At 39.9% G+C, this 72,089-nt stretch overlaps 4 protein-coding genes across 5 annotated transcripts in view; 2 read left to right on the top strand and 2 right to left on the bottom strand.

The window, feature by feature from the left end:
- The window catches only part of LOC117293623 (protein KIBRA-like), a 33,321-nt gene extending 23,718 nt beyond the window's left edge, over positions 1-9,603 (bottom strand). Inside the window, exon 1 of the mRNA XM_033775993.1 lies at positions 9,253-9,603. Within this exon, the coding sequence (XP_033631884.1) occupies positions 9,253-9,380 (128 nt within the window). The 5' untranslated portion in view covers positions 9,381-9,603. The remainder of the gene's footprint in view (positions 1-9,252) is intronic.
- Positions 9,604-14,198: 4,595 nt separating this feature from the next.
- LOC117293288 (fibrillin-3-like) lies at positions 14,199-51,080 on the top strand. Of its 2 annotated transcripts, none has more exons than XM_033775530.1 (32): positions 14,199-14,787; positions 15,701-15,915; positions 17,290-17,478; positions 18,938-19,138; positions 19,815-20,069; positions 20,597-20,839; positions 21,570-21,809; positions 22,875-23,152; positions 25,044-25,248; positions 26,168-26,329; positions 26,739-26,900; positions 28,476-28,637; positions 30,368-31,303; positions 31,518-31,672; positions 32,306-32,644; positions 33,167-33,467; positions 34,157-34,653; positions 35,307-35,610; positions 36,909-38,519; positions 39,165-39,319; positions 39,906-40,197; positions 41,086-41,356; positions 42,061-42,271; positions 43,273-43,423; positions 43,924-44,133; positions 46,089-46,220; positions 46,704-46,826; positions 47,239-47,276; positions 47,888-47,986; positions 48,809-48,860; positions 49,305-50,153; positions 50,762-51,080. In XM_033775530.1, the coding sequence occupies exons 1-32, from the start codon at positions 14,267-14,269 to the stop codon at positions 50,968-50,970; spliced, it is 9,768 nt and encodes a 3,255-aa protein (XP_033631421.1). In that variant the 5' UTR covers positions 14,199-14,266; the 3' UTR covers positions 50,971-51,080. The 2 variants fall into 2 exon arrangements, with proteins under 2 accessions (XP_033631421.1, XP_033631420.1); XM_033775529.1 differs by having other exon boundaries at positions 22,869-23,152.
- Positions 51,081-51,153: 73 nt separating this feature from the next.
- On the bottom strand, positions 51,154-64,566 carry LOC117293289 (alkylated DNA repair protein alkB homolog 8-like). Its single transcript, XM_033775531.1, has 11 exons — positions 64,423-64,566; positions 61,921-62,164; positions 61,255-61,395; positions 60,363-60,563; positions 59,606-59,676; positions 58,032-58,141; positions 57,018-57,184; positions 55,377-55,616; positions 53,979-54,025; positions 53,681-53,830; positions 51,154-52,825 (listed from the first exon to the last, which is right to left on the bottom strand). The coding sequence occupies exons 1-11, from the start codon at positions 64,564-64,566 to the stop codon at positions 51,998-52,000; spliced, it is 2,343 nt and encodes a 780-aa protein (XP_033631422.1). The 3' UTR covers positions 51,154-51,997.
- Positions 64,567-64,594: 28 nt separating this feature from the next.
- On the top strand, positions 64,595-69,916 carry LOC117293287 (GTP-binding protein 8-like). Its single transcript, XM_033775528.1, has 7 exons — positions 64,595-64,657; positions 65,601-66,143; positions 66,598-66,696; positions 67,211-67,341; positions 68,114-68,213; positions 68,706-68,824; positions 69,465-69,916. The coding sequence occupies exons 2-7, from the start codon at positions 65,652-65,654 to the stop codon at positions 69,544-69,546; spliced, it is 1,023 nt and encodes a 340-aa protein (XP_033631419.1). The 5' UTR covers positions 64,595-64,657; positions 65,601-65,651; the 3' UTR covers positions 69,547-69,916.
- Positions 69,917-72,089: the final 2,173 nt, after the last annotated feature.

Raw genomic sequence — 72,089 nt, 5'->3', positions numbered from 1 at the left:
ACTCTCAACGCTTGACTGATTAGTTACTTGTGCATAGAGCCATCGGAATGTAGCTCATGGGACAATGTCCTCCCCCCCCCTTGCAAGCCAAAAGCATGCTTACAAATGCTTGCAAATGTTGCTCGCAAGTATTGAGTCACACCACAGGAGAAGCAAAAGTGAACAGCAAAAGTAAATGTTGGTATCAACAGGCGATCTTTCAAATGGCGGAAATGTTCTCGTCAATACCCTTTTTTGTTTCCTTTTCTTTTCTTTTTCGAGGAATTCCATTGGAACTTTGATACCCATGGTGTTTTCATCGTACCCTGATGGACAAGGCCACGGTTTTCATACCTCAAAGTTTATGATCAACTTTGTGAATAGAACAATCAAGAGATGAATTTTGTATGCCAGTACAGGCACAGTGCAAACCCGTAGAGCTTTAGAATCATTGCAAGAAAAACAGTGGCAGGGCTCCAAATTTACAATGGGTTGCACGCCCCGAGGCCAGTGATCTTACCATAGTAACTGAACTCGTGACAGGGCAGTCTGGCAGTCTTGTGTTTTTCGATTCAAAGAAATTTTTGAATTTTTTTTTATTTGATTCAAATTTGAGTCTCATATCATAAATATCTTAAAATTCTGACGAATATCAAAGTCTACATACCTGGAAGAAAAACTAATGAAAAAACTTCTCTCAGTTTTTGCTCAAATATAACAGATTATCTGTGTTCTCATTTCGATTCTGGTTTTGTGAACCAATTTCTGGTGCCGTCAACATTCTGAGCAACAAGCTGTCAGTGTGGTCTTGTGAGTTGGACATTGAAGTTGCAAGAGAGTAATGCAAGAAAGAAAAACACTTGTTGTTTCAGATGCATTATAATAAAAAGCTTCAGCTGAAGTCTTTTGTTATTTCAGTGAGAAATTACCTCTTTCTCCAAAACTACCTTACTTCAGAGGGAGCGGTTTCCCACAATGTTTTATACTAACATCAGCAATCCATCGCTCATTACCAAGTAAGGTTTTATGCTAACAATTATTTTGAGTAATTACCAATAGTGTCCACATGAAACCCAGACACATGAGCACTGAACTGACTGAGACACTGAGTCACACTAAGAAACTCTCAGAGACACGTGAACATGGAGTCTGACCAACAGTCTCATGGATGGACACATGAGCATTGAGTCATGTGAACACTGAGTCACACTGAGAAATTGTCAGGGACACGTGAACATCAAGTCTGACCAACAGTCTCATGGATCGACACATGATCATTTTTTAGCCACGTGAACACCTAGTCACAGTCATAATCTCAATGACACATAAACATTGAGACACATGAACAGCGAATCACACTCAGTCTCTCGAGGACATGAACATTGAGTCTGACGGATACTCACATGGATACTCACAAGGATACTCACATGTAAGCAGTGAATCTCAAGTATTCTAAGCACTTGTAGATTCCTGAAACACAAAACAATGTTCACATACATGAAGGCTGCGTTAACTTTAAGTGGAAGGTTCTTTTTGTCTTCATGGTTTGCCACCTGAAGGAGTAGATAATCCTCTCTCTCTGGATCGTTTATAAACACGAGCAGTTTAGTCCTTGAGGTCTTAGATTGGACTACATTTATCGGTGCTAAAATCGTACCAAGGATAGATTGGATTAGATTAATGCACTGCATACGGATTAGGGACTGACGGATATCTGATCAAATCAGATTTATATTTGGATCGGGAATCTAAGTTTGGATAGATTGGTATCGGATTATGAACCCAAAGATCAGGGCAGATTAAAAAAACTGTGGAACGGGATTAGAGACCAACCGATATCTGATCAAATCAGATTTATCTTAGGGTTGGGAATCTAGGATCTGATAGATTGGTATCAGATTATGAACCCAGAGATCAGGGCAGATAAAAAAAACTTTGCAATTGGGATTAGAGACCAAACGATATCTGATCAAATCAGATTTATATTTGGATAGGGAGGAAGATCTGAAAAGAGACTATGAACCCAGAGATCGGGGCATATTAAAATCACTGTGGATTGAAGTCCAGATCAGTTTGAGGGATCACAATCCTGCAGGTCAAATTAACAGATTGTAATCCAATTGTAGATGGATCATCTGATTAAATAACATTTACACAAATGTATTTTTGGATTGGGAATCTAAGATCTCATATAATTGTGAAGATCAAGCAGATTAAAATAATTGTGGAATTTACGTTGTCCAGATCAGTGTGAGGAATCACAATCCAGCACATCAAATTAACAGACTGGGATCCGATTAAGAAGAAACTATAAATAAATAGTAAACTTGCGGGTACAACCATGTGTAAATCTCTTATGAGTGAATAATGGCTCTAAAAAAACAGAAACGGTTTCGTCTGGACATTTCGAATAATATACTCTGCTCGTCTTCAGGAGAAAGATGGATAATCTGAGTGAATGAGATCAATGGCCTTGCCTTGCAGACTGCAGGCAAAGTTTTGGGATTACCAGGGACTGGTTGCCCACTTTAGGGCTGTGGTCAGATCACATGAGTTTGTGGTCAGTCCAAGGGGTCTGTGGTCAAGCTAAGGGGTATGTGGTCAATCTTCAAAGGTTTCTGAGCCTCTGGCTGGAGGATGTTGGAGATCTTGTGATCAGGGCCCAACTTCATATCAGAGCTGCTTCAGCACAACAAGTAGCTTAACTCAACAACAAATATGCTTACCAGTATAAAGTTACCAGCCGACATACCATGTCAGATGTACAATCTGTGAGTGAAATTCTGCTTATTTTTGCTTAGAAGAAAAAATTAAGCAATATTTCTGCTAAAGCAGCTTTAAGAAATTTTGCCCCGGTTCTTCCCTATTCAGTCAAATCATACAAGTTTTACTGAGTTCATAGTTTTCAAAAGCATTACAGGAAAATCTTAATACACAATGAATTTAAGTACTTTTTAACAAAACCAGTTAAACCTGGCAAGTTCAGTGTTGAAAAGCATCCTTATTTAATTTGAATAATGGGGAAGTGTCGTGGTCGAGCGGTTAAGAGCAATTTAAACTCTGGAGTTTCTGATCAGCAGAGTGTGGGTTCAAATCCCCAGCCGTGACACTTGTGTCCTTAAGCAAGACACTTAACCATAGCTTCGTCCTTCGGATGGGACGTGAAGCCGTTGGTCCCATGTGTTATGTAAGGCATGTAAAAGAACCCAGTGCACTTAATCGAAAAGAGAAGGGGTTTGCCCCGGTGTTCCTGGTCCGATCGGCAGCAAATTGCGCCACAGCACCTTGTAAGCATTACATGGTGCTATCAGAATTAGGTCTCATAACTCAAAAACGTAGTCCCACATCTGGCAGGAAGTACTGTATGTTACAGCGCAAGGAGCGTCACTTGGTGACGGACATGTGCGCTTTATAAGAAGCCACAATTATTATTATTGTTATTATTAACAATGACAAAGCTGACAAACGAGTGAAAAGAACAAGCTACATGTACATGTAGCTGTTCCTGCTGGCCAGTCACTCAATTTTTTAACAGCAAACCCTGGAGTCCTGGACTAACTCCAGTGTCGGGGCAACCCATTCCAACATGGTAATCATAATACTCATCACAACTGTATATTTACGTCAGCTGATAAAAACAGCTTCTTCGTGGTGTCTGGTATACCATGTACATAGTACAGCAGACAGTTCATCTCTGGAATGTGGCAAGCATGGGAACAGGCACGGGACTAGAGGAACGAGCATAAGAAATGCTGTTCGATGAAAATAGCTACGACAATCTTAAACTGTGCTTGAATTCAGGCAGACTGATAGATGCGCAAACTGTTTCATCAAGGATACAAAAGTAGTGGCTTCTTTTTATATACAGACATGCAACTTAATTACAAAAAAATAAAAAAATATTGCACTGTTTTGATGAGCTGATGAGTGACGATGGAGGCGCTTCAACATTCAGTATTTCTGCAAGGTACTGTGGGACCACGTTTTTGGAAATATGATACATATCCCTTTACTTTAGCAACTTGTAATGGTTTACAAGGTGCTGTGGCTAAATATTCAAGTAAATTGTACTAATTTTGCTCTTGGTGTGGGCACATGTTTTCTTTTTTCCCAGAGTCTTACTGAAGCTTAAACACTGCCTTCCCATTATGCACAATCTCCAGCATTCACTGTCTACCTCACAATGGACGTCCTTCGATCCTAACTAAAAATGTACGATCACAAGGTAACTGGTGCACGTGCAGGTGTTAAACCACATAATACAACACAGCAAAGTGTGTTTCCAACAATGCAGGTCAAAGGTGACAGTAACCAACTTTCAGTAGTGGCCAGTATTCTCGTTTCATTTTGGCAAGCCTTTTGTAAAATCCCAGAGGAAGAAATTAAAAACATGAATAAACTCATGTTCAGGCTCGAGAGAGTGACAGCACTTCATGACAGTTAAATTAAGATCCATGCATAATGCACTGGGGTTTTCTTATACACAGTACAAAAAACCCTTTCACATCGAATGCCCCTCTAGACATCTCAACTATTTCTGTTATGGTGCCTGGTTTTAAATGTCTATCAAACCATGTTGGAGGCATTCCATCACGTACCAGGCAAGTGTTCCAGATAATGTGTCTATGGGTAATATTGTAGCTTGGGAATTGTTCCTCTTTAAAGTTGCATGACCCATAAGAGTTATCCCCTAAGGCATTTTTGATGCTGTTTCACAAAATGAAAAACATACAAAAACGTTCACATATACAATGCCTAAAACACACTCTGGATTCAAAATTGTTTGTACATGACTATTATGTCTGGATCCCGACATGAATTCATTTTTAGTTTTTAATTAACTACCACTTGTTGTATGGAGATTTTTGTGTCCAATACCTCAAACGGAAGCTTAACTTTCTCAAATCTACAAAAATAAACAAATAAATTTAACTTTCCGGGAGCCAAATCTGCCAAATAAAAAATAAAGGACCCAGCATCTTTAAGTAAGTAAAAGGAAATTCGCCTAGGCAGCAGGAAACTAGCAGCCGTCTAGTACTGTCTGTGTTGTATTATGTTTTGGTTATCTTAATATATGGAAGGCGTTTCTCTATGGTCCCTTTTTTTTAACAGTTACAAAAAGTTCATTTTATCACCAGAAAAAGTTGGAGGCTACCAGGCCTGGAATCTCATCTTTGAGAGGACAAGACCATTTTTAATTTGTAAAGGGTACTCCAAGTTCCATTGGAAAATCTTATAGTCTATGGGACACTTCTAAGGGGCACCAAGATCAAGACCAGGGCAAACAGAGGCAATGGCCTTTAGGTTATTTAAGGCATGATGTACAAAAGTTGTCATTCTAATAGATCTAACTGAGTTGAGAAGATGTTTTGTAAGAAAAACAAAGTTCATAGATCTTAAGCGAAACTCTTCAAATGTTGTAAAAACATTGCTAGCCTTTCCAAATGAAGATACTTTGAGGCTGCATTTAATCTAGAACTATTACACAAAATGTTAATGTTCACATAAAAATGGCCAGTGTAGCATCTTGCCTGCCAGAAAGTCCTTCAAATGTACAAGATCATTCTTTTTTGTAAACAAAGGTATACAGTCCAACACATTTCTTTTCAAGAGACATGTAAACGTTTCAGTTCAACATTTTAACAATGTCAAATCAATAGCTCTGTTTTGTAGGTTTAAAACCCACACATAATATTTTGTCATCTGGAAGAAAGGACGATTCCAGTCTCATTAAAACACAAGAGGTACAGTTGTAGGTCCAGGATCTTACAATAAAGGAACCAAACAGAAAGTAAATTCATTCCTATCCCTGAATTAAGTCAATGAACTAGAAATGATATCCTCATGAACATGTCACTGTTAATGCTGAATTCCTACAGGTCCAGTCACACCAACTTATTACGTTTGGCTCAGTGCAGGGTCCTAAGAGAAAGGCTAGGATTCAAGCTCTAAGCCTTTTAGAAACGCTTGAACTGGAACTATTCTCTCTTTCTCCCTCTCTCTTAAGAAAGAAAGAAAACCAAAATGAGTTCAAACAACCAAGGTTCCCCTAGCAATTTACTCAGAGGCAAATTAAAAACATATTATGAAGGAGAATGCCTTTTCTATGAGTAGCTCCAATTTATGAATGGAAAAAAAAACCTGAAGAATGCATTGTACAGCAATTGGGACGCTTGATTTAGTTCTAACAATACAGTCGGATAATCCCTTTGGATTGTTCAATATATCAAAGTGTAATTGTCAATTGAAGATCAGTCATGATTCATAACATTGCTAGTCTCTAGCTCCAGTTAGAACTGATGAATGATTGTTTACAAAGAACATGTACAAACATACCAGGACTTTTGTCTTTACAGATGAGGTGTAGTATTTTGATATTTTCAAGGATAAAGCTCAAAACCATGGCACAGATCCAAAAAGGGGAAGACTGCTAAAGGGTTGTGAGAACATTTCTTGGCCCATTACCCAAACCCAAATTACTACAGTTTGTTTTTCTCAAACCCAAAACACAACTTAGATACTAAACCTTTGGCTTTTTTTTCAATACCTACTTGTAAAAGCCAAATTACCTAACCCCAAAAACCTTGGTTTTTCTCAATACCCAAAACCCAAACTACTCAAAACCTAACCTTTGGTTTATCATAAAAAAACCCATATCAGGCCTGATACTTCCCGGAGGCAAGAAGACTATTGCCTCAATGCCCCCTGGTCATTGCCTTAATGCCTTTGAAATGCTCCAGTAGAAATTTACAATTTCCTCATACATGTAGGGTGCCTTTTATATAAAATGCCTTCGTGCCCTTGCCCTTTCAAAAAGGAAGCATTTGTTATACAGGCCTATTAAAGGAAAGGTATACATTTGGTAACTACCTAAAACAAATATTAACTTAAAAACTGACTTGGTAACGAGCATTGGAGAGCTGTTGATGGTATAAATCATTGTTGGAAATGACTCCCTCTGAAGTCACGTAGTTTTTGAGAAAGAGGTAGTTTCTCACTAAAATATTGAAATACTTCTAGCTAGAATAAGTAGAAGTCCTTTATTCCGATCTGAAAGCACACAAAAAATCCCTTGGTGGAATGGTAATGGTTGCTCTCAATTATACCAGGCTGCCAAACCCTTGTTACTCATTAAAACCTTTGTTTTCTGAACCCATGTCTAACTGATTTAGCTTGTGCCTGTAACATGAATTCATCAAAACCAGGTCAAACCAGGTGATGGATTTCAGTGAGTGTCATGGCTCATGAAACGACTAGACTTTGGACCAGCCATGGGATAAAAATGGTCCAGCAGACTCACTGGCAAGCCCTGCGAGTATTGATTTAAATATTCCTATAAATTCCTGTGGTTTATTGAGTCAACAAATGCTTGTAAACCTAGTGTGCACTGAAGCATTGACATTGGAAGCAGGGTAGACTGCCTGGCAAGTCATACATTGCACAATTTTGACATAGTGTCTGATACAGTTAGATTGTGCAACGAAATAATCAAATAATGTCCTGATATTTATAGGCCTAGCGATTTTATATCGGGGTATTTCATGCTAGAAAGTATAACTTTATGGGTCTGGGTGGACACAAACTATCCTAAACATGGTCTAATTCCTGGCATACTAGTTGCGATAACGTAACCCTCCTGCCGATGGCGTAGGCGGAGGGTTACGAAGCTTACGCAATGTGTGCAGTGCGAAATGGTTAAAAACGTACAATTTCGACAGCTAGTCAGCAGATTTGCTCCATTTTTACCACTTTTGACAATCATGACACAAATTTTAGGAACACGAACTTGATCCTCAATGTCTAATGAATCCTTCCATATCACTCAAAATACCATTGAGGAAATAGTTTGAAGAAAAATGACAAAAACTTACCAGATCCCCGAGCGAAAGAGTGAAAAATGTCCCAGGTTGAAAATTTGAATCTGAGTGGGGCGGAGCTTCGGCTGTGTGTGCACGTCACCGGGGTCAACGGTTTCAGCACTCTGCGTGAGGTGCATTGTGTTTCCCGGTAACTGTGCAGCCGTAGTCTTGGTTCCAAGACCATTGGTGTTGCGCAGTCACACACAACCAACGTTCCGATCTATGCATGGCAAAAACCGTACACGCTTGTAATGGACGAACGTTAGCGGGCGCTCTGTTTCTCTGATTTCCGCATTTCACTGCGTGTACAGTTTTTTTGCCGTGCATAGATCAGAACGTTTAGTTGGTTGTTCAGGAGGGTTACGTTATCGCAACTACTAGCATACCTGCTTTAAAAAACAATTAAAGGCACTATACTGTAACTGTACACATTTGGAATTTTTTTCTTTTTTTCCCTAGGGTTATTTTCTTGTGTCAACCACAGTACTATTCTAAACTCATTGCATGCGCAATGTTTGGCCACCACTTGTTGATCAATCACTAGATAGGTACACTACATTTTGATTACTTTGTATGCACTGAAAGAAGGAAAACAAATTCCCCATCCCTGACACCTTTTGATTAGTTTTTACCAAAAGAAATGTGTTATCATACCAATACGTGATTATGTTTTCAGTTGTATTGTGTGAAAAAGTGGCAGTTGCATTCATTGGATTCGGCATCTTGTGTTTTACTTTTATGTAAAAGTGCATGAAGTTAGATTATGGCTGTTCAATTCATCATCACAAGCTCACAATTGTGGGCTTCATTCAAAAAAGTTTGTAACCACTGTCCCCTAAAATGCACAATACACATAGGGACATTGACTATTCACTTCCAAAATGGCGCAGTTATTGTAATGACGAGAGGATAACTTGGCTCAAATAGGAATTAAAGATCTTTTTCTAACATGTCTAAAATTAAAAATCTAAAATAAAGTCAAATTTAAATATCATTAAATTCAATTCAATTCATCAACAATTTATTTCCACATTCATCAACAGCAAACAAAACACCAGCTTACACAACATTTAAAAAACAAAATTTCAGTCCTGCTAGCCAGCTGTCTCCAGACCAGAGTGATACCACTACTAGTGCTCTTCTAGTGCTACACTCAGGACTGACACACTGGACATTCATTCATGATGCTTTGATTCCAACTATTATTAACCAGTCCAATCCAATGTTGCATGTTATTTTGCCACGAGAGAAGAGGTTGCCCTACAAATATTGTTGTTAAGTAAGAGAAATCCGAGAACTGTACCTAACCCTTACCCCTTTCCTATACCGAGCTAACACTGTACAGTTCACCCACTCCCGCCCACCTCTTTACTTTCAAATCCGAACATGATATACATTACAAAAAACCACCGACCTGTCTCGCGGGTCAATCCACGACGTTTTTCTTGTGTTGTGGTCAATGTAGTAACTCTTCCCATCGTAATCTCTCCCTTCTTCCCAACCAGCCGGCAGTGGCAATTGTCCATTTCGAAATCTTGACATGGCTGCTGCCAAACTAAGCCCATGTTATGGTTGAAACTACCGTCTAACTCTGCAAGCAAAGCTTCAAAGCTACGCCATCTTTCTTCACCATGTATACAGTCGACGCCATCTTGAATATTTTAGCGGTGACACTGTGGCGATTATCGATTTTCGAGTATTCGACGGGTGTAATCGGAAATTGTGGAATCGAGAGGAATGTTGGCAATTCGGTGAGTGGACCCGCACTATATACCGCACTGTTTTCTAGTATCCTGTTCCATGTCATACAAGAACTATGGTATTAAATTGACAAAATTTGTTCTTAATTGAGGTTTAAAACATTTTGTGTATGTTGATTTATCAGAGAGAGTCAATGAGCAACGTACAGGCGTGTTATTTCATTCTCCGAGTGTTCTATTGTTCTGTTTTTTTTCTCTTTTCAAATGAAAGTAAACTTTCGGACAATCTCAGTTTGCTTTTTTATTTTACTGATACTTCTCACTCTCAGCTCCTAAGCTATTTACAATGGATTATGGTGGGGTCTTTAGCACAGCCTTTTCATCACAATATTATACCCTCCCCCCCCCCCCCCCCCCCCCCATCCACACGACCACAGGACTCTTGTGTGTCCCGATAAAGTGAGGGCGCCCCACGCACTGCGCGTTCTAGCTAGTGCGTTCTTCATGGCCCGTGTTCACTAATTTCAGGAACGGTTCGTGCAAACAGGGGCGTACAGTTCATTCGTGGACGACGACGACGATGACGACGATGACGACGATGACGACGATGACGACGATGACGACGACAACGACGATGACGACGACGACAACATCAGCATCAAGAACGCCAACAACCGTACTGGTCCTACAAAGAACATCATCAATCAACCCACTGCAATAATGCCTACATTGGCACTCTAATGAGAAAGTCGGCAGCAAACCAACTTGGCAAGAAGCCTTGAAGCCAAACCAATTTCAAACGCCTGCACGATTCAAATGTTTTGATATAGAACGAGTAAAGTACATACGATGAGATGATTTGATTTACAATAAAATGGTGGATATCACAAGTGCATATTGTAGCCCGGAGGTCTTTCACTTTCATATCAATGGGAAGAGTTCCAAATCACGACAACTGTACATCGTTACAGCGAAAAAGAAGACCGTAGGCCAAAGGTTGCGTGACGCAAACTTTATAGGCCTTGCCTATAGGCACTGTTTTACAATATTGTGATGTACGAAAGTTTGTTCATTGCATAAACCGTTAAGCTTAGCTATAGTCATAGGCCTAAACTATAACCCGTGAAACATAAAATCGTTCAAATCTGCTCAAACTCGGTGTGCCGGCCAAAATAAGAAACTTTTTGTTCTTCTTCAGATTCAGATCAATTTTACATTACAAATTATATTCTTTTGCTAAATAATGTTGTTTCTCATCACGTTTTATAAGTCTGTCAGCCGAATGAACCCCACGTCGGTAGGCGTATAATATGAAAACTACTGGACCCTATGACAATACAAACATTCTGAATCCAACAATAATTCATACAGAAATTGAAAATCCAGATCACCACAGTAAGCTTGAGAGACGCTGGCTTTTATAAATAAAAAAGTCGGAATACGCCCACAGATTTCGCTAGCCATTTGCAACCATCAGGAGACAGGGAATGGTATAGGTGAAAGTAATTATTACCCATCTTCTTGCAAATTAATAAGAAATCAAAGTTTATGTTCAATTCATACACAATAGAACTAATAAAGTATCATTATTATCGATGTAATTAATAATATATATCACCGTGGTCAAGTGGTCAGACTGCAGGACAATATTTTTTGAGGAGAATCCAGAAACGCAGAAACGTGGGTCTAAAGTTATTATCGTCTATAGTTGCTGAATCACAATTTATTTATTTGTGCAGTTTGTAACTATCGGACGCCTGTCCAATGTTTTTGTTTATAACTGAGCACAATTGGCTGTTTATTATCCCTTACAAACAATCAAAAGGTAGACAACTGAATGGGTGTTCTTTCACCCTTCCCCTTCCCATTTCACCCCCTCCTCATCCCCCAGCACACACACCACTTTACTTTACTCCCGTCTCAGCATCATCACGAGAAGCAAAACATTCCACACATTATTGCTCTAGTTTTTCATTTTTCTCCCGAACCGGTCGAGTGAATTTCAGGAAAAACAGTCTTCATGTCGAGATGTTGACATAAGGATCTGACCTAAGTTGGCCTTTAAATAGAGGCATCCCTATTAACACGATGGGTGTCAAGTCGTTTGTTCCGTGGGAAGTTGATTCAACTATTTATTTAGATCGAAGTGAAAGTGCACCCGTGTTTTGTGATTGACGCCTGAAGGAGGACACTAGAAGAGCTTTTAGGGTCATAAATCGCCCCTTTGTGATCACGGTTCCTCTTTCCGTGTTCTTATACAATCTGTCATAACAAAGTGAAGTTCGTTGTCGAAAGTGAGCAGATCATTTTTGGGAATGATTTACAGATTTCCGCTGGGGTGGATTTCTATCCGGTTTGTCTTGAGTTGTCTTTTCACACGAGGTACATTTTTGTAATCGTGTCACAACCTTGCTATACGATTTAGCAAGGGACCCTTGCTCTTGCTCCCGTGTGAAAGGGGCTTATGGCTACAGCTTTTAAATTTACACATCAGAAGCGTAACTGATCCTTACACACCAAGCAGAGTTTCAACTCCTATTTTGCATCAGAGGTCAAAAAGTATATGATTTGTGTAGGCCTAATCGATAATCAAAGTTGTCTTCGATAGTCTGTCGAAATGGAAAGTTTTCAATTTGTAAAATTTGAGTATAATAGTGACCAAAAGCAAACGGCAAGATATGAGACTGGAGTCAATGGATGGGTGCACATAGAAGGAAGATAGCTTCTTGATCGGTCTCGTTTCTTTGATTATGCTCTCGGGTTTTTTCCCCCCGAATAATACTTCATTTTAAAGAAAGATTTCATTACTATTATACACCTTAAAGACACTGGACACTATTGGTAATTGTCAAAGACCAGTCTTCTCACTTGGTGTATCTCAACATATGCATAAAATAACAAACCTGTGAAAGTTTGAGCTCAATCGGTCGTCGAAGTTGAGAGATAATGAAAGAAAAAACACCAATGTCACACGAAGTTGTGTTCTTTCAAATGCTTGATTTCGAGACCTCAAATTCTAAATCTGAGGTCTCGAAGTCGAATTCTTGGATAATTGCTTCTTTCTCGAAAACTACATTACTTCAGAGAGAGCCGTTTCTCACAATGTTTGATACTATCAACCTCTCCCCAATACTCGTCACCAAGAAAGGTTTTATGCTAATAACTATTTTGAGTGATTACCAATAGTGTCCACTGCCTTTAATGTGAATCTTAATTTTCGACATTAAGCATAATGAAGTGCAAGCAAAAAATACATTTTTCCCCAAAACAGTAATAAGCATAAAACCAATACAATCCCTTTAAAGATGCTATGTCAGATTTTTGGCCGATTTGACCCAACATTTTTGATTTAAAATTCAATAGGTATTTTGATGGAAATCAAGAAAGTTACAAGCTTTCATTTGAGCCATTTTTCGAAAAAGTCCGCCAATTATTAGTAGCAGTGAAATAAAGTGCTCAAAATTAGTATTAGTCGGGATCCCGACAATATATCACGTGACCAATTCTTATGTGTTTTATATGAAACGTTTAAACTTTTTTCATGGTTTTTCTGACCATTAAAAGTAAAAGTTAAACTTGTTTTCGTTACAGTGGGTGATACTCTTTGAGAATACCATTCACTCAAAAAAAAAAATTGTTTAATGTTTGGGGCCAAAAATCTGACATAGCATCTTTAATACCCAAAAGTTGTAGATGTAGGATGGGCGTGGCAAAGGAAAGCACCCCTTTCACGGGTTGTCATAATCATTCACGTTTCGGCTCTTTGATTTTGAAAAAAAAGTGCCACCCTCAAGTTACCCGCGCTTCTCCATTGGATTTGGATTTAATGTTGAGTCTCACCGACTTAAAGGAAAGGTATTGGGGTGTTGCTATTATGTTTTGTATCTATGTATTGTTAACCAGTTTGTTAACTTGTAATGCCACATTATTCAGCTTTGGGCTGCCAATGTGTTTTTTTAAATAAATGAAATGAACGGAATATGTTCACTACAAAAATATCAGTTTTTATCCCCCCCCCCCCCCCCCCCGCTTGGGATTACCGCTCCGGTTTTTCGGCGATGTATCAAAAACTTCACCACCTTTTGAAATGAAATTTTTACAGGTTATAGTTTTATTGCATAATCGATACATTCATTTAGGATAAAACCAATCGAACTGTTCCAAGTGTATATGTTCCCATGCCCCGAAATAACCAAAAGCACCCACACCAATTGCTGTGGTGCCGTGTGCTTTTGCTGTGGTGACCTTTGCAAAGTTCCAACACAAATTTACCCTTTCCTCATAGAAGTGCCCCTTATACCGGAGATAAATGGACTGATCATTGAAGAGCGAAGTTCAATGCATGCGTTCCCTTTAATATGAAGTAAATTAAAAAATATCTGGGACGTCAAGTTAGCGCTGTGAAAGTCAACAGCAAATCGGTATCACGGTCCCTTGGGGAGCGTCGATGAATCAAAAGCCATCCCACTCTCACTCGGGGTTTAACTAAACATCCACCCACGAGATCGCACTTGGTAATTGACTTAAATGGAAGAGAAAACACAATCATCTGGCCCCTGGGGAAACAGATCAAGTTCAAGGGCCTTCCTCCCATAATACTAGTTTGGGCATTTTGTGGGGGAAGTTGGTTCGTCACATTATCTAGCCATCGATTGCTGGCTGGAAGATGAACTTCGTGATTTCCGCGTAAAACAAAATCTGAAGTGTTAATCCAGAAACTTTTACGACATGCTCGGGAAAGCGTCTCATTCAACCATTTGTATGGTGGCATTTTCAATTTTGTTTGGATGTTTTATCAGCAAAGAAGTTCATGGCCAACTTGTAACCAATGAAGTGATCGCCGGCGAGGATGGAGACACCGAGGCGTTGGCTCAGCTCGGCCGGTTGATCGCCTCGCGGGCCCCGGTACCGACCGATCTGATCTTCGTTCTCGACGCCACCCAGAGCGTCAAACAGGACCGATTTCAGCAAATCGTACTCAAATTAGTCCGGGATTTCACCTCGGTTTTCCCGCTTGGGTACAACCAAACCAGGGTTGCTGTCGTGGTGTTTGCGGGATGCCAAAGGGTACGGACTGGGGTAGATTTTATCGTTGACGATGGGGCTAGGGGTGAGGGGGATTACTCGAGGTGCTCGCTGATACAATCGTTGGAGCATGTTGAGTTTCTTGGAGGTTCCGGCTCATGTTTAGGTAGAGGACTTCATATGGCCGAGAAGCTTCTTGCGTCTGGAAGATCATATGCAGAAAGGTGAGTTTGTTTGAGATTGAATGTGTTCCTCTTAGGTTTCTTGTATTATTATGAGTGTAGCGTGCCGTGTCATGGCCGTGTGGTTTGCAATTTTTTGTATGGCTGTTTAGAATTGGCTTCCTCACAAGTTTTCCTGATTTTGTGTAAAGTCAGTGGACACTATTGGTAATTGTCAAAGACCAGTCTTCTCACTTGGTTTTTTTCAACCTATGCATAAAATAACACACCTGTGAAAATTTGAGCTTAATTGGTCATCGAAGTTGCGAGATAATAATGAAAGAAAAAACACCCTTGTCACACAAAGTTGTGTGCTTTCAGATGCTTGATTTCGAGACCACAAATTCTAAACTTGAGGTCTCGAAATCAAATTCGTGGAAAATTACTTCTCTCTCGAAAACTACGTCACTTCAGCGGTTTAGTGCAGGATGGGCTCATTGAGCAAGACACATAACCATAAATGCTTCTCTTCACCCATGAGTATAAATGGGCCTGTGAGGGAAGCGGGTTCTTGTAATCAAGCTTGGTGCGCTCTAATTCCTTAGGAGGAGGGATGGCTTGGGGAATGAAGGTGGTGCCCCGGCACTAAGTATATTTTAAACTTTGCATGGTGGAAATACGATATGGAAAGGTTTGCGGTAACACCATGTAATGACTATATCTAAATGAGTTGGGGTGGTTCTGAAAAGAACCGTTGGTTTCAACGATCAGTTACAATGCCTTCACGGCACTGAAAATTTAAGTGGAAAATACATCTCTCCTACTTCTCTGTAAACAATGGGAAATAATTATAAGGGACTTCTCTACGTAAATTTCGTTGGTAAAAAAAACAGCGGAAAGAAAACAACTTTGACCTAGATATTATTATCATAACTAGAGCGGAATAAAAAGGAAATTAATGTTCTATTTTGTGTAGGTTAGTGGTCACTCTTACGGACGGTCGTGCCCGTGGTGACACGGCCCCGACCGAGGTTGCTGAACGCATGCGCCAAGAGGGAGCGACAGTAGTTGCGTTCGGAATCGGCAATGGAGTGAACAAGAAAGAACTGATTGCCATGGCAACGCAAGAATATAGTTTTTTCTTTAAGAAGTGGGAAGATGTGACCCCACTTTCAACTGGTCTAACTGAAGGTAACTACTTTAAGTCAATACTTCAATTGACGTGAGAAACTTAACGATATATTATTGCCTTCGGCGTTTTATCGCCATGACGAGTTTTTCAACATAGTCATGCGCAAATCTGCAAGCATTTACTTGTGTTTTAATCTTACCAATACTAGTGCACACCCTTTATGGAAAAAAACCAATACCATTTGGAACTATGAGCAAAGACTTTAGTTAAACGCTGCTGCGTACTGTGAATCTTTAAAGGAACACGTTGCCTTGGATCAGACGAGTTGGTCTATAAAAAAGCATTTGTAACCATTTTGTTATAAAATGCTCATGGTTGAAAGATATTTTAAAAGTAGAATACAATGATCCACACAAATTTGCCTCAAAATTGCGTGGTTTTCCTTTTACTTTGCGAACTAACACGGTTGGCCATATATGGGAGTCAAAAATTTGACTCCCATAAATGGCGGACCGTGTTATCCGACGATGTAAAAGGAAAATCGTGTAATTTTGAGGCATGTTTGTGTGGATCATTGTATGCTACTTTTACAACATCTTTCTAACCATATATGCATTATTTTGATAACAAACGGTTACAAACGCTTTTTCAAAGACCAACTCGACCGATCCAAGGCAACGTGTTCCTTTAACAAGTAACCAGACGGCAGTAACACGTCAACAATAAAAAGGAAATGGAAGTAGGTCAAGGAACATCAATCTCAGTCAGACACAATGGAGGAAATAATATTCAAGTTGTTAACAGGACGAAAAGGCATAGTTATTATTGTCATTACATTATGTTTGGAAATGAAACCAATGACGCATCATCAGTTCGTTCAACCACTGCATCCCGCATCTGAGGAAGCATGTTGCCCTTGAACCAGAAACACTGGATATAACCGAGAGGCCTAATCTTTAACAAACTGTGCATTAACAATTCTAGTGTACGGGGCCTACGGCCTGATGTCCCATCTAAAGGCGAAGCACTGACAAAGCAATTATGGTAAAGTATTGCTCAAGAGATGTAAGCCGGGACTCGAACCCACACTCTGCTGATCAGAAACAAGTTTAGTCAGGTGCTAAGAAGCTAGCAGCCATGCACAACACGCTACTTTTATTATATTCCCGATATTAAATTTTGAACAAAGGGATTTCTTTATACACCTACAAAAAAAAACCTGCGCCTGAGACACATAATTATAGGACCCTACACTAATGGCTTGAATGTTCGAGGTAAATACCACCGCAATGATCGCTCTGTGAACGCCTTGCCGAGAAATTATGACATTACAAAAATGTCAATAAGTCAATTTTTACGACTGATGGAAGAATAAAGTCACTGTGTCACCAACAATCTAACATTGTATCGACTTCATTGAATTATTTTTGTAGACAAGAGACCAAATCAACTTATAGTGAATGTCAGTGCCAATCATTGTAGCCGGCTCTGTGACGGGCCAAGTGGCAGTGGGTGTTGTGGCGGCTCTGCACGGTGCGTCTGTCACGTCGACACGGGGGCGTTTTCATGTAGTTCCTCGATGTGTCCGCTAGGCTACGCTGTAATTGGGGGAAACTGTGCATGTAAGTTCAACTTCACTTTAAGTTTCAACTTTATTTTAAGTTTCCGCTTTACTTTAAGTTCCAACTTTACATGAAGTTTCAACTCACACTTTAATGTTTAGAGCCACCAGAATCCTGTCAACGATGTCCTGTTTGGAATAAACAATCTCCATGAATCCGTAATTTATGGTTTCAAGATCCTGTTGTATTGTCTTGAAGTTGTAAGACGAAAGGAAATTGGAGAGTCGTTAGAATTGTCGTTTATAGATAACAATGAACAAACTGCACGTAGCTATAGGCCACTATGTGCAAGAAATTATTTGATCCAGAAAGAATAAAATGTTTAAAACATGCGTGAAATGTATTTTGCTTAAAACTAAAATAATAAACTGAGTAGGGAGTGAGAAAACTATTCCATTCCCCTTTAAATCTTCAAAGCGGTGGTATTTGATCGAGACCTTTTCGAGACCGAATGTTAGACACTAGAAAAAAAAGTTTCCTCCTTATAACAACTTTTCTTAAAAGACGAAAGAGGGCGCCCTAATAGAATTGCAGAAAAGCACCGACACATGACAGCGGTCTATTTGTAAACACAGAAAAGACAAAACAACCTGACGGTTCTTTGCTACTTGTGGTAAACTGTTGATTTCTTTATTTATTTGTGTAATATTTGCAAGCTGGTAAAAATGTTTGATAATTTTCGATTATTGAATCATAATATTTGGTTTCTGTCTCTAAATAAAGTTTGAGTTTGAATTTGATCAGTTAATTCATTAAAAGTTTGATATTTTTTTATGCACTTGCAAGTTGCATTCACCGGTTCCGGAATGTAATTTTGTAGTCGAAAGAACTCATACTAAATGCGATGTGATCTTAATTTTGGGCTGTGTTATTAGAAAAAGCAGGGAAGTTATTCTGTTGCACTCATAAAATGCATCTTCCGACGGTGATGATGTTTTTTTAGCATAAAAAAAATAAGACCAGTCCACTCCAGAGACTGACTAGATTAGAGATAGAGAGTAAGATCATAAGACGGGTAATTAATAAAATGAGTCATTCTATTGTATTTCTAATAATTGATTCGGTTAACTTTCCGTATGGCACCACCACTTTTTCACTCATTTTTACAAAAAGGAAAGTCTCTTTATTCTATTCTATTCATTGAGGTAAATTAGATGCTATATTGTTTCATCATATCATAGGCCTATCGAATGAAAAAGTCGTTGTGCCATACGCAAACTTTTCCATTGATTCAGCTGCATTTAAAAACAGATGCGTAGAAAAGTAGATGCGTAATCGTAACCCTCCTCCGCCGTTGGGGGGATGGAGGGTTATATTGCAACTATGTTCGGCAGTGCCAGTCAGAAGTCATTTCTTCTTTGTTCAACCCAAGTGATTTTAACATGTCAGAAAATTTTTGTGACTTGAGAAGGAACATGAAGAGTTAGCAAACTTATTTTTGTCATTCCGTTTCTAACAGTTGTAGCTGATTCTGTGCCGTCATGTTCGGCTCCAAGGTCACCACCAAATGGTCAGGTGTTCTGCATCGACCCAAACTTGGCTCTGGGTTCAACCTGTACATTCAGTTGCGATTTTGGTAGAATTGCAGTTTCATCGATCGTGTGTGAAGTTACCGAAGATGGAGACGCTGTGTGGGTTGGTGAGACATCTATCTGCCAAGGTAGGCCTTTAGTTGCAATAATCGTAACCCTCCATCCTCCGGTCGAGAGGATGAAGGGTTACGATGGAGGGTTGCTTCCAAGGTATTGCCTCTTTTTTGTTTTGATACTTGAAAATTACAAATGTTTGTCAAAATGGAGCACACATTTTATTTTACATTTTTATTTATTTATTTTCTCTATTTGTTCGTTTGTTTGTTTGTTTGTTTGTAGATAACTGACTCTTAATCTTATCTTTTTCTTTATTTATTTCTAGATTTTGATGATCTTCTCGTAAAGTGCTTTTTAGTAATTGTTTCTCTCCACCCAGGAGTACAAATGGGTACCGGCGAGAGCTGGGTAGTAGGCTGCGATATGGAGTGGCTTCCTGTCCAGAGGAATATAGTAAATATTCTCAGGCGTTTAATGCCAAGGAAACCGGAACACCGGCCTGATGAGCCATATTGGCTTGGTACAGACTACTTGCATAAAGCCCAGCCCAATGCAAACGTGTTATGAATATTGACGTCACAAATTCACAACAATTAATTTGCATCAACTGAACCATGTTCTTCTTCTGCGAAACATTTGCTGTGACAGCAGCCCTTGACGTCAAACTTCGCTTCGCATTCCGGGCTTAAAGTAGGGTAAAAGATAAAAGTAAAATAAAATCTACATTTTGTTTGATCTCTTTCATAGCAAACTCAAACCTGGTACCTCCAGCCTGGCTCAACTGCCCCGTCAATGTGATCCTACCAGCGGACCATCGGCGTTCCACTACCATGGTAACTTGGCCTATTCCTCGAGCTGTCGATCAATCCGGCAGTCGGCTTATCACTACATCAACCATAAAGCCACCAGTGTTATTGGGGGTTGGAGTGACTAAAATCAAGTATAATGCTGTCAGTGGAAATGGGATGTTAGCAGAATGCTCATTCAACGTTGAGATCATTGGTAAGAAAATATCGCCTGATTATTTGTATTTCTTTTTTAAGGAAGTGGTTCCTATTATGTTTTGTTTGCATGTAAGTTCACCCCCAAACGTGGCAAAAAGCCATTCTTGGTAGCCAAAGTTTACGATGACAACCTTTGGAAGCAGATCACCTCCAGGGGATTTGACTTTTGGAAGGTATATGTTTGGTAATCACTCTTAAAATTAACATAAATAACAACTTTTGGTCAAAAGCCTACAGCAGCTTTTGATAGTATAAAGCGTTTTGAGAAGTATTTTCATTTGTTGTGTAAAAAGATTCAGTTTTTATACCCTAAAATTTGAATTTGAGAAGCATTTCTGTCAGTAATGCTTCTCAGATTAAGTATTCCTATTAGGGTTATTAGGGACTATATCAAAAGGTATACTTTGCCTTAAAAAACAAGTATTTATCAATAAATATTACTAAATATCAATCTCAGTTTTTTTCTTCAATAAACAGAGAAATAATGGTATCACTTCAAGTTGAATACTTCTTTACTCATTTCAGATGAAGAGCCGCCACTCCTGCTCTTATGTCCAGCGGACATTACAAAGACGACGGACACCCAGACCATGTGGGTGGCGTGGGACCCCCCAAGGTTTCAGGACAACAAGGGCATCTCATCAACGGACACAAATAGTCAGGCGGATGGCATTATAGCCTCATTAGATGCACAGAAGGACGTGTGGTACCAGGCTAAGGATGCTGCTGGATACAACGTTTTTTGTAACTTCACAATTTTTCTGAAAGGTATAGCTTTCTTGATGTAGGGCCTACTTGTGTTTTGTCACAAACAGTTGTTATTTCAACATAAGAGGTTGCGAGAGGTCAGTGTAACTACATTAAGAGGAGTTCAAGCTAAAAAAGCAAATGGATCTTAACATTCCAAAGAGAAATGTTTGTTTGTGCTAGGTCAAATTCAAAGCCGTTTTGACTAAATATTCAAATTCAGGAATGAACTAAAAATTCCCTTTACAAAAACCATATATTATTTGAAATGTGAACTTATTGAAGGGCGGTCAAACACAGTGGCAGTTCAAACCATTTTAACGTGATAGAATTCTGGTAAGAGTGGCTTTTAGCCCCCGGCCAAGAGATTTGCTGTGCAATTTCTTTGGGAACTCCTAATGGGATAGTCAATGGTAGAATTTTGTTTTGACAAAAGGGGTAGTTTGACACTTGACATGCTTTTAGACTAGGTCTTATTAAAAGAGAAGTTGAATTTGAGAGAAGTTGAGATTCTTTACATATTCTGTTGGTGGTACACACAAGAATTGTTTACAAAACAGACCGCGAAGAACAGCTCAATGGCATCATCAAGTGTTTCAGACTCCTGGTTCTTCCTTTCTTGTCTTCTCTCCATAGGATTCTTGGCTAGTCAAGTGATTAACTTCACTTTTCTGAGAGTCCTTGGTTTCACAATCTGAATAAATGCCATAATTTATAAAATTTAATAGATCTTATATTTCATCCTTCTCAGCTTATGAATGTTCCTACATGGAACCACCTCTCCATGGGGCTTTGGTATGTGAGAGTTGGCTAGATGGGGGTACCCTGTGCGTCGTTTCATGTCAGGAGGGGTACACCTTCAGCCAATCGCCGGCTTCTATCTACGTGTGTTCGGATTCGTCATCTAGTGAAGAAACGCATGAATGGCGAGGGCTTGATCTAGCTACAGCAACTCTTCAGGATGTCGGGGCGTCTTGGCCTCAATGTTACAGTAAGTTTCGGAAAGTTATAATGATTTTAATATTAACGATTTCACAAAGCACTTAGATTCATCTCAAGATGAGTTGTCAGTTATCACTATAGTGATTTGTATTGTGACATCACACATCACAATCTTAACTCTTTTTGAAGTCGGGCCCCAGGCCTCGAACTTCAGTCTTGAAGGGGGCACAGCAATTATCCTCCGATAAGGAGCACCTAAGGGAAAATGTAAATTGTGTTTGGAACATTGCAAAGGGCACCACAGCAAAAGCATGGGGCATCAGAGCAACTGCTGTAGGCGACCGTGGTTAATTGGAGGCCTGATAATAATAAGTGTTGTGCAAAACATAACTGGTAGAAATCTCAATATCCTTTAACAAAAACTTAAAATTACCAAGATCGAGAAAAGAAAAGTTGAAGTAGGTGGTATTTGAGGTTTGATTTGAATTTGTTCAGGGTAGCAGCTGTTCTAAGTGAAGATGGTAGGGCACACAACTTGGGTGAGGTGTAGGAAAAAGCCTGGAGCCATTTGATTTAGTCCTCTTTTTTGGTGGTGGTGAGGAAGTTTTGTGAAGATGCATTCACCACATGATATCATACTGCAGGCTGGCATAGTTTATCTATCAATCTCAAGCAAGGTGGTTTTTATTGAATGTTAAAGATGCTATGTCAGATTTTTGGCCGATTTGACCCAAAATTTTTAAACTTCAATAGGTATTTTGATGGGGGTCGAGAAAGTTACAAGCTTTCATTTGAGCCATTGCTTGAACAAGTCCAATTATCAGTAGCAGTGAAATAAAGTGCTCAAAATTAGTTTTTGTTGGCCGACAATATGTCACGTGACCAGTTCTTATGTGTTTTATAAGAACATTTTAAATTCCTGATTCCTGACCATTAAAAGTAAAAGTTAAACTTTTTTTCGTTAGAGCGGGTGATACTCTTTGAAATACCATTCACACAAAAAAATCTATTTTTTAATGTTTGGGGCCAAAATCTGACATAGCATCTTTAAGCAAAATGTACAGTGTAAAAAAGAAAGAAAACTAGTTGTACTTTTTATTTTTAACAGAAATAGTCGGCACTGACGAAACAGGGCCATCAGGGAAATCCATTCATCAGTACGAACGTCCATGCAACACTGAAGACACAAAGACTGCACTCCGTAAGAAGTTCTTACGACTGTTCCGCAAGCTGGATCGAGACATTGCAGGATTCTGTGGCGATGGATGCGAGGAGGATGGTATCCTTGTGTCTTGTGGGGTGCAGTATTTGGCGGATGCGGAGAACCAGGGAAGAGGAGATGTAGAGAGATCTAGAAGAGATGTTGATGAAGTGCATGGTGTTTCTGACCAGGTAAGGCACAAGATATGTTGTAATAATAATGATAATAATAATTGAAGTCTTAAATATAGTGCCGGTATCCGCCAATGCAGGTGCTTGCTCCAAAAGTCTGCACTCTAGTCAGCCGAGCACCAAGTGCACTGCTCGTGATATCCAATACAAAAGTCTGCACTCTAGTCAGCCGAGCACCAAGTGCACTGCTCGTGATATCCAATACAAAAGTCTGCACTCTAGTCAGCCGAGCACCAAGTGCACTGCTCGTGATATCCAATACAAAAGTCTGCACTCTAGTCAGCCGAGCACCAAGTGCACTGCTCGTGATATCCAATACAATAGTCTGCACTCTAGTCAGCCGAGCACCAAGTGCACTGCTCGTGATATCCAATACAAAAGTCTGCACTCTAGTCAGCCGAGCACCAAGTGCACTGCTCGTGATATCCAATACAAAAGTCTGCACTCTAGTCAGCCGAGCACCAAGTGCACTGCTCGTGATATCCAATACAAAAGTCTGCACTCTAGTCAGCCGAGCACCAAGTGCACTGCTCGTGATATCCAATACAAAAGTCTGCACTCTAGTCAGCCGAGCACCAAGTGCACTGCTCGTGATATCCAATACAAAAGTCTGCACTCTAGTCAGCCGAGCACCAAGTGCACTGCTCGTGATATCCAATACAATAGTCTGCACTCTAGTCAGCCGAGCACCAAGTGCACTGCTCGTGATATCCAATACAAAAGTCTGCACTCTAGTCAGCCGAGCACCAAGTGCACTGCTCGTGATATCCAATACAAAAGTCTGCACTCTAGTCAGCCGAGCACCAAGTGCACTGCTCGTGATATCCAATACAAAAGTCTGCACTCTAGTCAGCCGAGCACCAAGTGCACTGCTCGTGATATCCAATACAAAAGTCTGCACTCTAGTCAGCCGAGCACCAAGTGCACTGCTCGTGATATCCAATACAAAAGTCTGCACTCTAGTCAGCCGAGCACCAAGTGCACTGCTCGTGATATCCAATACAAAAGTCTGCACTCTAGTCAGCCGAGCACCAAGTGCACTGCTCGTGATATCCAATACAATAGTCTGCACTCTAGTCAGCCGAGCACCAAGTGCACTGCTCGTGATATCCAATACAAAAGTCTGCACTCTAGTCAGCCGAGCACCAAGTGCACTGCTCGTGATATCCAATACAAAAGTCTGCACTCTAGTCAGCCGAGCACCAAGTGCACTGCTCGTGATATCCAATACAAAAGTCTGCTCTCTAGTCAGCCGAGCACCAAGTGCACTGCTCGTGATATCCAATACAAAAGTCTGCTCTCTAGTCAGCCGAGCACCAAGTGCACTGCTCGTGATATCCAATACAAAAGTCTGCACTCTAGTCAGCCGAGCACCAAGTGCACTGCTCGTGATATCCAATACAAAAGTCTGCTCTCTAGTCAGCCGAGCACCAAGTGCACTGCTCGTGATATCCAATACAAAAGTCTGCACTCTAGTCAGCCGAGCACCAAGTGCACTGCTCGTGATATCCAATACAAAAGTCTGCACTCTAGTCAGCCGAGCACCAAGTGCACTGCTCGTGATATCCAATACAATAGTCTGCACTCTAGTCAGCCGAGCACCAAGTGCACTGCTCGTGATATCCAATACAAAAGTCTGCACTCTAGTCAGCCGAGCACCAAGTGCACTGCTCGTGATATCCAATACAATAGTTATGTCCATACAAGTGTCCATATCAAAATGAATGTCAAAGGCAATGATTAGTTGTGGATATTGAACAATGTGTTTTGAATGCTAATTTGATTGATCAGTTGTGACAGCTGCCCGGACTTAATGTGGAAGACCATTCCATATATTTGCTGCTGAGACTTGAAATGAACGCTCTTTAATTGTGACTCCTTTTGTCTCCAGGTTCCTGCCAAGTCAAGAAAATCCAATATTCTTTCAAATGAACTTGTCTTGAGACTTCACCAACGTCTGTTGAGTGACGACGATGGGTCTCTGAGGAAGTCAACTGCTCCCTTCTTTGAGACGGAAGACTTTGGTGCTGCTGCTTCTTCCTCCCAGCAAGGATTAGTTTGTGAGCCAGGGCAAATCAAACGACGATTCAGATGCTGTGAGTAGTTAATCTTTGTTTGTTTGTTTGTTTAGATGATATTCACAACAAGGGATCTCGGCAAGCTCCCACAACTGGGAATATAAACGCCAAGCTGGCAACAGCCAATCTCTCTCATACAAACATTGATTTAATGTCTATGATTATCAATTGATGATTATGAAGTGCACAAATCAAGAAGTTGTGATTCAGTAACTAGGCGACAATACTTATTCTAGTCATTGTGAAATCAGCGATTAGCTTTGGGGATTTGAACCCACAACCTTGTGATTGCAAGTCCTACAGGCTAACCACTGGCCCACGGTGACCATCCACTGGACCACTGGACCACGGTGACCACTAGAATTTTGAATTTATTTAACCTAGTGTTAGATTTTGTTGTCACTACTTTTGGTGAAGTATGCTCTGTTTTTGTTTAGTTATAAACCGTCAAAAGTAGCAGATCAAAAGGCAATCAAGGTGTGGGCGTAGCCAAGCATTCTAGTGCAGTAGAATTAAAGGCAAAGTATATGCTTGGTTTTTGGAACGTTCTGTTTTAATCCCGATGATAAGTAGAGCAAGCTTGTCGAAACATTGAGACCAATAAGTTCTCACTTTGCAGCACTAAAGTTAATGAGAAGTCACCTCAATCCACTTAGCGCAAGTAGTAGACCCAGTCGATTTTCTACCTTCAGCCGAGGTAGTACTTAATAAGCAGGACAGTTCTTGGCAGAACTGAGAAGTCTCCCAAATTTCGAAATTTACTCAGCGACTCTAGAACACAAAGCAGGAACCTAGTTCCCAAAGAACAAAATCTAAGCAGCAAAGTAGATGTACAAATGGTGATACCGCAAAACAAATACATATGTTGCAATTACTATTTATTATTTCTAGAGATTTCTTCCATGAAATATTTTGACTGGATTTCTTCGCTCTCCAGTGAAATGTCCTTTAGGTACTCGGCACAATCCAGACGCTGGTGCCTGTGTGTCATGTCAGCTTGGAACCTATCAGAACGAACAAGGGCAGATATCTTGCAAGGATTGCCCATCAGGAACCACTACAAGAGGTCCAGGTGCCAGACAACCCAGCCAGTGCTTGAGTAAGTCTATTAAGGCCGTGTCCAAAATGGTGACTTTGGCTACAGCTATGGCTAGATCGTGCACATCTGCCTATTTTTGGCCGGCGCACCGAAGTCAATAACAAGAAGCTTCCTCAGTTAAAGTAGTAGTCTAGGCTGATTTCTAACTTCCGCCCTTAAAAGAGGAAGTAGTTAATAAGCGGGACAGTTCTTTTTAGTACTAAATAGTCTCTTGGATTCCGAAATCTACTCCATGGCAGTAGAATAAATAGCAAGACAAGTTCTCAAAGAACAAATATGTATACCCGCTACAAATCTAAGTAAATTATACACATGGTGTTGCCGCAAACTGAATATATATTGATACCTTACCAGACAATGTTTGAAAACATTTTATTAATTTTTATTTAATTTTTGTTTTGCCTTGCAGGACTGTGTGCAGTCGGCACTTCTTCTCCGACAGGTCTGCAACCGTGTGTCGCATGTCCCACTGGCACATTTCAATCAGCAGAGGGCGCTAAGTCCTGCCAACAGTGTCCAAATAATAGTTCTACACCAGAACAGGGTTCAAGAAGTTCTGGGGATTGTTCAAGTAAGTTTACAGAGTTCAGATTTTGTTGCTGCAACAACTTTTTGAGCTTCACTTGTCAAACTGTTTTTGTTCTTCATCCTTCATTCTCCTTAAAGCAATCGCACATCATTGGTAAATAGTATTGTCCAAAGGCCCACACTTCGTGTATCACAACTTATATATAAAATAACATACCTGTGAAAATTTAGGCTCAATCGGTCATCGGAGTCGGGAAAAAAAAGGGGAAAACCCACCCTTTTTTCCGCACGTTTGTCCGTGTAATGACATGTGTTTAAAATAAATCCATTATTCTCGATATCGAGAATTGATATTTGTTTCAACGTTTCTCAAAAAGTAAAGCATTTCATGAAATAATATTTCAAGGGAAGTAAATCTGTGAACTTTTAATTTGTTGTTCCGTTCAGAAAGTGTCCAATAGCTTTAAAGGAACACGTTGCCTTGGATCGGTCGAGTTGGTCTTTGAAAAGCGTTTGAATCTGTTTGTTATTAAATGCATATGGTTAGAAAGATGTTGTAAAAGTAGAATACAATGATCCACACAAATTTGCCTCAAAATTGCGTGGTTTTCCTTTAACTTTGCAAACTAACACGGTCGGCCATTTATGGGAGTCAAAAATTTGACTCCCATAAATTGGCGACCGTGTTAGTCGACGAGGTAAAAGAAAAACCATGCAATTGCGATTGATACTTGTGTGGATCATTATATTCTACTTTTAAAATATCTTTCTATAAATCATATGCATTTTATACCAAAAGGTTACAAATGCTTTTCAGAGACCAACTCGACCGATCCAAGGCAACATGTTCCTTTAAACTTAACTCTGTTCTGAAGATCTTCCAAAGCCATTATAAAAGTCATCCCTTCGAAACTGCTTGTATTTAGTATACATGTCCCCATAAAATTCTGTGAACTCTTTTGTCTTATGTTTTTCGCCACTTTGCTTATCGCCTTGGAATCGTAAACTAGAAAGATGGCGCTCTACAAATGCCTAATGATTGATTGTTTTGATTGATCGATTGCTACACATGTCTTCACTTTTTGTCACTCTTTCGCCCTATGAGTTTTACTTTTTTCATTGAAAGATAAAATGGTTCATAAATGTTGCACATTTTAAAACTTTTTTTGTCTACATGGACAGACCATAATATAGAATATAATACAAAAATGTAATAAAAAAATGACGTGTTGGTGGTAACGCACAGAAAATGAACATTGGAGATATTGGAGATTGGAGGCCTTAAACCACTATGGACGCGCTAAAAGTCACGTGCTGGTAGAAGATGAACATTGGAGATTGGTGAATGGCTGCCCCCATGCCAGAACCCGCGTATATACGCGCGGCCGATCTAGTTATTATTTTCGATATCTATGGGACAGACTGGGTGTGTGGTGGTCATATGATTTTATTATTAAATCCTTAATGCATTGTTTCTTGTGCAATATTTGTATCTGCCTTTTTTAATGTTTTAACTTTTTGATCTTTGCTGTGTTTTTAAACTTGTGTGAGCATTGTAACTATTCATTTTGGAGAGTAATTAAGTCTTTTAAATGTATGTCACTTAATTATTTAACAGGGCCTTGCGACGCTGGTACTTTCTCCTTCACTGGTAACACCCCTTGCATACCATGTGCACCAAGTTTCTACCAACCTAGGAAAGGACAGCGAGTTTGTCTGCCTTGCCAAGACGGCATGACAACATCCGATATAGGAACCATGCTCAAGACCTCCTGCATAGGTTTGTTTGTTTTACTAATAATACACAAGACAATAGACTCAACCAATATACACACATGTTGTATCCAAAATTGAAAGGCAGTTACAAGTTGCATGCCTTCTGACTTGCACCCCTGAACAAAGATATTGACAAAATAGGGAGACCACTAAACATAGGGCTAGATAAGCTCAGATGGTAGAATGCCAGCATGTTCATATCTGGAGGGCACACGTGTTCAAGTCATACCCTAGGGCTAGATGGCTCAGTTGATGAAGCGCCAGCACACATGAATCTGGAGGTTTCAGGTTTAGGTCCTACCCTAGGGCTAGATGGCTCAGTTGATGAAGCGCCAGCACACATGAATCTGGAGGTTTCAGGTTTAGGTCCTACCCTAGGGCTAGATGGCTCAGTTGATGAAGCGCCAGCACACATGAATCTGGAGGTTTCAGGTTTAGGTCCTACCCTAGGGCTAGATGGCTCAGTTGATGAAGCGCCAGCACACATGAATCTGGAGGTTTCAGGTTCAAGTCCTACCCTAGGCTAGATGGCTCAGTTGATGAAGCGCCAGCACACATGAATCTGGAGGTTTCAGGTTTAGGTCCTACCCTAGGGCTAGATGGCTCAGTTGATGAAGCGCCAGCACACATGAATCTGGAGGTTTCAGGTTTAGGTCCTACCCTAGGGCTAGATGGCTCAGTTGATGAAGCGCCAGCACACATGGATCTGGAGGTTTCAGGTTTAGGTCCTACCCTAGGGCTAGATGGCTCAGTTGATGAAGCGCCAGCACACATGGATCTGGAGGTTTCAGGTTTAGGTCCTACCCTAGGGCTAGATGGCTCAGTTGATGAAGCGCCAGCACACATGAATCTGGAGGTTTCAGGTTTAGGTCCTACCCTAGGGCTAGATGGCTCAGTTGATGAAGCGCCAGCACACATGAATCTGGAGGTTTCAGGTTTAGGTCCTACCCTAGGGCTAGATGGCTCAGTTGATGAAGCGCCAGCACACATGAATCTGGAGGTTTCAGGTTCAAGTCCTACCCTAGGCTAGATGGCTCAGTTGATGAAGCGCCAGCACACATGAATCTGGAGGTTTCAGGTTTAGGTCCTACCCTAGGGCTAGATGGCTCAGTTGATGAAGCGCCAGCACACATGAATCTGGAGGTTTCAGGTTTAGGTCCTACCCTAGGGCTAGATGGCTCAGTTGATGAAGCGCCAGCACACATGAATCTGGAGGTTTCAGGTTCAAGTCCTACCCTAGGCTAGATGGCTCAGTTGATGAAGCGCCAGCACACATGGATCTGGAGGTTTCAGGTTTAGGTCCTACCCTAGGGCTAGATGGCTCAGTTGATGAAGCGCCAGCACACATGAATCTGGAGGTTTCAGGTTTAGGTCCTACCCTAGGGCTAGATTGCTCATTTGATGAAGCGCCAGCACACATGAATCTGGAGGTGTCAGGTTTAGATCCTACCCTAGGGCTAGATGGCTCAGTTGATGAAGCGCCAGCACACATGAATCTGGAGGTGTCAGGTTCAAGTCCTGCTGTGGTAATTTTTTCTTTGTTCAACCCCAAAGTATTTTGAAACTTGCCCAGTCAGTTTCCCTTGTGGTTAATTACTTGATAATTAATACCTCATCAGACTGAGAGATGGCATTTTGCATTTACATAATTTTGATTCATTCTATTTTATTGCAATTTTGATCATAGAGCATTCCTGTTGAAAATTTGAAACTGTTTTATCTGTTTCTCCACAGTGAAGGTATCTTGTCATGACGTCCCGTGTCGAAATGGCGGCACCTGCATAGCAAGATCTGACATTCATAATTATTGTACTTGTCAAAGTGGTTTCACTGGTGTGAGCTGCGAAATCAACATCAACGATTGTGACGAAAGTTTCTGTCTGAATGGGGGCACATGTCGAGATGAGGTGAATGGTTACCAGTGTGAATGCGCAGTAGGATTCACGGGTACCAGCTGCGAAACCAACATCAATGAATGTAATGACACTCTGTGTAGAAACGGAGGCTCATGTCAAGATGAGGTGAATGGTTACCAGTGTGACTGCTTGGTAGGATTCACGGGTGCCAGCTGTGAAACCAACATCAATGACTGTAATGACACTCTTTGTAGAAACGGAGGCGCATGTCGAGATGAGGTGAATGGTTACCGGTGTGACTGCCTGGTAGGATTCACGGGTACCAGCTGTGAAACCAACATCAATGACTGTAATGACACTCTGTGTAGAAACGGAGGCGCATGTCGAGATGAGGTGAATGGTTACCAGTGTGAATGCCTGGTAGGATTCACGGGTACCAGCTGTGAAACCAACATCAACGACTGTAACGACACTCTGTGTGTAAATGGAGGCACATGTCGAGATGAGGTGAATGGTTACCGGTGTGACTGCCTGGTAGGGTTCACAGGTACCAGCTGTGAAACCAACATTAACGACTGTAATGACACTCTGTGTAGAAACGGAGGCACATGCCGAGACGAGGTGAATGGTTACCAGTGTGAATGCTTGGTGGGATTCAAGGGTACCAACTGCGAAACCAACATCAATGACTGTAATGACACTCTGTGTAGACACGGAGGCACATGTCGAGACGAGGTGAATGGTTACCAGTGTGAATGCCTGGTGGGATTCACTGGAGTGGATTGTGGAACCAATATAAACGAATGCGAGTCAGGTAAATTGGTCTTCAAATGTAATTCTTCATCGGACAGAAATTTAATTTAAAAGTTAAAGTGAACCAGTGACAAAAGGCATTATATCTCCATTCAATAAATGAAATTGACAATAATTTCAAATACAACTTTTTCCATTGTAATTGTCAATCATTGCCGTTGTCATTTTCGATGCCAATTTCAATGATATTGCCATTGTGATTGTCATTATCCTAGATCCCTGTCTGCATGGGAGTACATGCCAGGATGGACTCAACTCTTACCGATGTCAATGCATGGCTGGATTCAACGGGACCAACTGTGAAGTAAATGCCAATGAGTGTGCCTCTGGGCCGTGCCAAAATGGGGGGACCTGTCTCGACGGGAATGGGGTAAGTGGATTGTTTTAGAGATTGGAGATTTGAGGTGTGAAAATGGGGGACCTGTCTCGATGGGAATGGGGTAAGTGGATTGTTTTAGAGATTGGAGATTTAAGGTGTGAACATTTTTGTTCATTTTATCACTCGCGTATAAAATGTATTCAGTGGACACCCACAACCATTGTAGTGCCAGCTTGGCTAGTTTTGTCATGTTGGGTGGGCTTGCTAAACCCTGTCCAGTTTGTCTTTTTGTGACCTTGCACATATTTTTCCAAAGGGCTTTTCTGGGGTTCCTTGTTGCAAATGGGCAGGGTACCCTCTTTCAACAAATCAGGTGCAGTTAGGTAAAACAACAGCGTTGACATGCTGCATAATGTTATGGCAGGTGGTGCCAAGAAATCTGGGCCCCGGTATTCATGTGTGTCTGTTGGGAGTTACTTTCAAATAAAATTTGTTATTAAATAGTTACTTGATTCTGACCAAATGGTAATAAACCATCGTGGTATGACATGGTTGAATAAACACAGCACATGAAGCTGATACTAATAAGCCAACTCAATGTGTATTGTTGTGGTTGTTTGGGTCATCGGAGCATATTGAGCTTGAAAATACTTTGTTATTAGGATTTGGTGAAATTTTTTTCAGGAATTTAACTGTTCCTGTACACCAAAGTTCAGCGGGCATCTATGTGAGGAGCGCATTAATCTCTGCGAGAATCACCCCTGTGTCAATAATGGAACATGCCTAGAGGCTGAGAATGGACCGTCTTGCATATGTGCCGTAGGCTTTACGGGACCACATTGCCAGGTTGATGTCGACGACTGTTTATCATCACAATGTGAGAACAATTCTACCTGCGTAGATGGCATCAATGAATACATGTGTGAATGTAGGGCTGGCATTAGTGGCATCAACTGCGAGTTTATTGATCATTGTTACTCTGATCCATGTGAGAATGCTGCGACCTGTGTGAGCCAATCAAATGTAAGTATTTAATCTGCCATAAAGTCTCTTATAATATGAACAAACTTTGTCATCTGTTTTTGTTCTTTTTATCTTTCGCAAAATGAATTTGGAAATGAAGTACCTGAATCTCAGGCAGCATGCCAAAATTCACCACTGAACACCAAGCTACGTGTGTACAGACTGTGCTAATGCTGTATGGCGTACTCAATGCGGTGATTGCATCAGAGCTAGTGGTGGAATGTTTGTCTGATACAGGTTTTCATGAGTGTAGAGTGCTATTTGTAGATTGTGTCAAATTTAATTGGGCATATATAACTTTTTATCACAAAGGTTTATCAAACAAATTACATTGCAATCAAACAACTGAATTGAGTGATAAAAAGGAACAGGCAAAATACAACTTAAAAACATGAAAAAACAATCAAATAATTAATCTAGTAAAACTATTTTCTCTCATCACCATCAGCTCTCAATTTTGATTGAGTTCATTTTAGTTTCTGATTCTAAGCTTAATATATTTCTTTCCCAATATTTCTGCAGGGTTTTCATTGTAACTGTAAGTTTCGCTACACCGGCCTCCGTTGCCAGACACCGATCCCTCGATGTACCCCAACCACCTGCCTGAACGGAGCCATCTGCCTCAACCGCCTCAATGGTCCTTGGTGCCGATGTAAGCCGGGATTCAGAGGGACTGCCTGTGAGATCAACGTGGATAACTGCCTCAGGGCGCTCTGTCTGAATGGGGCAAGGTGTGTGGATGGGGTGACCTCATACAGATGTGAATGTCTGGCAGGGTTTAACGGCATACGATGCGGGACCAATATCGATGAGTGTCGATCAAGTAAGAAGTGAAGCTTGTTTTTCTTTATTTGGTTTTAAGGTTTTGTTGGCTTTATGAAGTGCTTCAGAAGTAATATTGATGATCCAAAATTGTTGTGGCGTGTTGCGGCCAAGCTTATAAGAACAACGGACTTAAGCTGTGATCAGCATGGTGTGAGTTTGAATCCCGGTAAGGACTCTTGTGTCCTTGAGCAAGACACTTAATAATTGATCTCTTTACCCAAGGGTAAATGGGTTTCTGTGAGAGCAGAGATGGTTTTAGCTTGATGCGTTACAAACTTAGCAGCAAAGGCTACATACTCCCCAGGGAGCTGAGATGGTTTGAATGAAATAAATGGCCCAGTGATCAGGGGTGATAATGTACCAGTACCATGAACGTCATAGAGTGACTGATTTGAGTGCTATCAAAGAAGCGCTCTATTACAATGTATCAATACATTGGTATTTTGGAGCCTCTAGGTCACAGTGCTAGTCACTTTTGAGAGTCCCTTGCTCTCATAACCAGAAAGATTTAACAACAATAATCTAAACAAAATTTATTTTGCCATTATGACAATAACAATGAACAGAACAACAAGTAATGACAAGACAAGTTTTTAGTGATGAATTGAAGGTTGACAGGAATTTTAGTTGGCGCATATGTTGAAGAAGATTGTTCCAATCATTTTGTTGAATGATTTAAACCAACAGATCCATGTAAGAATGGAGCCACATGCGTTGATAGAATCAACTCCTTCAGCTGTTCCTGCCCGGATGGAATCACCGGGCAAACCTGTGAGATCACTCCCAACTTCTGCTCAACAGATCCCTGCAGAAACAACGCATCTTGTGTGAACGAGAGAACGGATTATCGCTGTCAGTGTCCGTTGGGATTCACCGGACGAGACTGCCAGATTGACGTTGACGATTGCGAATCGGCGATTTGCGATAACGGAGGGACATGTGTGGATGGTGTTGCCGGGTACCGGTGCCATTGCTTGGACGGGTTCGCAGGACCAGACTGTGAAAGTAACATCGATGATTGTGTGAGTGAACCGTGTCGAAATGGAGCAACTTGCGTTGATAATGTCAACTCTTTCAATTGTCTGTGCATCGATGGATTCACTGGAGAGTATTGTCAGGATATCCGAGATCCGTGTGCGTCTGGACCTTGTCTTAATAACGGAGAATGTCAGGACAATGATGGGGTGAGTACTTTTTAATAGGTTTGACCGTTTAGTGACCATGCTTTTTAGTTACGTGGACTTGAAACAATTGATAGACGAGGGTCAGGTTATACAAGAAGTCTCCCAGTATCACTATACAGAAATAGTAGTCCCTATCTACTCCCAGTTAGTAGGGAGTAGTAGATATTGCAACATTGACTTTTCTACTAGGAGCTCAGTCTCAAACAACACAGGGAGAAACACTCGTACAAGTTGTCTTAATTCTGGAGAGCTCAAGAGAGCCATCTATTGACACTTCTGATAATCGTAACTTTACAAACAAGACAAACAAGCTGGGAGACACATCTCCGGCGAGCAGGCTTTCCAATCGTCCAGCAGGGGCCTCAGTGGAGGCTCAAACCTGCTGGCACCCTCTGCTGGCCAATTGGCACTGATAAAAAAAGTAACTAATGTATAGTCTCCTCACTCTCCTGGGGAGCTGAAGGTAGAAATAGATAAGTCCTCTTAAAACAGTCTAGATTGCTAACAAGCAAGGAGTTCTAAAGATATGCAGTAGAGAGGAAAAGGGTTTCAGAATTGCTCTTTGTTCTACATCTTGGCCTAGCTGGATTGTATGGATGAGAACAAGCAGAAAGCATTCATTTCAATTTAGTCTTGATTTTTTTAATTTCTAGGATTACTCCTGTGTTTGCCCTTTCAACTACCGCGGTACAAACTGCCAGACACTAATACGTCCATGTGAGTTGCACAACTGCACCAACGGGGGTACATGTGAGGACCACCCAGAGGGACCTGCACGCTGTCTATGTGCCGATGGCTTCACCGGTTACCGATGTGAGCTGAGTACCGATTACTGTGCGAGCAGTCCGTGTTCTAATGGGGCTACCTGTGAGAACAATGCAACGAGGTTTGTCTGCGAGTGCCCAGACGGCTTTGCCGGGACCACCTGCCTGTGGGATGTCAATGAATGCCAGTCAGGTATGTAAACATCATTAAAATCTAACCGAGCATTGTAAATAATTTTATTAGAACTCTGGCGAACAACACATTTGGGTATACAGTGCTATCACACATCATTGATGGGTAAAAAATCAAAATTTACATTTGAAGAGCTATTAGTTCTTAAAGCCATTGGACCCTTTCTGTACAGAAAAAAAAAAAAATTCACAGATTTACAAATAACTTACAGGGTTTACAGAAGGTAGTGGTGAAATACTTCTCTTGAAATATTATTCCATGAAATGCTTTACTTTTTGAGAAAACAGTAAAACAATATCAATTCTCGTTAATTTAATATCAATTCTCCCGACTCCGATGACCGATTAAGCCCAAATTTTCACAGGTTTGTTATTTGATATAGAAGTTGTGATACACGAAGTGTGGGCCTTGGACAATATACTGTTTACCGAAAGGGTCCAATGGCTTTAAAGGCAGTGGACACTATTGGTAATTGCTCAAAATAATTTTTAGCATAAAAAGTTACTTGGTTACAAGTAATGGAGAGCTGATGATAGTGTTAAATATTGTGAGACATGGCTCCCTCTGAAGTAACCCAGTTTTCGAGAAAGAAGTAATTTGTAACGAATTTGATTTCGAAACCTCAGATTTAGAATTTGAGGTCTGGAAGTCAACATCTGAAAGCACAAGGGTGTTTTTTCTTTCATTATTATCTCGCAACTTCAACGACCAATTGAACTCAAAATTTCACAGGTTTGTTATTTTATGCATATATTGAGATACTTGTACACCAAGTGAGAAGACTGGTCTTTGACAATTACTAAAGGTATCATGGGGTCGATTTCACAAAGAGTTAGGACTCGTCTTATCTCGAGTTAGGACGAGTAACTCGTCCTAACTTAGGATTAATCTTAAGGTCTGCATGCTACAGTGCAGGGTTGGGACTCGTCCTTAGTCCTAAGATTAGTCATTAGTTAGGAAGAGTTTTGTGAAATCGACGGCAGTGTCTTTAATAAGTATATCAGTGAGGTGGTTCTTTTACATGCACAATCAACTCTTGCACTTGTGATCTATGGCTTAAAGTCCCATCCGAAGGCCAAAGCAGTCGTGGTAAAGTATCTTGCTCAAGGACACAAGTGCCACAAATGAGACCACAGTCTGCTGATCAGAAACTCCAAACCCTGAGTCCAGTGCTCTTAACTGCTCAAGAAAATGTTGTGCCATACTCATTTTCCTTTTATTTGAGAACTTGTAATTTGTCAGAAACAAATTTTATTTTGCTGCTTAAACTGACGGTATTATTTGTTGTTTATCTTTAGGTCCGTGTCAGCATGGTGGGACATGTCATGATCAAATCAACGCATTTCGTTGTAACTGCACAGAGGGCTATACAGGAAATCTTTGTGAAATACGCATCAACCCGTGTGACTCATCGCCATGTCAGAACGAGGGCCTGTGCGCTTTTGATACGATCACGCCATGCCGAGATAACGTCTCTTGCGTTGGATTTAGTTGCTTGTGTCTTACAGGGTTCACAGGCACTAGCTGTGAGATTGATATAGATGACTGCCTCAGTGATCCATGTAGAAATGGTGCAACTTGTATCGATGAAATCAACGCTTTTTCATGTGTCTGTAATCCAGGGTATCGCGGTCAGAATTGTGCGGTAAACATCAATGATTGCGCAGATCAACCATGTAGAAACGGCGGGGCATGCGTGGATGGGGTCAACGACTTCTGGTGTGCGTGTAACCCGGGATTTACCGGGAGATATTGTCAAACTAATATTGACGATTGTACAGGAATACTGTGTATGAATGGTGGTACGTGCGTAGATGATGTGGAGGAGTTCTTCTGTCAGTGTGCTGTGGGTTTCAATGGGGACCTTTGTGAAGATGATATCAACCATTGTGAAGGCGAGCTGTGTCTGAACGGAGGTGTTTGCGTCGATGGTGTTGATGGATTTTGGTGCGATTGTGCCCCTGGATTTAACGGTACACAGTGTGAAGGAAATGTTGATGATTGTGAGGGGGAGCCGTGTCAGAATGCAGGCCTGTGTCTTGATGGCGTCAATAATTTTACTTGTCAATGTTTTCCGGGTTTCACTGGCGATTTCTGTGAAATTGACTTTGATGAATGTAGCAGTTTCCCTTGTCAGAATGCAGCACAATGCCTTGATGGAATCAACAACTTCACTTGTCGATGCCTGCCGGGCTTTACCGGTGATTTCTGCGAAATTGACTTTGACGGATGTAGCAGTTTCCCTTGTGAGAATCAGGCTCTATGTATTGACGAAACCAACGGTTTTTCCTGCATTTGCTCAGCAGGATTTGAAGGTTTACTCTGCGATATCTACATTGACAATTGTCAGTCACAACCTTGTCTTAACAACGGGACCTGCGTTGATGGAAGCAACGGCTTCACGTGTGATTGTCCTGTAGGGTGGTCTGGTCCTTCTTGTCAGGTTCGTCTTTACTGCGTCCCGAACCCTTGTATGAATGCCGGGAGCTGTATCGAGGAAGACACGGGCTTCAGATGTTTATGCGTTGATGGGTTCTCGGGGGATATGTGCCAGACCCAGGTTGACGACTGTGCGGTGGATTTGTGCAGTAATGGCGGCCGATGTGTAGATGGCATCAACAGCTTTAGGTGTGAGTGCACGGCCGGTTTTACAGGGAGGCTCTGCCAGTTGAGCATCGCCGACTGCCGGTTTATCCCGTGCCGTAACGGAGGAAGGTGCATCGGGGGGAGCTGTCGTTGTCTACCGGGTTTTGGAGGTCAGCATTGTGAGGAGTATCTTGACGATTGTTTCTCTCGGCCGTGTAAGAATGGCGGGCAGTGTGTGGATGGTGACAGGGACTACCTTTGTCGCTGTATCGCTGGATTTACTGGCAAGAATTGTCAAGTGGACTGGGATGAATGTGCTTCTGGTGAGAGAAATACTATTTTTTTGTTTGATTAATTCTAGTTATAAATCACACGGAAACTGACTGGGTCAATTTTAAATGATTTGGGGTTAAACAAAAATAAATTGACTCAAGCAGGATTTGAACCATCTACCTCCGGATTAACGTGCCGGCACTCTACCAACTGAGGGCTAGATAGCTTTACAAATTTCCCATTATTAATTAATTGTTGTCTAAAAGTCCCATCCAAAGGAAAAAGCAATTCTGGTAAATAGTTCAGGATTCAATTGCTGGGACCAGCAACACCAAATTTAAATCCACAGCTCATGAATCACAGAATTTAAAATTGGATACAAAGCACCCCCCATTGGATGCTTTTAAAATGTGGTGATGCTTTAAAGATGTGTCAATAACTGTTCAAATTACAAGGAGGCTCTTAAAGTATATTTTAGAAGTATCGGGTAAAGCGTTGTCACCATAGGCCTTGTACGAATTGGTGGCTTTAGGGCTATGGCTACAGCTGGATCGCCATGTCAGCATGCGTTAAAGTATAGGATGTCCTCAGCAACACCCTTAGCAACAGTCGTAGCCGTAGCCATAAATTCGGATACGGCCTACATAACAACTAGGCTTTTTGACAGCATCTGTTTGGGTTTTTCATTGTCTCAGCTCCATGCCTAAATGATGGCATCTGCTACGATGACATTGAATCGTATATATGCGAATGTCCAGACGGATTCACAGGAATGAACTGTGAAGTCAACTTTGATGATTGCGCCTCTAACCCTTGTTTGAATGGAGCTGAATGTGAGGACCAACCAAGGGTAAAATACGTTGTCTGTCTTTGGCCTTCTAACTCTTTCTGTATGTATGATATAATTTAAAATCATTCTGAAAGTGCCATTATCGTACTTGTACAATCTTTTTATGTAATAAAAAAGTGTCGTCAATTGTACATGTAGGACCCATAGTACACATGTTATCAAGAGAAGGCATTATTACTATTGACTTTGAGATGTACCAAGGCAACACAAATAAGCAAGAGACATTTCTATTTGGTTAGAAAGACGGTGGGCAAAAAGTGGGCACTGACTAAGTAAACAGAGACAGAGTCATGACAGTGCAATAAAGTACTGAGCCAAAGCTAAGATCCTTTATGTTACCCTGCAATGTTTTAGCCGGCCAATTAAGACTGAGGCATTACTCTTCTATTCCCATTCCTGAATGCTCTTTTCGTTGGGGAAATCTGTAAACTTTCAAATTCCTACATTACGTCCTCTGGCTTTGTTTCACGGAAAGTTAAATTGCATGTAACATTCAACGGCGCTTACTTATACATTTTACATTGAGCACCAGCATGTTTTGACTGCGTTTGCGGGAAAATTATTCCTTTCTAACTTTTCTCCTCAGGGTTTTAATTGCTACTGTCCAGAGGGTTACCATGGCAAACGTTGTGAGGAGCGAGTGGACCCATGTGATTCTCCCCCGTGTCTGAACGGCGGGCGATGCACCCCGGTGCATGAGAACAATACCTTCCATTGTCTCTGTCCTCGCGGTTACCAGGGACCGCTGTGTGAGGAGGACATTGATGATTGTCTGGAGCATATGAAGGAATGCTTGAATGGAGCCATGTGTGAAGATAGAGTGGATGGCTTCGTGTGTCGATGCACGCCGGGATATACAGGTGTTCATTGTGAACTTAGTAAGTCAACAACGGCAAGTGCCTATTTTTATGGCTCTGCTTAGCGCCAAATTCTGTGCTTGCGATTACCATTTGGCTTACAGGGCTATCATTGTTAGCAAAGAATGCCTAGTAATTCTTGAGTCACAGTCAAAGTGGAGGCCGGATACCATGTGAAACTCGAGGCAGCGACTGGCGTGTACAAGTTGTCAAAAGATTGCATGCTAGGGCGGTCACGGTCTCAAATAAAAGTGTCCTGCATGCTGCCCTGTGATAAACTGCATGATGATGAAGCGCCTTTTATATCATGTGAGCCAAAGCATCTGATAAAGCGCTATATCAATCAACCAATCAATCGTTAAATTTATAATGCGCTAATCCAACAGTCTTTGCTCATAGCGCCATACAGTAGGCTTTTGAAAACAGATGAGGTTTAAGCAAAGTTTTGAATTTGCTAATGAAGTAGATTGCCTGATGTTGTGAGGAAGACGTTTCCACATCCTTGGTGCTGCGATAGAAAGGGCACGATCCCTCCAACTATGTTCTTTGAATGTGAAAAATTGAAGTGTCGGAACAGGAAAGCAGATTTCTGAGAGGTTCTTTGCTAGACAATAAGTCAATGAGATATGAAGGGGCTGAGGCACTGAGGCAGCAAAACACAAGTAGGAGAATCTTAAATCGAGAATGAGACTCAACAGGCCAGGTAGCCTATATAAGAACAGTGTATTACTCTTATTAAGTATTATGTATTTAATCAATATGTCTATGTAGAACAATGTTTTTTACAGAAGGCAATTTTTGTTTGTAAATTTGGCTGTTTTAGAAACACATTTCAAAGTATTTTGTAATCTTTTACATCTGAGCAAAGCTTTAAACTTATTCCTCAATGATCTATTTTATCAAAATCAGAACTATCGTCTGATTTTGACCTGAAGTTCGGCCCATCAACTTCACCGCCGGTCAACCTAATCCACGTACAGCCCGACCTTTACGAGTTGACCTTATCGCTATGGATACGACCTGAGGATGCTGTACAGAGGGGAACCCTTATGTGTTATGTCGTTTACAACGAGACAAACTCTTCCTCTGCCATGGAGGAAGCGTTTAGTCTCAGACATTACAGGGATCCAGTCATCGAGCTGAATGGAGAGACAGTCAGAATGGACTTCAGGCCGAAAAGGTATGTCATTATGGCTATGGCTTTCATAGGGGTGCATCCCACGTAATAAACTCACACAACAAAATGCTAAAAATTCAAGAGTACAAAAACAAATACTAAGACTTACAGTTTTTTACAGTAAAGGGAAAATTATCCATTGACTCTTGAACTTTATTCATTTTGGTTTTTACCCATATACACCCATGTGTGTAGCACTTGCCCGAGTTCTGTGAACAAATATCACAGGCATGTTACTCGGGTGGGATTCAAACCCACGACCCTTGCCATTCTAGAGCAGTGTCTTACCAACTAGACCACCAAGACTGCCCGGTGGCTAAAGGCAGTTTGAATCCTATCTTTTAGCAGCAGGTACCGCAAATGATTCAATAGATGTTAAATTGGACATCTATTCGATAGACTTTTGAACCGTTATCATCTACTCAATTTGATATGGGAAGTCCTGATACACCCCAACACCTGTGTAATAACTTCAAAACAGCCGAGCATCAATATTCAAATATTTTCCTGTACCCCTAAAAAAGGGACTGTTTATTTAAGGGCCAATGTCGTACAAAATACCTCAAGTTGGAAGTCAACAACCCCCAGGTCACCATTGAACATAACGTGCACACTGTACCCCTTTAATTGGGCTCTCAAACCCGCTAATATAGACCAGTTTGAGGGCCTCCAAAGTAATAAATAATAGACAAAATTTTAACACACAGAGAAATGAACTGGCATCACATTGCATTCACGTGGGAGAGCGAGACTGGCGCCTGGAATTTCTACTTTGATGGGACATTACGCAGACAGGGTACCGGACTGCAGATGGGTCGTTTCATTCATGGAGGAGGGTTGCTGGTCGTCGGCAAGGAGCATGATGGGATGCACGGGCAGGAGGAGGAGTCGGGTAGATTCGTTGGTCGATTGAGCCAGGTATGTATCTTAAAGCTGATTTGGGTGTCTTTGGAAGGCGTCTTGTTTAGGAAGACGCTTTCCTTTCTCAACTAGTCCGCTGTGCGAGTCAAAAAATTGTTCTTTGTCACAACAAAAAAAGGGAGGTAGGATGTTGAAATCCCAAAGAGAGATTGTTTTTAGGTTTGTCAAAATGGTTTGACAAGTTTTGATGTGTCCCCGAACAAAAATATTTACAAAATAGGGACACAGGTCAGTTGGTAGAGCGTCGGCACGTTATTCTGGAGGCATTGGTTCGAGTCCCACTCTTGTAAATTTTTCTTGGTTCAACCCCAAATCAAGTTTTCATGTGTGCTAAATTGAATGTGGCCATGATCGGGATCGCGCGTGATTGTTTATTTCAGTATTACAACTGTTAAAACAATCATGCACATATTAGTCTTTCCATGTTCTATATGTAGGGGAAAACACAAATTTCCGGGGTTGAAAGACACGCTTTAGGTCTAGTCTTCGTCCCAGTTGTATTTCATGCTGAATAAAACCTCGTAATGATAAACACATTGATCTCTCCGCATAATTTTTTTCCAATGAGCTTCGTCGACTGATCATTGAATCATGCAAATTTTATTACTAAATAATAAAAAAATAAAAAAAATAAAATATATTTATATTTATATATTTGTTACTTTTCGAGAATTCTGTGCGTTACATATGAGCTCCAGAATTTTTAGTGTGAGACACCCAAAATTTTGAAAAAAAGGTTAAGAGAAACCCCTGTTTGCGTGTGTCCACACCCCTTGAGTTACTTTTCCCTGCAGCACGATTTCACGAAATGCTAGGATTAATCCTAACTGAGGATGGGTTCAATGCGTCCTAATATCTATGGATACAGAACTTAACTTGTCCTAAGCCCTAAGACAAATCCTAAGTTAGAGTTTAAAGAAATCGACGGCTGGTCTTCTAGGAATAGGCAGTGATCTAGCCATACTAATTGTCCCCGTCTCTCTTTCCTACATTCTCAGGTGAATCTTTGGCAGTTAGCTCTAAGTGATTCAGAGATTCTGAGGCTGTATGGAAGTTGTGGTCTGGATATGGGAGATGCCATGGCCTGGCCACAGACTCTACAAGATAGAGTCAGCAGGTATCGATTTCAGCCGTCACAGATCTGCAGAAGTACGTGACGTTTCTAAAACATTTGATTTTTTAAATGAACTTTACGGAAAATCTTCATAGTTTAATTGGAAAATCATCTCAACAATGGTTTTCAAGTGGATTGCAGGAAAACTCTGACAACATTTGTTTAACTTTTACAGTCCCAGTGGCCCTGTATATTGAAATTGGCTCTACTTTTGGTGTGTATTGTCAGCCCCTATTTATAACACATTTTGTAATGGTTTACAAACACACCTTTAAAATGACATTTGTGTGAGGTCAAATCGCAACATTGTGCTGATCTACGGAACAATTCCTACACAAGACAAATGTGCAAGCATTTTGATCAATCCAATGGGTATCATTAACTAGTCTAATTATAATTTTCTAATCAACATTCAGTAGTCCATTAAACAAACAGATTTAAATGACTCTCATTCACATTTTTTATCTTATAGTATTTTCTTAAAGTCATAATTATTTTGTTTCTCTGTATCATTTTCGTCTGATTCTATGATCAGGAATCGATGACTGTATGACGTCACCGTGCCTTAACGGTGCCACCTGTCATGATGGGGTCCATGGTTACACCTGTGACTGCCCCGATGGATATAAAGGGATCAACTGTCACATTGAGAGTTCTAGCTGTATGAAAGATACCTGTTTGAATGGTGGACAGTGCTTTGATGGACCCAGAGGGACCGCGTGCCAGTGTGTGGCTGGATTCAGAGGTGGGTCACTTTCATTGTTTTAATTGATTTTTTTAATGATATTTTTGCCCAACTCACAAGGCTGGATGGTAAGCTTGGGCGATATCGATTTATTTTATTCACGATATATCGCTGACAATATATCGCGATATTCGATATAATCGCGATTAATGAAATTTGACATAATCAGTCTTAAAACTCCAAGTGAAAGTTGTAGAAGAGACAGTCCTAGCAAAAGAGAGGTGTTCTAATGACCTATTCTTCTGGTTTTACTCCAAACCTATGGGGTGCAAGATGTCTCAGCTAGCAAATACATCGCGATATTTAATCGATATATCGATATATCGCGATTATCGTGATATTTCGATTAAAACCAAATCCATCCGAAATCGTGTCCAAATTAATATCGCGATATTCGATAATATCGTGATATCGCCCAAGCTTACTGGATGGCCACTTCAAGGCATGGGCTAAAATTGACTGCTTTGGGGTATCAAGCCAAATCATCTGTCACCAGGGAGACATTGCCACCTACTCCTGGGGCTGGAACAGGGTTACCTTCTTCACAGTCCTTAAAGGGAAGGTACACGTTTGGTAATTACTCAAAACAAATATTAACTTAAAAACTGACTTGGTAACGAGAATTGGGGAGCTGTTGGTAGTATAAAACATTGTGGGAAACGACTCCCTCTGAAGTAACGTAGTTTTTGAGAAAGAGGTAATTTCTCACTGAAATAATAAAAGACTTCTAGCTAGAAGTCTTTTATTCCTATCTGTAAGCACACAAATTCGTCCAACAAGGGTGTTTTTTCTTTCATCTTTTTCTCGCAACTCTGTTGACCAATTAAGCTCAAATTTTCACATGCTTGTTATTTTATGCTTATGATGGAATACACAAAGTGAGGACACTGGTCTTTGACAATTACCTAATGTGTACATTCCCTTTAAAGCCATTATACACTTTCAGAACAGAAACAAAGAAAAAAAGTTCACAGATTTACAAATAACTTACAGGGTTTATAGAAGGTAATTATTCCATGAAATGCTGTACTTTTTGAGAAAACATTAAAACAATTATCAATTCTTGGTATGGAGAATTACAGATTTTTTTAAAACACATGTCATGACACGGCTGTGCAGAAACAAGGGTAGGTTTTCCCGTTATTTTATCCCGACTCCGATGACCGATTGCGCCTAAATTTTTACAGGTTTGTTAATATTATATATATGTTGTGATACACCAAGTGTTGGCCTTTGGACAATACTGTTCACTGAAAGTGTTAAATGGCTTTAAGTATGTAGGCATGGATATCATCCACTATGGGAGCCTGGTTGGTTGAGCAACTTTTTTTGAAGTTGATCTATTTTGTTTTGTTTCTTTGACATTTTACTTTATTGTACTCTAAAAGTATTATACTGGATTGATAAGAATTAAAAAACGTTGTTTAGTTTTAGTCTAAAGCTAACTGATTATGAAGTTCACACTATAGAACCATTTTTTTCTGTGAAATATTTCCCTTAGAAATAAAATCATATTCCTAAAACCTGAAAAACACAAGAGCTTATTTTGATTGTAATAGTATAACATCTTCCACAAGGAAAAACATGTCAAGACCAGGGCCCAACTTCATAGAGCTGCTAAGCACAAAAATTTGCTTAGCATGAAATTGTTGCCTTGATAAAAACAGGATTACCAAACAAATTTCCACAATTTTGTTGGTAATGGTAATCCTGTTTTTTTTCAAGGAATAAATTTCATGCTAAGCAAATTTTCAAACTTAGCAGCTCTATGAAATTGGGACCAGAACTCCAACCCACGCTCTGCTGATCAGATGCATCAGAGCTTGAGTCTGGTGCTCTTAACTGTTCAGCCGCGAACTGCCACAACACACACACTAATTTATAGTACAATTAACTATGCTAAATTTTGTAACATTCAACAAGTTTTGAAGCCTATCTTATTCTTGACAATGTAGGAACACATTGCGAAGAGGCTCTGGATCGCTGTGAGTTAATCCGATGCAGAAATGGAGGATCTTGTCACGTTGATCGGGGTCAACCAATATGCATGTGTTTGAATGGCTTTAGAGGACCAAGATGTAGTAGCGGTAAGCTTGACTACAAACTGCGTAGATAGTGGGCAAGCCAATCAAAAGTACCCACAGTATTACATAGGAAGTCCATGTTTGCATACAAACTACCTTGCATGTAAATACAATTTGATTCTCAAAAAGGACCAGACTATCCTTTGTTGTCTTTTATTTGCCAAGTCAGGGATTCCTTTTGGCTACGATATTTTCAGGATAACAAATACTCCAGAAGTTCAAAAACATTCTGAAAATAACAATTCGTATGGGCACAGACTTTTAGAAAAGAGGGTCACCATCAGAAGACTTGAAGTAACCCTCCGCACCCACAGAAATTGCCATGGTGCCCTTTGCAAAGTTCCAACACAAACTTAAACTTACCTCATAGCAGTGCCCCTTTTACCAGAGGAAAATGACTGTGTCCCTTCCAGAATGGTATTCAAGGCCTGCCATTAGTGTCAATTATGTTAAGACAGTGACTTTTTCTTTCTTTTTTCTCCCTAGATATTAATGAGTGTGCTTTCAACAATGGCGGATGTCAACACATGTGTACTGACACGCATGGCAGTTTCCAGTGTAGCTGTAATCTGGGATTCTCTCTACAGCCGGACGGCAAATCATGCGTCGGTGAGTCTGCCTTGGGTCTATATTCATATTCTGATCGGTTGTTGCTGATGATGGTATCAATAGAAATCTTTAAAAAGTTTTTCGGTAATGGACTTTGTAAAGATTTTCATTTCATTTCATTTCATTTATTGTGGTTGTGAAGCCGGACTCTCAGAAAAGTGAATTTAATCACTGATGAACTAGCCAAGAGAGAAGACAAGGAAGGAAGTTTCAGTTTTAGATGTCAGAGGAAAGCCCCAGAGAATTCTTTCAGGGAAAACCCACACAGTCAGGTAGGGACTGAAAACCCAATCAACATAGGGGCCCCCGGCGTGATTCGAACCCGGGTCCTTGAAGTGGACGGCGAGAAAAGATATTTGTTATTTTTGTGCAAAGTTAAAAACAAAGCCTTATTTTTGACCTTTTCTGACAGATTCAAGATTCTGCAGGCAAGGTGATGTTCTCAGACAGGTAAATTTATCTATTGAATTATGTATTAATTTGTTTATCTGTTGATTTATTTATTTACACATCCAACTGTGCTAGTGCCAATTACAAGATGAATAAGAAACAAGAAGAAATGCTCAGATGTGGGAAGAAAATCCCTCATAGGGGAAAACCCCAAGCAATTGGTTACGGACTGAAAACCTAATCCACATGCAGGGCTCCAAGTTTGAGGTAGGATTCGAACCAGGGTCCACAGAGGTGAAAGAAAGGGAAAAGCAACTACTGAGCCAACTTGACTGTGTTAAGTTATTTTGATGTTTTACTATTTTTTTATTAAATAAGTTAGGTTGCAAGGCCTTTTATGTTGTGATTGTACTTATGTATTTGCTTTTCGACTTGCCATCAGGTCGATGTTTTTTATTCTATTAATGTATTATTTCCTACTTAACCTCTGACCTATGGTTCTATGTTTGTATTTATTTCCTACACACACTTAGGCTCATGTTTCTATGTTTGTATTTATTTCCTACTTCTCCACAGGCCCATACTTTGATTCTATGAGTTAATGTATTTTTGTCCTACTTAATCTCTGGTCCAGATTTCTATGAATGTATTTATTGTCTACTTATCCTCAGGCCGATGCTGAATGGGAAGAGGATTGTATGCATTGTCGATGTGTAGACAGTACCATCACATGTACACCTCTAACATGCTTTGATCCTGTATGTCCCATGGTAAGTAGAACATGTTTTAAAACACTCATAACGAACCGACCACTTTCTAATTTAACTGAGTTCCTTTCAATGCAATTACTCTGGTGTCAAAGTAATTTGAGTTTCCTGATTGTTTTAGGATTTTGTAAAATTTGAAATAATACTTTTTATAGGTTAACTCATACCAATAAGAGGGAACTCACTCAGGGGTAGTGACGTTAATAACGAGAAGACTCCTTGATCAACCAATCAAAAGTTGTGACTATTGAAAACAATAACAAATATCTGGGGGGTTTTCCCTCACTATTTTCTTGTGACTCCCACGATCAACTCAGCTTAAAGCCATTGGACACTTTCTGAACAGAACAAAAATGAAAAGTTCACAGATTTACAAATAACTTACAGGGTTTCAGAAGGTAATGGAGAAAGACTTCCCTTGAAATATTATTCCATGAAACGCTTTACTTTTTAAGAAAACATTAAAACAATTATCAATTCACGATATCGAGAATAACGGATTTATTTTAAACACATGTCATGACACGGCGAAACGTGCGGAAACAAGGGTGGGTTTTCCCGTTATTTTCTCCCGACTCTGATGACCGATTTAGCCTAAATTTTCACAGGTTTGTTATTTTATATATTAGTTGTGATACACGAAGTGTGGGCCTTTGGACAATACTGTTTACCAATGTTGTGCGATTGCTTTAAACTTTCACAGGTTTGATATTTCATGTATATGTATGTTAAGTTTCGGATATGGAGTTCTCGGTTTTGATCTTGGACTTTGTGGTCCTGAAAACAGTATGTTTCAAAGTGTTTTTATGTTTATTTTGTTGCTAGGGACAAGAAGCAGTTCAAGAAGTAGGGTATTGCTGTCCAGTCTGTCCATCCGGTGAGTATACCTCAATTATTGTTACCTTCTACATGTACTCGTACATGCACAAGAATCTTTATAGCTTTAACCCCTTCCTTGGCAAAAGGTTTTCAGAATGTTTTCCTGGCTTTTTTTTTAACCATTTCTTTTTATGAGAGATTGCCTGACAGCAATAATTTTCTTTTGTTTTGTTTTCTACTTACGTTATTTTGTTTTTCTTGTGAGGCGCTGTGTTAATACTGTGGTATCATACTCTAGGAGCGTGGCTGTAAGAGCAGAATGCAATACCTTCATGCATTGCTCAAGGGCACATGACTGGGATTTGAACCTACACCCCATACTTGGGTCCAGTGAAATAGAAATCTCGGCCCCCACATGACACATATTCATGCAATGGAGAACATGATGGTGGTTCCCAAACAATTCAACTGATTTAAAATTTGTGTTTTAACATTTTCCCAGATAAGCTTTCATGCACCGTCGATCCTCAGGGAAACTTTCAATCCTTTGATTTCTACTCGTACCAGTTCTTTGGCAACTGCCGTTACACACTGGCCAAAGATTGTTCAACAGGAAGTTTCAGCATTCACGTCGAGCTAGAGCGTAAGGGTTACCTTCCTTCACCGACCGGCACGACACAACGGAAGCTCGCCTTTGTGTATCTCAACGGCATCAAGATTGAATTACAATCATCAGGAGTTAAAGTTGGCGGTAGATTTGTAAATCTACCGTACGTCACTGGTGTACATGATGATTTAAAGATTGTGCGGATAAGCAGCTGCCATGTTAAGGTGACGTCGGCGAACGGTCTTGTTGTTGTTTTTGGTTCCGATGGTGACATCAACGTGTCTTTACCGAGGTCCTACAGAAGGAAGCTGTGTGGTCTTTGTGGCAACATGAACGATAAAATGAAAGATGATAGTCTGACCAAGCAGCAGCTTCCGAGTCGCACCGTCAAGGAATTCATCCACAGTTGGAAGGTCAACGGATACGAGCATTGTTACCTCTCGGCGATCGTCCCTCGGTCGCTATCCGCACCGAGAGTTCGTTTCAGTCGCCTTCCGGCATGTGTTGACCTAAGCTACGGGAGCTGGAAGGAAGCCCTGGTGAAGTGCGACATCTTGAAGGAGCCGACGTTCGCCGAGTGTCGAAAAGTCGTCGATCCGAGGAGGTTTTATGAGCTGTGTCAGCAAGATGCGTGTTCTTGTGGCGGTAACGAGCCGTGTTATTGTGAAGCGATTGCGGCGTACGCTCAGGAGTGTAGGAGGAATGGCGTTATTATTAGAGACTGGAGAAACAGCACCGTATGTGGTAAGATGCTTTATACTATGTAATCTGAAAAAAATGTTTACTACTACAGGAACACCATATAATGATATTTGTTTGTTTGAGGAGGGGGCTACATACAACAAACTAGTATTAAAAAGTGTATACTATCACTCTAATGGCATGTAGCTGCATTGGATACATATTTTTATGAGTTCCGAATTTGGAAGCAGACGGAAGTCTTGTAATGATTCTAAAAATTAAAACACTTTAATGTTTTAATTTTAATATTAAATTATGCAGTTCATATGAGCACTTTCTCTACAATTTACGGGCATCTCAAAGTGCTCTTTTACTTTTTTTTATGTGCATTACAAAACACACAAGACCTACAGCTTTATGTCCCATCCTAAGGATAAAGCAATAATAGTCAAGTGTCTTGCTCAAGGACTTAAGAGCCATGACTGGGACTCAAACCCACGCTCTGACAACAACAGAACTTGAGTCTGGTGCACTAGACTGTTCTGCCTCGACATTCTTATTTATTCCAAACCAACTCAGAAATGTGTTTGTCTGCTGATAAAGAACAATATTGATCGCTTACAAATGTCATAATCTACCCCATTGTTTATTTCAAATAACCATTCCTGCAGGTATCGAGTGTCCAGAGACGATGATATTCGACGACTGTGGCCCTCCGTGCATAGAGACATGTTTTAACACGCCTTCTCTAACGACCGAGATGTGTCGGAAGTTACCCTGTGTGTCTCGCTGCCAATGCGCAGCTGGCTTGGCCTACCATAAGAAACAGTGCATCCTAAAATCAACTTGTCCTAATCTTAATGAACCAACAGGGGAGTAAACACCTCATTGCACTGATGATTATCTAAGATGTTTTTGCTAAAGGTGGGGGATGATTCAAGACTACACCCAAGTCAGACTTTTGTCAAGTGTGTGTTCGTCTACGTCCAATGCCATTGAACACCACCACTTTTATTTCAGCACTTTTATTGTGCCGCTTCCTTTTTACTTGGATTCTCTTTTTCCCAAGTTACAGCCGAGTAAATAAAAATAGCCCTACTAAGATATTTAGTTTTAAACAGCACTAAATTTAGTTGAGACACTGTAGTCATCACATCGATACTCAGTTTGAAAAATACTAGATTTTATTTATATTTTTGTAGACTTAGAATATATTTTACAGTATTTCGCTGATTAAAAATGTGAACAATTTAATATTTATGCAAAAGTAAAAGGACTTTTTTGTTATACCACACATTGAAACAACTTGCAAATTTCAGCATTAGCCCATATGCATTTCACAATGCGCATGATCAGGGAGCAAAAGATTCTGTGAAATAAGACTCAAGCAAACCAGGCAACCATCATGAACTGCTGATGTTTAAGCAATACTATACACAACTATAAACAAGGGCATTAGTAAACTAGACCATGGCGTTCATCTTGAAAGCTTGACATTATTTGTAACTGTACTAAGCAGTTAAGCAGCTCTATGAAATTGGGCCCTGATGTCTTACCACTAAACCACTAAGATTGTCCGGTAGCTGGAGACAGTTTAAATCCTACTTTTCAGCAGCGAGCAGTGCAACAAAATAATAGATGTTAAATTTGAATCAAGGATAATGAATATTATTTGGTTTGCCTACACACCGATGTCTGTAAAGCACTGTACAACTAAACTCAGTACTTTCCCCCCGAGTCCTGTGAAAAATTAATCCACTTGAGCTTATTGCTCGGATAGGATTTGAACCCAAAACCTTTGCCATTATACATGTCTATGTTTACAAAATATGATTTTGAAAGTCTTGTTTTTAAAAAGTTTTAAATAAAACAGCAGTTTTCCCGAATCTCTGTGTTTGATAAATAATTTATTTTTTCATGATGACAACTCCCCAGTTCCCCTGATCGTAATGAGAACTCTTGACTGTCACCCCACTCACCCTCTCGCACAGTCCCTCTAACTCCCCTTCCTGGAACACGTGGTAGAACCTATGGTACACTGGCGTATCCTCCACACAGGCTTGTCCATTCTCCTTAAAGGGTGTTGCGCTGCTCTTTTTGCTGGTCTTCTTTTTGAGATGCCAGGGGACCAGCATGTCTTGGTTTTCAAACTCGGTACGGTTTGTATGGATTGAAAGAGCCGTCCTCATATTCTCTTTCTCAGTTCTCAAGTTCCCTCCGCCACACATTAATTCATCGTTATTTCTTGACTGAGTTGTAGAATTATTATCATTGTGTATCGTGGCATCCTCATTACCCAAAACAACCGTCACATCAGATGCCTCATTCTCAACTGTAAAATCAGAGTTTGTTGCTCCTAGTTGAGTCCTTGCATTAAATGCTGAAGCAGAGGCGACAGAATTAACTTTAAGATTAGTCTGTCCCTTCTCATCCTGCTTTGGGTTCGGGCTAGTGGGACAATTCAAATAAGGATCCTCAGAAACAGGACTCTTCACATCCTCATTCAATAACCCCTCGCTCAACTCACCCACCTTCTCGTCTCTTCTCATATCTTCAGTTTGTCTAGTTGTATCTCCGACACTCTTGCCCACCATCTTAGTTTTATGAGATGCGTTTGTGATGTAATGAGACTTCTTCTGCTGCCTCTCTTGTTCTTTAGCCCAGACATAGATGAGGGCTAGTCCGCCGGGTCGTAGAACTCGACTTATCTCTTCAATGGCTGCCAGTCTCCGATTCTAAAAGAGATGGTCAGATTGAGAAATGAAATATAAAGTTTTTACCAGAGGAGAGAGTGGCATGGATTTTTTTCATGTCACTCATTTTCATATAGTAAGCACTGGACTCAAGCATGCTTTTCCGTGTGCTTGGGATTAGCAGCGCTAAGAAATGGCACAGCCCTTTCCATGGCAAAACGGCCTAACTCGAAAAAATGACATTTTGAGAAGAGGAAGTACAGAGATAAGTTTCCCATAAAAACCTGATGAAATTTTCAAAAGAGGCTGAGACAGGACATAGTAATAGTAACAGTAACAGTAACAGTAACAGTAACAGTAACAGTAACAGTAACAGTAACAGTAACAGTAATAGTAATAGTAATAATTACTATAATAATAATGGGCATTTATAATGCGCCGGTATCCATCTAAAGATGCTCATGGCGCATTGACACAACTAACGGGAACAAGTTATGAAGTCCTCATTAGGTGAGTCTTGAGGGAAGTTTTGAACAGGTCTATTGATAAAAGGGATGCGCAGTAAAGCACAATATCAGCCTTTAAACATAAAGCTGCTTAAGCACAAAATTATGCTTAAGAAAAAAAAATCCTTGCTTAGTAAAATCGGATTACCGGCCAAGACTCCACTCAATTGTTATGCTAAGTAGACAACAGCTAAATACCAGTCACAAGCAATGTACATGGCATGAAATTTTTGCCAGTAACATGTGTAAAATAAGAGAGTTATTTTCGTGCTTAAGCAAATTTTTTGCTTAATCAGCTCTATGAAATTGGCCGCAGCTCTTTGAATGAAATTTGGCCCTGGACTAGACTCTTACATCAGCTAAGGATAGTTCCATTTGGTTTGGTGCCTACCTCTGTTGAGAAATGATGAATGACTGCAATACATATACAAGCATCAACGGAGGAATTCCTTATAGACAGGTTCAAGCCATCACAGGTGAAGGCTTCAAATCGACGCTCCTTACAAATCTCAATCAGCTTCACACTCCGGTCACAACCAATCTAGGGAAATACAAATAAAGAATGCCAAATTAAGAGTCTTGAGCGGTTTGAGATGACTTTTAACAAATACCTTAATATTAATGTCGTGCGCACTCTCACACTTTATTTTAGACAAAGTAACAAAAAGATCACTCAAAAATGCACTTACCGAAAATAAGCCTGGATTACCGTCAAGATATTTCCCATTCCCACAACCTGTCAACCCATAAAAAAAGGACATACATATTTAAATACAGAAGATGTATTATCTTGAATCCTGGATTTTGATTGGTTGATCCATAGCACCAAGAGTATGATGGCCCATTTACTGCATGGCCCATGTACTGCATGGCCCATGTACTGCATGGCCCATGTACTGCATGGCCCATGTACTGCATGGCCCATGTACTGCATGGCCCATGTACTGCATGGCCCATGTACTGCATGGCCCATGTACTGCATGGCCCATGTACTGCATGGCCCATGTACTGCATGGCCCATGTACTGCATGGCCCATGTACTGCATGGCCCATGTACTGCATGGCCCATGTACTGCATGGCCCATGTACTGCATGGCCCATGTACTGCATGGCCCATGTACTGCATGGCCCATGTACTGCATGGCCCATGTACTGCATGGCCCATGTACTGCATGGCCCATGTACTGCATGGCCCATGTACTGCATGGCCCATGTACTGCATGGCCCATGTACTGCATGGCCCATGTACTGCATGGCCCATGTACTGCATGGCCCATGTACTGCATGGCCCATGTACTGCATGGCCCATGTACTGCATGGCCCATGTACTGCATGGCCCATGTACTGCATGGCCCATGTACTGCATGGCCCATGTACTGCATGGCCCATGTACTGCATGGCCCATGTACTGCATGGCCCATGTACTGCATGGCCCATGTACTGCATGGCCCATTTACTGCATGGCCCATTTACTGCATGGCCCAAACCTGTTTTATCGTTGCGGTACCCGCTGCCAAAACATAGGATTCGAACTGCCTCTAGCTACTGGGCAATCCCGGTAGTCTAGTTGGTAAGACACTGCTCTAGAATTGCAAAGGTCATGGGTTCGAATCCCACCCGAGTAAATATGCCTGTGATATTTTTTCACAGGACTCAGAAAAGTACTGAGTATACAGTGCTAACACACATCGGTGTATGGGTAACACCCAAAAATTAATACTGTTCTAACATGGTTAACTTCTCATGGACTCATGGAATACAAAAAAAAATATAGCATCTGCATCCTGTATCCAATTCATCCTTCGCCTCCCTGGATTTGGGAATGCAGAAGCACTTTCTGTATTCCACTCACACTTGTGTAATAACTAATAAGATCAGGTTAATATGGTTTATGGTTCAACAAAAGAAACAAGGAGCAAACAAATGAAGAGCTTTGATGAGAGTAATAAAGATTTATATCATTTATGATCAATATATACAAGATATGGAAATTTGATTTCATTAAAATACTACCAAAATAGTACATTAAAAAATATTAAAATAATACATGTCATTAAAAAGTATAGTTTAAGGAACTTGTTTCTTACCCACATCAAGGAGGATGCTACCCATTGGCAGCTCCTTCAAGAACTCTGTGACCTGGGGCCAAGGTTTATGTCTCGTCTCGCTGAAGTGACCTGCGATGTTGTTATAAACCTTATGGACATGTGTCTCTTCAAGATGCATTGCCTGTAGGTCAGAGGTCGGCAAGGCAGGAAGTGATGGGTCACTGGGTCGAAGGTCAGCAGTGGCTGAGCTTTGTTGAGTGTCGCAACGCGTGGGACAACCTTTGGGATAATGGTAAAAGAGTTGAGTTAAAGAAACTATTTCATAGTAATAATACTACTACTAATAATTATTTTTACTACTACTATTAACAATTCAAATATCATTATGCATCCTTTACATACACAAATTATAACAAAGTCACCAACAAATTAAATGCAAAAAATGTAAGAAAACGAAACAAGACTGGATAACAGTAAAAGAGTTGAGTTGAAGAAATCATTCAATAATAACAAATAATTTGACTACTACTAACACCACTTCAAATCATAATGCACCCTTTACATCAAAGAAATCAAAAAGGCATCACAAATTAAACTGCACAGAATGGAAGAAAAAGAAACAAGACTGATCACCAGGCCAGTGCCCAAACCGCAGTATGGGAATATGTCTGTCTCACCAATAGAGCACTAGGAGTTATTTATTACATACATGTAATAGGCCTATCCCTGCTGGCATCGATAATGCTTTTTGATAGTTTCAGGAGACAGTCGCCTTTAACCCTATCTACGTAAAGAAACTAATCTAACTGGCAAGGCAACCATAGAAGTAAAACAATCAGAAGTAAAAAAAAAATGCACAAAATCCCATTAAAAACACTGAGAACGACATTAAAAAGATTGGTTTTTACACTGTATCTTGAATTTTAACAACAATAATAACAAGCGTCCATAGAGGGCTCTTACACTGGGTACCACAGCTGCTTTACAATAAAACAGTACATTAAGCAAACAAATAAATTAAGGCACAAAAAATGGTTAAGATAGTTGGTCTGTAGCAGTCAACCATTAAACAGGAAAGTTTTCCGATGTTTCTTGAAAACTTCAAGCGACTCTCCGGAACGGATTTGATGAGGAAGACAGTTCCCCAAGTGCGGGGAAGAAGCAAGTTTATGTGCATATACATGTACATGCATGCAATGGTAGCGTGTTCCAAAGCTTAGGGGCTGCCACAGAGAAAGCCCTGAAATGTGAAGCTAAAGGTCTGCCAAAAAAGAAAGACAAAATACAAACCAAGTAAAAACACACCAGAGAAACTGAATGGGTAATTTTTTTATATAATTTCAAATTGAACAAGGAAAATTTACTGGAGCGGGATTAATGTGGCGGTGCTCAACCAACTGAGCTATCTAGCCCTATGTTGGCGGTCTCCCTCTCTGTTTAGGGTGCCAGTCAGAAGCCAAAGATGTTTACAAAGATATTGACAAACTAGGTAGGTACCAACACAGAACTAGCTAAAGCTATCTAGCCCTCAGTTTGTAGAGCATCAGCATGCTAATCCGGAGGTCAATGGTTCAAATCCCGCTTTAGTAAATTTTGTCTTTGTTCAAACCCAAATAAAAACTAAAAACAGACAGTTATATCTTTCTCCAGTTGAATCGATAAAATCTTGAGATGTCTCACCACAATGACACGGAGCTCCCCTGACTGCCCTGAAAGTAAAAGACATTCTAACCCCTCGATGCTTCAATGTCAGACCATCCTCCGTCTTACTGATGTCATCAGATACTGCATCGCTATTGGCCATAGCGTTGTGAGATGGTATGATGTCACTCTTTCTTGGAGTAATTCTGGTGGAATAAAAAATAAATAAAAAATATTATACTTAAAGACAGTGGACACTATTGGTAATTGTCAAAGACCAGTCTTCTCACTTGGTGTATCTCAACATATGCATGAAATAACAAACCTGTGAAAATTTGAGCTGGATCGTTCATCGAAGTTGCGAGATAATAATGAAAGAAAAAACACCCTTGTCTCACGAAGTTGTGTGCTTTCTGATGCTTGATTTCGAGACCTCAAATTCTAAATCTGAAGTCTCGAAATCAATTCGTGGAAAAATTACTTCTTTCTTGAAAACTACATCACTTCAGAGGAAGCCGTTTCTCACCATGTTTTATACTATCAACCTCTCCCTATTACTGGTTACCAAATAAAGTTTTATGCTAATAATTATTTTGAGCAATTACCAATAGTGTCCACTGCCTTTAATGACAACCATCCTAACCCAAAGATCACAATTTAACTTTTTTTTTATATTTCTGGTAATGAAACTAAGGACACCTCATCACTGTAGCTCACAAGCCAGAGAAAACCTTTAAACTAAAGTGTTGCTATGTGAACCAGAAACACCGAGCTAAACCCCTACTCTTCCATAATAAGTGATCTGGATTCTTTTAAGGCATTACCGATCCTAGTACACAGAACCCATAACCTTATGTTCCATTCAACAGACAAAATAAGTAAAGTAAGATATATTCCTCAAGGACACAAGTGTCACGACCAGGATATGAACCCACACTCTGCTGCTGATCAGAAACACCAAAGCTTATGTCTGCTCGGCCACGACATGCCCAAATAAAAAAGGTTACTCAGTGAATTTACAGCTGTAAATAACTGGGGTTGATATGAACTTACCCATGTGACCACAGATATCTTGCCTCCCCAGTCATTATCATCAAACTAAGCCGTGGTACGAACACCGGAATTTGACGACCATCAGTTGGATTGGTGAATTCCATAACAACCTAGACATAAAGTAGAAAAGTCTTTATTTCCTAAATAGAAGTTTAACATTTTTTGTATGCAATCTTCTGGGGAGTTTTCAGACAGGCCTTGAAAGGAAAACTAGACTGCAGGCCTGAGGCCAGTACTGTTAGCATTGGGCCAGTAAAATCATGAACTGACAAGCCTGGTGATCTTGAGTTTTCAATTGACTAGTGACAAGTAGGATTTGAAATTTTCCATTGTGGGAGTATAATTAAGCAATGTTTGCAGTAGCAACATGTGAAAATCTCTTTTGACTAATAACAGTAATACTTCATTGTGTAAGATTTCCGTGAAAAATGTTGACAATGAATTCAACATCTTTCAATTCTGTTGAGTAAAGAAAGTAGCACGACAAATGAAATAAAACTACTCTTAGTGCTTGTTCAACTCATTTTGAACCTGGTCTTGTTAAAAAATGTTGGTCCAGTGAAAATGTTGAGCAACAAGCCTACAAGCAGTCTCATGGATGTTCCAGCCTGTCAGACCTGTCCTAGTTGAGGGTAAGAATAAACCTACAGAGAAGACCTCAAGCTCGCTGGGCACTGTGTCCGCCACTCGGAGCTTGTCGCTGGCCCAACCATCCTCTGGGAGCCCACACAAGGCAAGGCCTCTTGTGGGAGAAGATGTCCCTCCTTTGTAGACACCCTAAAACGAGACACCAGCTTGACCAGCGCTGAGGAACTACGCTCCTGCATGCTGGACCGGAACATCTGGGCCCAATTTCACAGCGCTGCTTAACATTAAAGCCATTGGACCCTTTCGGTAAACAGTATTGTCCAAGGCCCCAGTTCGTGTATCACAACTTCTATATCAAATAACAAACCTGTGAAAATTTGGGCTTAATTGGTCATCGGAGTCGGGAGAAAATAACGGGAAAACCCACCCTTGTATCCGCGCGTTTCGCCGTGTCAGGACATGTGTTTAAAATAAATCTGTAATTCTCGTTAACGAGAATTGATATTGTTTTAATGTTTTCTCAAAAAGTAAAGCATTTCATGGAATAATATTTCAAGAGAAGTATTTCACCACTACCTTCTGTAAACCCTGTAAGTTATTTGTAAATCTGTGAACTTTTTATTTTTTTTCTGTACCGAAAGGGTCCAATGGCTTTAAGCAAATTTGCGTGCTTACTGTAGCAGAAAAATTTGCTAAGGTGCAAGCGTATTTCACAGGTTAGCCGAAAAATTGGGTGGCCATAGTGCGCGTTTACCATGGATTTGCATTGTGACGTCATTTATTTTCGCGCGGTAAGCACCGTAAGGTTAGCATGCCCTTTCGTGTGATTACGGTTAGCAGCGCTATGAAATGGAAATCGCACAGTAAGCAAAAAATCGGCCGCTAAGCAGCGCTATGAAATTGGGCCCTGGAGAGAAATCACTGGGCAGGCTTGAGCTTCAACATGGCACTCACCTTGATGATGATGGAGAATAAACCAAACTTACCTGAGAACCAAGACTGAGGGAAAGGATGGCATCTTGGAATGCTGAGTGGGTGTCGACATGAGGAGGTATCCCTGAAAACAAAGAAAACGAAAAAAGGAAAAACAAAAATCAGTATGAGTAGGATTTGAAACTTGAAAAAAATCAGTATGATGAGGTTACATATAAAACCATCATGAACAAAATTCAAAGTAAATCTCTCAAAGTTTCTAAAAAAAATATGGATAAAACAATATCAAAAAAACTATGCCGGTTTGCAATGGTGTATGCATCTAACCCTCTTACTGTCTGACCATTCAATATTATCCACTGTGGTTTTAAATGATAGAATAAACTATGTCAGCTTGTAATGGTATCAAGTGGTGAATGAATCTACGCAGTACACAGTTAACCCTCTTACTGTCTGATCATTCAATATCATCCACTGTGGTTTTGGATGATAGATGAACTTTGCCAGCCTGCAGTATGATATCATGTGGTGAAGGCATCTACACAGAACACACAAGTACAAGTACACACATAGCTCTTGTCACTGTGTGGACGTTCCTTTGGTCTGTACACTTAAGGAAAATCCTATTCTTCAACACTGTGAATAAGACTGTGTGGACATGTGTAAGTCCCCCAAGTTTCAAGTCCTTAAGGGGATGCAACTTTTTTATTTCAAACATCAAGTTATAACTACAAGGGAAACTGAAAAAAATACACAGTCAGTTTCCATTGTGGTTTCTAACATGCTTTTTAAAATCTTATAAACTATTACCTTGGCCAGGCTGGTATTCATTGACTGTAATCTGATCCGGTCTGAACTGGATCAATCCAGTTGCCATGATTCGACTGATGACATCATCATAGAGGGATGGCATTGGATCCGGTAGGGGGTTCCCCTTATCAATGTTGTTTGTAGCGTAGTTGAATTCATAACCAAAGTGTTGGACTCTCCTGTGCTTCAGTGTCTGCTGAACTACAAGACAGAAAAAGATACACAGGTTGTTGAGTTTATGCGTTGACTGTTTCACTTTTTCACCATCCAAAACTACTATAATTCACTGACTATGCATGGTTGGGTAGACTTTAATCAAAATACTTTTGAATGGTTTCAGATTATGGTAAATCAGTAGGATCACCTTTTTTGATCACCTTCTTCCAAGAAAAATACTAAATGACCCGCTAAAGTCTGAAGTCCTTCATCTTTGATTGCTCACCATCTTTCAAGAAAAATGCTTATGATTGAAAATGACCCCCCCCCCAAGTTTAAAGTCCTTCCAATAAAAAAGTATGAAGCATAAAAATGACCCCCCCCCCCCCCCAATTCTGAAGTCCTTAAGGGCACAGGACATTTTTGGTACTTGTCAAAAAAACATTTGGGCTCAATTGGTCACCAAAGTTGCAAGAAAACAATGAAAGTAAAATCACACCTGTTAAACAAATGTGTGTGTGCTTTCAGGCCTGAAGTCTTCTCAGATTCAATTTTTTTAGTGAGAAGTTACCTCTTTCTAATTCAGAGCGATTCCATTTCTCTCAATGTTTTATACAATCCACAGCTCTTGGTTGCTCATCACCAAGTAAGTTTTATTCTAACATTATGTATTTTAAGTAATTACCAATAGTGTCCAGTGCCTTTAACTAATTTAGTCGTCTTTGACTGATCTTACCAACGTCCTGACATGACTCTTGTTTCTCCCACTGGACACTCTGCATCAACTCCTTCTCCATCTCAGGCGTTATGAAGTCATCAATAAGAATCAAACCAGGAGGAAGGCTTCGGTCACCGCTGCTCATCTTAGGACGAGGGACTTCATTAAGATGCAAAACAAAGCATGCAAATATTATTCATCGATTTCATGAAATTTAAAGTATTGCAGGTGAAAATTACACAGACTAGCCCTGTTGGATCCTTAAAAAACACAAACCCAAAACACCTTCAAAACAAAGTAAATATAAAAGAAAGTGGCAGAGTAAATTCTCAACATAACCACAATAGAAATATAGGTAAATTTAGGCCCAACGGTTTATAATCATGAGCAAAAAAAATTTATTCACAAATGTTGGGTGTGAATCTGATAAAATACCTCTCATTTCTAAAGAGAATTGTTTGTAAAGTTTAAAAGTACAGTTCCCATGAAGACAAATGAGATTTAATCTTCCCTTTTCACTCTCAAAGTATTTGTTCAAATAAACTGAGTCAGGAAGATTTGTTTCTCATGTTTCTCATTTTGATTCTTGTCTTGTCAAAACAATTTTGGTCCAGTCAAAAATTTGAGCAACAAATCCTGTGGTCTTGTGATATTTTCCCCCCACATTCGAGCCCCAGTTATTACCTTCATTGATATAAGACAAGTATAGGATGACACCACTCGCAGGTGACTCAGTCGAACAAAGTTGCCATGCTTGTAGATTCTCATATGCAGATATAGCCTCGTGGATCGATGAATAACATATCACGCTATAGGGTTTCCCTGGTAACATAACAACATCAGTCAGCTGACCATACTGACTGAAGAGCGGCTTCAGGTCGTCACGACTGACGCCGTTCCCAAGTCCTCCATTGCCAACGATCAGGTGCTTCATATGGATAGAAACGAAAAACACAAGAAAAAGTAGTGATTTGTTGCTGATCCTTACACTAACAACACGAACAGTAATGAATTTGTTAATTTAGTTGAGTTCATTTTATTTGTCTTAAAACAATATTTTTACTTTACTTACTTTAAATTAATTAAGAGGAAGTACATGTGCTACTTTTGTAACTAGACCGGGGCGCTGTATTCCTTTTTCAAAATTTTGTCATTATCTGTCGTGGGCGCAGTACTCCTTTTTCTAGATATTTAATTGGTCATAGTATGATCGTTAATAGCCCCACTTTGTGTGGCCAATACTAGTACACAAGTGGGGCTAGACTCCTAGTGAAGACCGATAATTATTGTAGGGTCATATGTTACCGAGCCTCATATGTTTTCAAACCCAAGCTTTGATTCCTGTTTACCGTGAGATTGTGCAAGCTCCACCGGTGACAGAAGCTCTGCTGTTTACTCACGGTCTGTATTTTCGTCAGACTTAAGCATGCTGAAAAAAAAGTTTCCTGGCGAAGGTTGTGCTCAAATATATTTATGATGATTTTTTGGTATAAATCACAAGTGCATTATTATGCCAACAATCAAATGAGTCTAAGAAACATCATCCAACCTCTAATTTATAGAAGAAATTGTAATCTGCTAGATTGAGGTTCATTCTCCTTTAGTCACTAGTAGATCACGTGATGTGGTTGCTATTTGGGATTCTATGGTGTGCCAATATGGGGGGAAAATTAAAATATTTTAAGTGAAAATTAATTTGTTTCTTATTTTTTATTAACTGCAAACTGTAATAAATTCAAAACGTAATAAATAATATGTCTACAATAGAGAGAAAATATAACAGATTGGTTTCTTACTCCTGAAACCAAACAATGCTGGTCTGAAATGGGGGAAAAACAGATGGTTTTTAAGTGTTTGTGAGTTCAAGGGGGTTTGGGTGTTTTACTGTCATGCCTTGTGATATCTTCGGATTCTTACCAAGATTCATCAATTCAAGAAGTAGCCATATGATATGTCTTGGGACACAAATGTAGTTGTATGTTTAAAAGTAAATTGAACGAGATTTTTGATTTATTTTGCACGCCATACTAGCTTCTGAATATTCAATAAAATACAAACCAATGAAAGGCTTGAAAACATATGATGACACGGTGCTCCAATGTCGTATTTGGCACTGTAAATAGTGGATTATCTCTCGCAATAGAAAAACAAAACTTTCAAGATTTCAACACACGATGAAGTGTAAAAATGTTGGATAGATGATTTAAAAAAAAATCATTTAGTTTTTGATTGTGAAAAATTTTTCTGTTATCCTACTGAGTGAAAGTGAAAACACATCATCTTCATGACATCAGATTCAGCATTCAAAAACTACTTAAAATACAATTACAATCGGTCCTACTACTTGCCGTCAACTCGCCGACTTGCCGTCACCTCGCCGTCAACTCGCCGTCAACTCATTTTCGTGCCGTCAACTCATTAAATTTACATGAAAAATTTATAAATGGGACACGGAAGTGTTAAGTCTGGGCTAAACTACATATTTCTCATGGTTTTCGGTAAAAATTCATTCACAAAAACGACTTTGTGTTGATAAAAAAAAAGTACCAATCATTGACATCTTGGGCCAAGACTAATCAATGTGAAAAAGCAAGATGGCGGCCGACGGTTTTGCTGTTTCGAGAAAAAAACTCAATTTTTATTCCGAAATATGACCTATAGTATAACTTTCGCGAATTCTCTTTGAGCTGATACTTTACAGTTTTATGTTTCTTTTGTGGATTTTAAATGTATATTGGAGGAGTTGACGGCGAGTTGACGGCGCAAGTGAGTTGACGGCGAGTTGACGGCAAGTAGTAGGACCCATTACAATACAACATTTTGAAAAAAAGGAGTAAAGCGCCCCAGTTACTGAATACTGGGTCTAACCGGGTAAATTCTGCAATTGTGCATTGTTTTTATGTTTAAATTAACATAGCACTTCGCCCGACCTGAATTCAGAGAGTTGGCCACACAGCCACGGTGGACACTTAAACGTTTGAGAGTAAATGTCCACCTACAGCCACAGCAGAGGCATGGTCTCAAAAAATTTGAGAAAATTGCTCTTGCTTGCATCACAAATTTAGACTGTCCCCCATCCAATCATCAGGAGACAAATCTACAAAATGTTTAGGGAACCAGACGTACAAATACACAGTCGAAAACCGATTTATATTTCTTCCAATAATCATAATAAAAGTTGCTTACTTTTGTTGGTTCCTTTGACGTATGGATACCTTCATGTCTCAGTAATGTGTGCCTGGATTTTGCTTGCTTTCTGGCCTTTTTCTTCTCAGATTTTGATAGTTTTGTTTCGGGTAAGCTCTTCACGTATGAAATGCTGTCTGCCATTCTTAAGCTGATACGGGGCTATTGGTGGCGCCCTTGCTTTGTTGTCATCTGCTGCCTGTCCTTGAACTGAACACATGGAAGCTGAAATGTTGTGAGTTTTCAATGGTTTATTCGATATGTTCCATAAATAACTGACAATGTTAAAGTGTTTGACTTTGTATATTAATGGGGGAATATTATGGATTTGTTTTAATGTGGATCAAAAGCGCTTATCACTGTCCTTTATCATGAATTAAAAACTGCTAAATAAAATGATAAAAAAAGTTTTATTTGTGAATTGAAAATGAAAGTTTAAAGGCAGTGGACTTGGTAATTACTCAAAATAGTTATTAGCATAAAATCTTACTTGTTGACGAGTAATGGGGGAGAGGTTGATAATATAAAAAGTGTGAAAAACAGCTCCCTCTGAAGTGACATAGTTTTCGAGAAAGAAGTAATTTTCCACGAATTTGACTTTGAGACCTCAGATTTACTTTAGAACTTGAGGTCTCGAAATCAACCATCTAGAGGCACACAACTTATTGTGAAAAGGGTGTTTTTTCTTTCATTATTATCTCGCGACGTCAACGACCAATTGAGCTCAAATTTTCACAGGTTTGTTATTTTATGCATATGTTGAGATACACCAAGTGAGAAGACTGGTCTTTGACAATTACCAATAGTGTCCAGTGTCTTTAAGTCGAAGCCTAGGTCACTTCATGGTCACTTGAAGTTGAATTGAAGTTATTACTTCAATGGATGTAGAAAATGAAGAATTTATTGATTTTATTAGGCCGTGTCCGAAACGGCGACTTCGGCTACAGCTACGTCTAGATCAGCGCGTCTACCAGTGTTGAAGAATAGGCAGACGCGCGCGATCTAGCCGTAGCTGTAGCCGAAGTCGTCGTTTCGGACACGGCCTAAGTTTTAAAACAAAGAATTCATATTTAGTACCTCACTTTTTTTATCTAATGAAGATTAGAATTGAGGCCTATCTAGTAATGAATTAATGTCATTCAAAATGTTTTGTTTTCTTGTTGTCTCTGTCATAAAAGGTACCATCAAGAATAATTGTGAGGGGATTTCTTTACCAATCAAGAAGCAAGATGTTTCAGAAGATGACACAGCAGAGGGCAGTATTCTTTTCATGGATCAGAACTTACAGAATCCACAGAGCACAAACTGTTTTCAATTCTACAATAGCCTCAAGTTGTCAGCGAATACTTTGCAATAATACAGTTGTGTCTTCATCAAGGAGAACTTTTCATCCGCCTACTTCTTTAAGCTCCTCTGATGTTACTTCCCCTTTAAGTTATCCGTTACAATCACATCACCATGGAAACAAGCGATGTTTCTTCCGACAACCGTCAAGGCTAAAATCAACCAATCAGAGTAGCCCACCTGCCTTGAATCCTCTTCTTCGACTGCAGTCGTATGTTCAGCTACCGATATTATCAGACAACGAGTTGATATTCACCCCAACTGAAGCAGATCTTGCCAAGGCGTGTCAGATGTTTGTTCCGAGTCCCGACCATCAGATCAAATTCTTGAAAGGAGCGTACTACCACGAGCAAGCCCCAGATTATCAGCTGCCTGAGGTGAGATCACTGCCCGACCAAGGCTCAAATTCATCGGAACATCCACAGTGTAGCTTAGAATCTTGACTGAACCGGGATTTTATTTAGAAGACCAGAATCAAAATGAGAAAAAAACAAGAATCGAAATAAGAATGTAGTTTAGCGAATCTAAACTGTTTTATTTCAACAAACACTTACAGAAGATTTATCTCTTCTGTTTAATTGGTGATACTCAGCAGGATTTAAAGATATTTGTGAAACTCAAACTCAACATTTGAACATCATTTTGGAGAGAAAGATGTTGAATTGAAAAAGAAAAGCCAAGATGTCTGGACTTGTCCTGTCTTGACTTTAATGGTCCGACACTGGAATAACACACAAAGAAGATTATTTAAGATGAAAACAACTATACATCAAATTACCTTTTTACGGCTAATTTTCTTGATTTAAAATTTGTTTATATTATTTTTTACAGATTGCTTTTATCGGCAGGAGTAATGTGGGCAAGTCGTCTTTAATCAAAGCAATGTTTTCACAAGTACCTGGTCTTGAAGTCAGAACATCCAAAACTCCAGTGAGTACACTATTTCTTATCTTGTGAACTTAGAAAACAATTTCCTTAATTTCAGGTTGAACAACGACAAATTCACTAGAGCAGGATTTGAACCTACAACCTACAATTAATCGGGGCTCTAACCACCTTATTTGAAGCCCTGTATTGGTGGTCTGCTTATTTTATCAATATTTTTTTCCCCAGTCAGTTTTCTTTGTGGTTTTAGTATTTGACGAAACTACTCTTCAATATGTTCAAAATGTATTCTCAAAAGTTGTCTTTGATTGTTGTTGTTTTTTTTTTTCCTTTTTTGCCTGTGGCGAAATGGAACTTCTCTATTTGATGTTCTAAATGTCTTGTAGGGGTATGCTTAATTGTGTTTCCCCATGTTTCTGTGTGTTACCTTAACTTTCTTCCAGGTCACAAACTTAATGTCTTTTTGCTTGCAATCTTGTATCTTGCACACCTAATTTTTGTTTCATTCCCACATGGTATTTAATTGAAATTCTCTGTGTACTTTATGTATGCTTTGCAGGGGCACACCAAGTTGCTGTTGTTTTTCCAGGTGGGCATTGGCTTTAGTCTGGTTGACATGCCTGGCTACGGATTCAACCAGCCTCAAAACTTCATCATATCAGCGGAGGGATTTCTCAAGGAAAGGAAAAAGTATGATTTGGATTATTCTTTTCATTGCGAAGTAAGGCTGTATCAGAGTTGGCCTGGCATATGACTTTGGTTTGATCACTACGCTAACATGCATTGAGACATAGGCTGACCATAGCAACAGCCACAGTCACAGCTACTGCCACAGCCGCACTTTCTAATTTAGACACGACCTTATTTTTTAGACACGACCTTATTTTCCTCTGTAGATCTTTAGGTAGCTTCAGTCTTTCCTACCACAAGAAAACGGAGTTCGCTTTTGCAAACTGATTACCAACCAAAAGGATTGATGGTATAAATGCAAAGAATTGTTACTGGCCTGACGTGTTTGACCATAGCAGAGTCTCTCCTATGCTAAATGTACCACCAGTGTGTCGGACCTGGTTTCTCCTATCAGAGTGTTTGAGCCCGAAACCAGACAATCTGCTTCTTCTCACCCGTGCACTCTTGATTTGTTGAGATGTAGAATAAAGAGCCATTCAAACCGCATTATTCCACAAACTGCACCTCTTTTTGGTGCCTGGTACATGTTTCCCTCTTTCCTACAATCTAGACCTTTTATAGAGGAATATCAATTCCTACCTTCAGCTCCCACAAGTTATTTTCCTCTTAAACATTTTCTTCTTATAGCTAGCCCCTAACCATGACTTGCTTTTAGCCTGGTTTTGGGTGAACTTAAAAAACCCAAAACGTAACAAAAGAACTTGCGATCATATCACACTGACAGAATAATCAATAAATTATCAACTGAGATTTATTATTTTTTCCCCCCCAGCTTAAGGAATACCTTCTTGTTGATAGACAGTTCCGTTGGACTTAAACCCTTGGACTATGTTGCTCTTGAAATGTTAGAGGAGTTCTCAATACCTTACCTAGTAAGTTACTGACATTTACTTATAATTATGAAAAATCTTTCGTTAGCTCAGGGCTATAAATTCGTAATTTTACATCCATAATTGTCGAAAGGGTGTTAATGAAAAATGCGTATAAATTTGAAAACATACATACAAATCCTCAAATAGTGCTTTTTCTTAGAAAGTGAATTGTTCTTTTTGGCAAATAATTTTGTTTGAGACCGGCCACTCTTGATCATTAAACTCCATTTACTGTGAGCTCCAAACTATACGAAACAAATCCTAGGGGATCCATACAAATAACGACCTGATAGTCTGAGGAATGATGAACTTCTGATCGCTGGCAAAACAATGTACAGTAAAGTGACAAGGAAATGTCCGAGATACAACTCCCATTTTGGTATAGATATCTTTGTTCATCCACTCCACAATCGTTGTCAAAATGTATCAACATTTTGCTTTGAAAGTAAATTTGGTGTTTGTTTTACTCTTGATTTGGTATTGAACTCATAGATTGTGTTGACCAAATCGGACAAAGCATCCAAACGACAGCTTGTGGAAAGTATCATGACAGTGTCAAAGGTCATACGAGAGAACACTCAATGTTGCTTGCCTCAACCATTCCTAGTAAGGTTAGTGAGAGTACATATGTGAAACTAGTTTAAAGGCAGTGGACCCTATTGGTAATTACTCAAAATAGTTATTAGCATAAAACCTTACTTGGTAACGAGTAATGGGGAGAGGTTGTTAGTATAAAACACTGTGAGAAACGGCTCCCTCTGAAGTGACGTAGTTTTCGAGAAAGAAGTAATTTTCCACTAAGTTGATTTCGAGACCTAAGATTTAGAATTTGAGGTCTCGCAATCAAGCATCTGAAAGCACACAACGTCGTGTGACAAGAGTGTTTTTTCCCCGTTATTATCTTGCAACTTTGACGACCGATCACAGGTTTTTTATTTTATGCATATGTTGAGATACACCAACTGTGAAGGTCTTTGACAATTACCAATAGTGTCCAGTGTCTTTAATGTAAAGTTTGTTGTTCCAAGTAGGGTAAGTGAATAACTAGTTTATTGTAAAATTTGTCAATACAGTGTAGTTACTTATTCCTGTTTGTCACACTACTTATTGTTAGTAAGGTAAATGCGAGTTACTTACTCCAAGTACAAGTAAATGAGAGTAACTGCTTGACTGTTAAGTTTGTCAACAGTTATTTATTCTTATAGCAGTGTTTTGGAAATAAGTTTGTTTTTACTTCTTTTTTTTCTTCAGCTCAAAGTCTAAGGCTGGCCTGTCATTTCTGATGAGTTTTATAGCTTACACCACAGACAATCTCAAGCTACAAGAAACATGACGAGGTTATTGCTGCCAGACTATGCCAGAAACACCGGGCAAACGCCTTCTCTTTAGACTGGGTCCACTGGGTTCTATTATGTGCATTTTTACAACACATGGGACCTAAAGGCTTTCTGTCCCATCCAAAGGAGGAAGTAATAATGCCGGACTATGCCAGAAACACCAGGGCAAACGCCCTTCTCTTTTTACACTTCCATCCTTGTGCTGGAATCTTTAATGTGCGTTTACACAGCACACAGGACTTGCGACTTTATGTACCATTATAAGGACGAAGCAATAATGGTGAAGTGTATTCCTTGAAGGAACTGGACACGTTTGATAATTGTCAAAGACCAGTCTTCTCAATAGGTGTGTTCCAAAAATATGCATTAAATAACAAATTAATCTGTGAGAATTTGGGTTCAATTGGTCATCGACGTTGCAAGAAAATAATGAAAGAAAAATACTCTTGTTGCACAAATGTGTGTGCATTTAGAAGCTTGAGAAAGGCTTCAGGCCTAAAGTCTTTCTCAGATTCAAATATTTTATTGAAAAATGACCTAAAAATCTAATTCTGAGGTCTTGAAATCAAATTCGTGGAAAATTACTTTTTTCTCTAAAACTACATTACTTCAGAGAGAGTAATTTCTCACGATGTTTTAACAGCTCACCGTTGCTCGATACGAAGTAAGTTTTAATGCTAATATATATTTCAAGTAATTACCAATTGTGTTTAGACAAAAGTGTCAAGACCAGGACTCGAACCCACACTCTGCTAATAGAGTGCTTGTTGCACATCAATGTATGGGTAAATCAAAATAAAACTAATATTTGTAACAAATCGTTTCCTTTCATGTGTCAAGTTTTATTACAAGAACAAATCCAAGGAAAAGTGACTCTTATAAACTCCATTTTTTTGTTTAAATACAACATCTTCCCAAAATAAACATTTGTAATCTTTTTTCTTCTTGATCAATTTCTAATTACACTTCCCCTATTTTGGCAACAGCTTACCACTCAGTTTGATATATTTATTTCCTTTCTTAAGTGACCTTTACCCACAAAATAAATCGTTAAAATCCAACAAATAAGTCACAGGATTTGAAACAGCACAACGTCCTCTTCACAAACTTCTTTCTACACAAGAAACTTCATACTTAGTTATATTTCAAAATCAAACAATTAATAGCTTTTATTAACAGGTTTGCACCGTGCAAAGTCATCATGATGCCTCGTGTCCTGGCTTTGTGGACTTGTCTTATTAACAGGGCCCTATTTCCGGACAATGCTTACCAGCAAATTCTGCGCTAACAGCACCCTGTAAAGAGCGTTTGCCAACCAGAGTGGTTTGTTTATCAACAATAGCAAGCTATGGACGGCAGTAGGTTAGCAAAACAAACAATGGTGTCAACAGATACGGTGTCAAAATCAAACATTTCTGCAAACTTAACAAAAACCCAAACCAACATCCCATGATTAGTTGCTTGTTTCTAACAAGTTCAACACCGTTTTGAATATAAAATTTTGTGTAGCATTGTTACAAACTGTGGCTATCTAATTTTGCTTGACATATTGGCCTTCTATTGTTTCCCAATCTTTGTTTGCAAAAAGTCGGGCTGTGACACTGCAAATATATGTGCTTAAGAAGGGCGTAAGGGCAGAATTCTCTGGCAAGCAATGCCACGAAATTGCGTTATGGTAAACAGGATTGGGTTAGAGGAGGTTGAACATCATAGTTCAAAGTTCATCCTGTAGAACAAGGGGTCAATGACCTTCAGTTATGTACACTTTGTAAAATAAAAGGGAAAAAACAAAACTTTTTACATTTTGATGTATTTATGAAAAAAAAAAAAAAAAAAAACCAAGATCAGGGGATGGTTTTTGATACGCCCGTTAAATCTCGTGAAGTCTTGAACTTTGGCCCAATTTTATAGAGCTGCTTAAAGTAGCTAAGCACACAACAAGTATGCTTACCAAAATAAGGTTACCAGCCTGAGTCATATTACACATGTACAATATGTGACTGGTATGCTGCTAATGTTTGTCTAGCAGAATAATGTTAAGCAATAGTTTCTTCTTAAACAGCTCTATGAAATCAGGCTCAGGTCACAAACCTAAGAAAAAAACACTACACTTTATGCAAAGCCATCAAATACTCCAATGGGTCAGTAGTGATATTAGCCGTGCAATATAGGTTTTTATCACCACTCCATTCTGCGAATCTGATTGGAGGATTAGCGCATACTTGAAGATAAAGTTGCTAAGCAGCGTTGATGGTGTGTAGAGCTTATTGAATCTGTCTAAAGGTAGTGGCAACTTGGGTTGCGGCGTTAAGCTGCGCTAAGACTTCAAAATGTTCTACGCAGTGGTTTGCCGTGCAATCACAGAATTGTAAAAAAGACTCCCACATGCCACTCACATAATTATTACACAGCTGGCAACATTTGCATCTTTCAATCACGGCGAATGTGCACAATGTTCAGGGAGATCTTTAGAATAACACTCAACACAATACAGAACAAGTTTCCATAATCAGGGAGATCTTTTAATAATAATAGTAAT

The sequence above is a fragment of the Asterias rubens genome, chromosome 8 (assembly GCF_902459465.1).
Source record: "Asterias rubens chromosome 8, eAstRub1.3, whole genome shotgun sequence".
Classification (NCBI taxonomy): Eukaryota; Metazoa; Echinodermata; class Asteroidea; order Forcipulatida; family Asteriidae; genus Asterias; species Asterias rubens.
Note: the sequence above shows the minus strand (reverse complement) of the source record. Positions and strands in the feature narration are given on the sequence as shown.

Coding starts and splice junctions, on each gene's coding strand:
- LOC117293288 (XM_033775529.1), top strand. CDS start 14,267: ATGCTCGGGAAAGCGTCTCATTCAACCATTTGTATGGTGGCATTTTCA. Junction 31,304..31,517: donor TATAAACGAATGCGAGTCAG/GTAAATTGGTCT, acceptor TCATTATCCTAG/ATCCCTGTCTGCATGGGAGT. Junction 32,645..33,166: donor CCTGTGTGAGCCAATCAAAT/GTAAGTATTTAA, acceptor ATATTTCTGCAG/GGTTTTCATTGTAACTGTAA.
- LOC117293289 (XM_033775531.1), bottom strand. CDS start 64,566: ATGGCAGACAGCATTTCATACGTGAAGAGCTTACCCGAAACAAAACTA. Junction 61,396..61,920: donor CTTGTCTTATATCAATGAAG/GTAATAACTGGG, acceptor ATCTTAATGAAG/TCCCTCGTCCTAAGATGAGC. Junction 55,617..57,017: donor GGGAGCTCCGTGTCATTGTG/GTGAGACATCTC, acceptor ATTATCCCAAAG/GTTGTCCCACGCGTTGCGAC.
- LOC117293287 (XM_033775528.1), top strand. CDS start 65,652: ATGTTTCAGAAGATGACACAGCAGAGGGCAGTATTCTTTTCATGGATC. Junction 66,144..66,597: donor CAGATTATCAGCTGCCTGAG/GTGAGATCACTG, acceptor TATTTTTTACAG/ATTGCTTTTATCGGCAGGAG. Junction 68,214..68,705: donor AGTTCTCAATACCTTACCTA/GTAAGTTACTGA, acceptor TTGAACTCATAG/ATTGTGTTGACCAAATCGGA.